The 72,089-nt window shown below is 42.4% G+C and overlaps 1 protein-coding gene and 2 long non-coding RNA genes across 4 annotated transcripts; 2 read left to right on the top strand and 1 right to left on the bottom strand.

Annotated features, from left to right (window-relative positions):
• The first annotated feature begins 32,117 nt into the window (after positions 1 to 32,117).
• On the top strand, positions 32,118 to 35,282 carry LOC121177634. The gene is made up of 5 exons (XR_005893305.1): positions 32,118 to 32,197; positions 33,254 to 33,298; positions 34,936 to 34,997; positions 35,085 to 35,125; positions 35,225 to 35,282. It is a non-coding gene; the product is annotated as an uncharacterized LOC121177634 (long non-coding RNA).
• A 5,449-nt stretch (positions 35,283 to 40,731) lies between these two features.
• LOC121177633 lies at positions 40,732 to 41,140 on the top strand. 2 transcript variants are annotated; one of them, XR_005893303.1, is made up of 3 exons: positions 40,732 to 40,816; positions 40,902 to 40,967; positions 41,068 to 41,140. It is a non-coding gene; the product is annotated as an uncharacterized LOC121177633 (long non-coding RNA). The 2 variants fall into 2 exon arrangements; XR_005893304.1 differs by having other exon boundaries at positions 41,075 to 41,128.
• Positions 41,141 to 52,302: 11,162 nt separating this feature from the next.
• Positions 52,303 to 54,240, bottom strand: LOC121178231 (cyclic nucleotide-gated cation channel beta-1-like). Its single transcript, XM_041032793.1, has 3 exons — positions 54,226 to 54,240; positions 53,206 to 53,491; positions 52,303 to 53,113 (listed from the first exon to the last, which is right to left on the bottom strand). Exons 1-3 carry the CDS (start codon positions 54,238 to 54,240, stop codon positions 52,653 to 52,655), a joined length of 762 nt encoding a protein of 253 aa, XP_040888727.1. The 3' UTR covers positions 52,303 to 52,652.
• Positions 54,241 to 72,089: the final 17,849 nt, after the last annotated feature.

Here is a 72,089-nt window from a genome sequence, read left to right as displayed (position 1 = left end):
GCCTGTAAGCCTGAGGTATGGTCCTCCCATCTGCTCCAATACAAACTGTACTGGAGGCTTTTAGATTTGTCACCAATTAAAACTAACACACAGTGGTGTGTCTGACTAGTCCAGTCCGTCTTCATACTGTGAATTCCTCTGGTCAAACTGCCCAATGTAAATGTCATGAAACACTTTGCTTGTTCGTTTGAAGAAAAACCAAAAGAGGATGTTAAAATTCAAACAACACTCGAAGACATTGCCACCGCCTGCTCTATCTCCAACTGCTTGCATAATTGATCAATAACAGTAATTGCTAATACATAATGGATAATAATGGTAAAATCGTAATTAGCAATGAGAAGGCCTTCAGCAGCCGTTAACTGTCAGTGCAAAGGATTTAACAGACTGTAGATACAAAGACTTTAGAGCACCTGTCATGTCACATTTAATGAGGAAAAATATCATTTTAAAGGTGATTTTCTGTTTAACAGTTTCTTATCTTAGCTTTGCAAACAATCGCTGATGGTTTCCATAAACTGATGGAAAGATTAAAGACAAAAGCTGAGTGGCATTTATTAAACTCTCTCCAAAGACAAAAGAGAAGAAAATCAATATCTTAAACATTTACAGAATCTGCATGAACTCTCAGTATTTTACATTTGCTGCACGAACAAGCCTTTCTATCAATAATTTCTGTGTAAACCAAAATAATTTATATGGGAGTGATTTGTACATGTTGTCTGCATTAGCATTGAGTCAGATCTTAGTGCTTACAAGGCTGTTGGCAGATTTCACAGGGGAAAAGGGGTCGGGATCGTGTAGTTTAGGTCAGGGATTTAAAGACTGTGGGGTCTTGAGGGTTAAAGCGTTGAACAAAAGTGAAGACTGCTGCTTTGCTTTTAAGTCACCTTCCCATAAAAGCCCTGACAAACCGTGCAGTATCATCCAGACCTTATTAACAATCCAAACAGACTGCGGCTCACTGCCCCGTGTACCTTATAAAAGTTGTTAAATCCCAATAAAGGTGAGTGGAAACGCTGCTTGGATGCTTAAGTAGCCGGCCTGGACAGCCACCTGCATCTATTCCTGTCTTCTTTTGCTTAATTAAGATACAGATGTCGGTTAATGAGAGCGGACGTCGCTAATGAGTGATGCTAAATCCAATGGGTCACAGTTGGCAGTGCCACATGTGCTGCTTTTGATCATGCTGGCTAGTGTCTCACTGCCTCTGGAATTATACAGAAATTATACTGAGCCCAGGCTATTTACTTAATAATTTATTTATTAAGTGTTTGTCATGTTTCATTTTCCTCCAATGTTTTTTTTTTTTTTTTTAATTTTTAGTCTGGCAGTTTTTTGGCTTTAAATCACAGCTATTTTGCTATTTTCAGAGTTTAAGAACATTTAAAATATTTTTTTTTTTTCACCAAAACTTCTCTCCCGAACAAGAGCAGCCGAGCTGCTTCATATGACAGGATAGAAAAACTCATTTCACCTCTCACACACAACGTTGAAATTAAATGACTTTTCCCTTTTGAAGCGCAGCACAGCACTTTTTCTCCTTTCCCCTCTTTCCACTCTGTATTACGTTTTTATGGAAAACAGTAAAGTTGATGTAAGTATTACATTAAATTGCCTGTAAATATACGTGTGAATGCATGCAGCCGAGAACTTTGCCGAGTCTAAAGTGGATAAATGAGGAATTCATTTATAGGGAGGCGGAGAACAGGCCGTTAAGCCCGTGTTTGCACACTTTTCTGCATTCCAGCCACTTCCACACTGAACTAAACTCTGAGATGGATCATGATTCACATGGCGTCCTCTGAATCACACACACAACTCCCACTATGCTGGAGAGTTCTGGCTAATCCAGGACCTTCATAAAGCATGTGTTGGGCCTTAGCGACACATCTGTCATTCTGACGTGCGCTAGCATGGTCTGGACTGTCGGCTTCTAATCCATCTGTGCTCTGCAGAGGACAGTCTGCTGCCAACTGGATCTTTGCTAAGCCTTTGGAGAAGCGGACTGAACGGCAGCTCCTGCCAACTTGCTGAAAGTTTTTATTTATATCTTACCATTTATTGACCAATTCCTGATTTTTTTTTTCCTGTTTTTTTTTTTTAACAGTTGCCTGGTTAAGGGAGTTTGTTGACAAATGTTTTCTCTGATGAATCAGATGCTTGTGCTATTTGCTTTGATGTTGCCAGGCGATCAGGAGGCCATGGAAAGAGGGTAACTTTAATCCCAAGCACCAAAGGCAGAATAAGGCCAATGACTTTGATCTCTCTCATGCAAAAAACCCAGTAATTTTCCACTGCAATGCCACCGTGCTGGTAATATTGGATTAAAAACTCCCTCTTTTCTTCTGCTGTCCACTCATGTATGGCCGTAGGGGTGGATGAAGTCTGTCAGAGACGCTTCAGCAAACTGCACAATAGAGATAGAGAGTGAGAGAGAAAGAGAAAAAGAGGCGAGCGATTTTGACATATCTTCTTCAGTGCCATGGTGAGGCAATTCAGTGCAGCAGAACGACATTTTCACGAGGGTAAAAGAACTCGAACGGGCACGGTTTGTTGATGAACAACCTGTTGGTGATATTGCACCTCTGACATGCACTAAGCCAAGTGGTATGTTCATGGATATACAATGTAATAGCAAGCTAGATGTAAAGATTTGTGTGTGTATGTGCCTCAGGAATAAGCATGCCGCGTTTGAGAATGATTCTAATGAGCGACGCTGACGTTCTTCCTGAGCTATCAGAGGTCAGCGAGCTCATCCACTGTCGCTCAGATTCCTAAGAAAGAGCCGTGTCAATTATACCGCAGGACAGTCATGAAGCCATGACAGTGTGAAGTTCAGATAATGAGTCATTACCAAAAATTAACGGCCTCGGTGATGGGCCATCTAATGGCAGATGATGGATCCGGTAATAGGTTTTCAACAAGTGTTCGTATTGTCATGACCATTTTCATTACCAAAAATATCTCCTGCACATCTCAACCTCGAAACTGGTTTTGTTCTAATTCAAAAGACAAAATACTCAAATGTGCAGGTATTTTCTAGTGGTGTACATCAAAGTCCTGGTCCTCTTAGACAGCAACTTAACTATATTCACAAATTGCACTTTCCCCAGGATGTGATTTGCCTTTGCATGTTTTTCAACATTTACTCTCTGTCAACATATTTGCTTACACGTTTTTTTTTTTTAAGACTTGCACCCTCTCTGGAGGTCGCACATATCATTTAAATATGGCTTTAATTAACCTTTCATGAAGGAACAAGCGACAAGTCATGGTGCCAAAGTTAGATAGTGGTGTCAGACCAGTCACGGCCCTTTAGTGATTAGGGATCTACATACGTCTGAGTTGTGAACAGATGGAGACCCAGCAGGAGAAAGTAACAGTGGATGTATGTTTAAGTAAAGATGCATTTACTTACAAGGCCCTGTGTGGACATATTGTGTGATCTGGTGAGATAAGATGAAATTTCCATACTGTGTTGGAGAACCACGAATACGGCCAAGAAAGCTGACTATGGATTGTTGTGCTGCATCAGTGGCTTTTCAGAGATCCACAGAGAAAATGATGAAGATTGCATTTCAGAGAAGAGGAGACTGAGGGGCTTAACCTCTGACACAGAGAGCATGCAGTCTCTCCTCAGGGTGAGCGGCTTTCCTTGTTTGGGGCTGAATAAGAGATTCCAGGCGGCCGAGGGAGAGAAAAAAAATGTCCGAAAAGACGTGGAGGTAAGGGAGGGAGGAAATTGGAGCGGTAGAGTTTGAGGCGGTGAGGTAAGAAAGGTGTGACGGAGAGTGCAGCACAGACAGAGATCAGGTCATATTTCATCACTGTGGACAGTGAAGAGGGGAGGAAGTGTTGAAAGGCCATCAGAAAGTCCATGAAGGAGGGTCGTTCCAAAGCTTAAAAGAGACTGTCAACACTGGGTTTGTGAGGTTGGTACGCTGTGTGAGGGATTACTCATCAAACAAACAGATGAATTTTTCTTTGCCAAAGTTTGCTGACAAATCCCCAGATACCCTCAGACCAAGGTGTGTGTGGATATGTGTGTGTTCACAAATTAGTTGCATGTACAGTAATGTGAGATCGAATTTGTTTACTGCTTTCAAATCTTAATCCAGAGAGGGATTAATTATGTAAAGAAGAAGTGGAGTTAATGAATGTGGAAATGCTCTGGAAAGTTGTTCCCCTGTTGTGATCAGATTACTGCTGGATCTATAAATCTTAACGCTGCTGCAAATAATTAATACAATGGTTTTTTTTTTAATTTATAAATTCAGACGTTGACCAGAATCTATTTCCCCGCTCAGGAAAGTTTATCTTCAGCTGAATTCAAAGCTTTGTGCTCTCTGACAGCTGTAATGATTTTGGACCATAACTATAGATGAACTGCCACCAAAAATTCATGTCTTAAATGGTCCAGACTGACGCAAATGTTGCCATAACACTTAACAGTTTCAAATATAGAACTAGGCTCATTGTTTTAGCCCTTAATCTTGTACCATATGCTGCCTGGGTTATTTTGGTGTTTTAAGCCCTTTCAGTATGTGCTGGATATCTCAGGCTCAGTCATGACATCCAGCTCTGGTTTTATTCCAAAACTGATATATCAGAAAATTCCTCAGCCTTCCAATTAATATGCAAATTTACCACACACAGTACAACTATCAGGTAATGCTATGAGGTGTGTTATCTTCCTCTGTGGACATTTGATTTAAAGAATCAAAGAGAGCACAGGCTTTAAATTTATCGCTGTCTGATTCTATAGAAACCAATTTTTCAGTATTGTCCGGCAATCTTGATTGTTTCTGATCCACCGCAACACCATATCTGCCCCCATCGATCACCGTGGTTGGTTTGGTCCAGATCTGCCTTTAAGATGGATGAATTCACTTTCTGTGTATCCTTTGAGATATGGTACATTCCATACCACATGCAATAAAACAATCGATGTAGTGCACATACATGGATACACGCTTTATTTCTCACTCCATAGAATGAATCTGTATGAACCACTGCGGTCATGTGCATTCGAGGAGGGGAAAAAGCAGTGTTTTGTGACTGTTTTGAGCAGTGTCTTGATGTTTTGACTCTGCTGCCTTTCTTCTTTCGGATTGGCAATGACGAGAGGCAATTTGTTGGCGAGCAGCAGGTGGTTGGGTTAATTGCTCACGGTGCTTGTTGGAGAGAAAGTGTCTTGCTGAGTGTGGAGAGCCTTCTGTACTGGCAGAGCCCGAGTCCGGATAAAAAACAGCAGTAAGCATATTGTCATCTCCCACCTCGCCACCCTAATCAGTACTGCTACGCACTCCCATTGTTCAACTGAACTGGCTCGCTTCCCAGAGGAATTCTCCCTTTCTCTCTCCCTCTCTATCCTTTTTCTTCCTTCCCAGTGCCACCCACCACCCACATCCTCTTCTTTTCAATCCCTTTCATCTCCAAATTCACTTGCTTTCTCTATCTCTCTGTTCCTAATGCCGCTCGATCTCCCGCCCTCCCCCGTCTTTAGCATTGAACTCCCATTTCTCCGGATCAATCCTCCCATCTCCCTCTCTGCTTATTACCTTTCCTTCCTTCATCCTCTCTCCCAGTGCACCTTTCCCTTGTTTCCTGTTATGTCTACCCCACCTTGCTCCTGCCCTTTCTCCCTCTATCTCTTCCCCTTTTCCTTCTCTGTGTCCTTTCTTTTCTTTTTCTTCCCGGAGGAGCGGGATATTGATGTAAACACACACAGAGCTCTGAGTGCTTCTTAAGCTGCTCTGACCGATCCGCAGGCCTCCCTCCATTGTGCATGCAACTGTAGGAAGAGACTTGATTTCCAATAGGCTTATCCCACCAGTCCTCCCAGTGCCGCGTCCATAAAACGATGGCGAGAGGTTTGATTACATGGCTGTGGGGCTTGGCTGGACTGAGCATGCCTGGCTGTCAGTTTCACGGCTCCACCGTGGTAATGGATCAAAGAAATGTGGGCGGCGGGTGAGAGGCAGCGCTGTAATTAAGTATTTGAGACCATGCTGGCAAAAATAGAAGTGGAACTAAAAGGATGGTTATGGCAGTGACGACTAAGGAAAGCAACACAGCTTTGCAAAATTTGACGAAATCAAGTCAAAGTTTGAATGCCGATTAAAGTGTGGACATGAATAATGTGGAGATTGTGCTCCTCCAGCGTGAAATAATGATGTGACAACAACATAAAGGGGAGACAACATTCTCACGTGTTCAAATCTGGACTCCAGACATTGTCCTCTTCATAAAAACAGCTATACTGGTTGTTCGAATACTGAAAACAACTTGAGTTTACGCTTTACAGGGTCAGGGTCAGCAAAGTGAATCTATACCAGTGTGTGGATCGCAGCTTTTGCCGCTGTGTAATTTATATAAATTTTTAGAGACTCCCACTGCAGTTGCAGCCCATTTGCTGCTGACCCGTTGGCAAGCGTTTGGCCCATCTTCTTATGCTTTTGAATGGTGCTTTCTGTTATGGCAGTAAGTGTGTGAATGGCTTGGAAGGCCGATGCTGGTTGATGGTTGGACCATCCATATTCTCCATGTTCTCTAAAACTGTCGATTCAGTTTCGTATTCCCACGCTGCCGTATTAACAAAGTTTCAAATTCCATGCTGCATGAATAGAAACTTGTATCTACTCACTCCAGCATTTTATTAATTAATGCTTACCTATTTGAATGCAACTTACCATGTTTCTATCGCTGCACTATTACTTTGCTCTAAAAAAAAGATGTTGCGTGCGTCGTTTCATATACATTCCTCTGTAATTCAGCCAACTGCATTTGGTACCTGTGGAAACTTTATGATCTGGACCTGAATTTAATATAAAGTTGTGAGTATCAAAGAATCCTGGGCATGCAGCATGCATTTGTAATGCTGCCCTTACCAGGCAGGGCGGAGGAGGTGAAAGAGAGGCAGGGCAAGCAAGTTCACTCGATACCTCGATGTCAGTTTGGTAGAAGGAACATAGTATAGACTAGAAATGTATTGCAAGGCGTGTCTGCACAGTGACATTTCTTTTCACAGCAGATGGGGTCTGCGTTTGTATTGATGTTGTTTATGTGTCTGTGTGTTTTTTTCTTTACTTAACACTTTGTCACTGTATATTTTCCCCCAACCTTTCTCTTCAAAGTGTCATAAAAGGCGCCCGTCATGCCTGACGATCAAAGAGCAACAACCAAAGCGCTGCCTCTCTGTTGTGCCGCTGTCATTTTCACTCTTTTAAACAACAAAACAACAGAGACCTTCAAAACTCACGGCCACTCTTGATGAACACGCAGGAACTTTGTGCGGTCGACTCGGGAGATCTTGGCTCGTCTCAGGTTTCTGCTTTTAGTCTTGTGTTTTGATACGTACATGTCACAAAGTTTGAGCTGACATAATTGATCCTGTAACAAACATCACAGTCATGAACCTGTGCCCATTTTGATGCCAGGAATAAAAACAAACAGTATTACAGTCGTGTCACTCTCAGTGAGTTGAGTACAATCCATAGACTGTACATAAAAAGTACAGACGTGTCTTGGTGCCAGCATCTAGTGGCCATTAGAGGAATTACAGATATATACTGTACTCAGCATTCAGTTGTGGTTGGTGCGACTTGCTTGAGAACGAGTAACTGAGACAGCTCATCCATAGGTCATAAAACTAGTGCCTGTTGATGCCCAGGGAACGAAACTAAGAATCCTGGATAGAAACACCGTGTCACAGATTTAGCTCAGGGTTTATTTTTATTGGTATTTACTGTACATTCATGCAGCCGTGGATCCTCGAGCAAAAACATGCTGTCTGCTGTTTGGGAGGTCACTCCCTTTACTCGTCTTCAGTGCCTATATAGAAATACTAAGCAGCAGTGCGTCCTCTTGTGCCACATACATGTAACACATTTAGGTCACCTGGCCTGTTCAGGGTGTGTTCCTCTGTGGTAATGCAGCTCGTTGCTTGTAGATTTCACGGTGTCAGTGAGGCCATCAGTGGCGACTGTCAGTGTCAGAGAGGATGCGGATTTTTGCAGCGGTGAACATGAATCGTCCATACAGCGAGAGGCCGGACTGTCAGAGATGCATCAGACGGGGGATTGTGTAGCTCTGACGGGGACACACAGGATAGAGACATGCTTGAAAGGTTGAGGTATTGAATTTTACTTCCTGACAGCTGAGTGACCTTTCGGCTCTCAAGGGGGACGAGACAGAGATGGATTTCGCAGTCGTCTGCCTTGCTCTCCGCTGCTCCTCCCACAGGGTTAAGAATTAATGCTCCTTCCAACCTCTCTGCTGAGCAAGGAGGCAAGGAGACTCGAGCTGAACTGCATCACCAAGCGTCCGAGTGCAATGCAGCGATACACAAAGAAAAAAAAGTCTTACAAGTACAAGTGGTGGTTCTCATGTGAACTCGAGCAATTAAAAGAGAATCATATGAATTAGCTTGACATATGAGCAAGTTGTCTTGTTCATTTGCATTGCAGCAGCTGCAGAGACGAGCTTGGCACAGCGTTGAACCTAGCAGCGTCAGGACAGTTCAGGAAAGGGGGCAGCGCACCCACACAGTAAATTGCACCCTGTTCTCGCCGATGCCCTGTTTCCCTGTTCACACCTCAGAAGAACTGCTATTCATAAATATATGCAGCATGACTGGGCCAGGTCCCATGATAATGCACTGAATACCAATGAGATTCGTCTTGACTCTCAGACTGCGAGGCTGCTTTCTTCTTCTTCGGTGCCTCTGGGCAGAATTTACAATCTCACATCCCCTTTCTGTGGCTGTAAGGTGAAAGTTACAAATCACAGCTTCATCTGACAGCCTGGCTAACTCTCCACACGATCACCTGCTGTCTTTAGGAGATACGAGATAAGGATACACCTCAACGGGCTGACTTGTTTTATCTCTGCTGTAATGCATCTCATCCTTAAACCAACAAAATGAGCGCCAAGTAGTATTTTTTTCCCTTAAAGTTCACCCACTCTTGTCTTTTCGAGCGCTGTCCTGCTTTGTTCCTGCAGAGTGTGCAAGGACGATTTAGAGCTGCTTAGGCGGTGTAGTCACGTCCCGCTAGTCTTCCTGGCAAAGTGACCAAGTGCTGAGAATGATAGAGTTGAAATGACAGCGAGTGATTTCATTCTCCATCTATCTTTCAAGGCATCACACGTGGCGGCCAGTGGCGTGGCGTCTGTCTATGCTTCATTACTCCAACTGGCCAATGAACCATCTACATGAAGGGCCTCATTGATTCCTCTTTACTCATTCTTTGCGAAAATATACAGAGTCAGGGGGGAGTTAAGTACTGATACATCAAGAGGAGGTTCGCTGGACAAAGACAAAAACCAGGCAGTGGAACGTCAGAGTTCAGAAAACCTCAGCTCATAATGTGTCTGTACTTTCTTCACAGAGGATGTAATTGGCATGTCAGTGAGGTCAGTGGTAAAGATTCAGTGTCTTGCTCAGGGACACTTCAGCAGGAAGGACGCTTGCCAACAAAAGGGACTGAGCCCAGATCATCCGGCTAAAAGGACAGTCTGGGCTCTCACTGGGCTGCCATGCTGTTGCAGTATTTACTATTCACCGTATTTAGAGCATTCCTGTAAATTCTTCATGAGCATGTCAAAATATTGTTCTGAAAAAGCACTTCTATATTTCATACCTTGTAGGTATTTGAAGATCTTGTGTGCTGCAATATCTATAATGTATAAAATAGATTTTCTCCCTCAGTGCTCAGTTTAGAAAAAAAAAAAGAAAAGCTGCATAAATTCTTCTTTGACTAATGTCACATTAATATCATATTATGAACAGTGCAGCATCTTGTTGTCACAGCTTGGAAAGAAGGTTTACCTCATTGAAATGGCAGAACGGCGGCAGACATTGCTTTCTTTTCACGAGTACAGAAGTGTTATGTAAGTGATAATCTTGATTTTGTTATAACCATGAACGGCAATCCATTCCAACAAGGGAGACTTAGTAGCTGGCATGTAAGAAAAGAGGAGGACATAGTAACCGTGTGGTCACTATAAATGCTAAAATACACCACTTATCTTTTTTTTTTCTGCGTCTGCACCATTAATTTCTGCTCCGTACAAACGTCACTCCAAACGTAATACAATTAGAAAGCAAGGATACGATGATAGATTCCGACAAGCTGGAGGCTCGATTGTTGCTGGCGTCAAATAAAATACCCCCTCAAACTGCCATCATGCCCTCAAAATAACCTGCCAACCCCTCTGTGACCTGTTCCTCCCTGCAGCTCTGACGGCCACTTTACTCGCACCATGAAACATGTCCGATGAAAGGTTAAAAAGAGAGGGCAGCAAGATTGACAGACCGTCTTGGTGAGGGGACGGTAAAGGAGGAGGAAGTGAAAATGTTTCGGTTTTATGGTTGTGTGGATTTTGCGGTGGCCATTGATCCAGAGGGAGCCTGCTGAGAGCTCTGATTCCCACAGGTTCCTAGAGTCAGAGTCACGACCCTGTCTTTCAGCGTCAGCCTCTGCTCTGTCCATCTGCAGTTCAGGCTCAGTCATGTTCGGTCATTTCATATTATCCACTGCTTTCCCATGTCTGACACACGAACCAGGAGGTTGATTTTATTGCGTATCATCAGTTGTTGTTTTAAAAGACTAGAGGCAACCTTTGTGCTTAAACAGCAGTGTTCTCAATAGATGAGTAATGTCATAAATAAGTCATGTGCTATATTTGATTTAATATGTTTGATCAACTTTTCTGAAAGAAAGAAAGCTGTGTAAGAAGCTACATGTATAGTTTACAGTTTTTAAAAATTTAACTCACTGGAGGCAGTTTGTAAAAGTTTATCACCTGTGCATTCTTGGATAGCCTTGTTTTGTCTCACTCACTGATATTGTATTCAGTTCTACTGGATACCACACTACAATATCGAAATGATCTGGATTTCACATGTTACATTCAACACGTTAAACATGGCAGTTTTTTAGTTTGATGCTGAGACATTTTTAAACTTAACGTATTGTTATGTTTGGACACTGTGGCCTCAAGTGGCAATTATGAGATAATGGTAAACAACCTACTGTCTCATAAGTACGCCAACATTACATAGCTAACATTAGAAACCATAGGCTACCAGTCATGTCAGGCCGAGTGAGGCTGTAGCAGTAAAACCCCTGAGTGTGATGAAGAGTTCAACTTTTGATTTGTAAGAGAAAGTATATGATCTTTATTATTTCATAAGTTACATAGTCTTACTGTCTTTTAGGTGTTCCTGGGGAGTGGAGTTGCACTGAGGCATTCTGGACCATTGATTCTTAATATTTCTAAAATCTTGGCTACATTCCTGTTAGAGAGTAAATTATCTGACAGTATAATAATTTGACTCTAGCACCACTTGAAACTGCTGCAACATTAAAATACCGCCTATGTGTTAATGCATTAAAGGTAAAATGTGTTATCTAAATGTGAACCACAGGACAGAAGAGCCCTGCTCACCACCGAAATTCAGGCCTCAGGATTTGAACCTGTTATCATTCCCTAGTGTATTTTTTATCCTTTTTCAATAACGAAGTAATCAAAGTATTAGTTATATGCATTAGCATTATTTAAATGTAAATGTAAAAAATACCATTTTCTGTTTGGATAGGTAAATAAATATGTCTTAGTTTTAAACACGATGATTGAAAACATTTCTAGATTTTTAATTTTCATGTGCAAGTCAGGTTGGTTGTTAATACTAATAGTACACCTTGGAAGCAGCACTTTACTTATTTTACTTACATTGTGAGAGTCTGAACATGTGAATCTCACATTCAGCTCTAAGTTTAATCAAATCTGTTCCATGCTACAGTTCACACTACCTCATCTAAATAATGGCATAATAACTGTCTTGTTTTTAGGCACATTTAATGGTTGTTTCATTATTTTCTAAAAAGTATACAAGAATGTAAAATCAAACCAAGCATAGCAGCAAAGACTTCTGCAAATTTACATTATGTAACTCCCTTCAAGATAATGACAAAATACTGTTCAGTTGTGCTGGGGGTGAAACACAATTTTAAGAGAAAGCAGTTTATGTAAAAATCCCTTGATTTAATTTTTTCTGACTATTGTCTCACATGACGAATGGCGCTGTCTTTGTTTCTTGAACTCTCCTTTGTGACAAGTTTTTTTTTTTCCTCTGCTAAGCCCTGAAACATCCGTAATTACATTTCCCCATCTGTCTCCCCGCACAATCCCCCATACATCACTATCACAACAATTCCATTAACTCCCACTGTGTTAAATAAAGAGAAAAAAAGAATAGGAAAGTGGGGTGCATTCATAAACAAATAAGAGATGATGCCATTCAATCGTTCAGAGGAAATATTTGATGAGGTTAATCCCTCAAAGCCATTTGTTAGGAGATGTTTTGAAAGAGATGCTATCATAGGAAGGAAAGAATCAGCGGGCTGTGTTTCAGCCTCTGCTTCCTCCTCCTCCCTCCTCTGTCTTTGTGCCTATGCCCTTGGCACCCCACAAGATGGTGAAGTGTAAAGCAACGACCGCATGGGAAGTAATTACGCTGGGCTTAAAGTGCGGAAGTGTTCAAATGAGGAGGAAAAAATCATTTGATTGAACGACAGAACCAGTAATGACCAAATTGTTTCAGACGCTAATGGGAATTTTTTGACAAAATACCGTCAGGCTTTGTAAGCAGGCACAGACAGAGACACACACAGAAATATGCACACCATGCATACCATGTTCGTGTTTACGGTAACAGGTCCCAGTGGCGTTACACTTGAGAAGATGCCTTCATGTTTACTCATTCCCTAGGTTCACCTGTTAGATCAAGTTAAATCCCAAAGAGGGGCTTCAGTAATGATGAGAGACCTTCCTTTGTAGATATAGATTATATTAAAAGATTGCAAAACATCATTAAAATGTGCCAGTTAATTAGTCTGTTTTCTTATTCTGTCTTTAAGATATGGATAAAACATTTAATTTCATAATAGAATCTCAAAATGAATTATAAAAATCCCCCCCCCCCTTTTTTTTTGTTATGCCTAATGTGCCAGCCATCCATTCAGTTTGTCTCCTACTTTAAAGAAGTAGTTTGACATTTTGGGAAATATGCTAATGTGCTTTCTTGCAATAGTTAAAAGGGAAAACTGAGACCACTCTCATGTCTGCACATTAAGGACGGAGCTGGAGCCAGGAGATGAATAGCTTAGCTTAGCAGAAACACTGGAAACAAGAGCAAACAGTTAGCCTGCCTCTGTCCAAAGTTAAGAAATCCCCCCCAACAGCATCTCTGAAGCTCTCTAGTTAACCCATAGGGTCCCATATAATAGACTTTCTCTTCTGTGCCATGCATACATGTATAGGTGTTATTTATTCATTATTTTTGATCAGACATTTTAACTTGCCACAGTAGGAAAAGCACAAGTGTGCCAAGACCCTGAAACTGGTACCAGCTAAATGGAATTCAACCATTGTTCATTTGATTATTTACACCTGTACTTTTCCTACTGTGATATTTCAAAATGTCTTCTATGAAAAAGGCCTATTTGTCATTTCTCAGCAGGTACAACAAAGCTGACGGGAATGTGAAGGAGATGTAAATCTGAGTCTGTACACACCCACACACCGTCTTGAGATGAGGTCTAATTATCCAAAATAAGTGAAATCACTACCTGCTAATTAACCATCAAACAAGTGGCTTAATTATTATTTACAATGGCAAGACAAACATTTAACTTGTCTGTCTCTGAAAGTAGCCCAAATGTTACCTGCTGTGAGCAAAAACAAAATAATACTTTTAAAAGAATACTTATTTAGCCCAGTACCCATGATGCATTTGGGTTTCAGCAATTCCACTTCAGGCAGTGCAGTGTGTTACATGTAATGTGCGTTTTGCTGCCACAGTCAGTAGAAATCTGCTTCATGTTTAAGGCGAACACAGGGAGCAAAACAGTGAGCTTGCTACTGTATAAAGTGCCTTCTTCAATCAATAAATCAATCATGTCTTGTACATATATATGTAGGGATTTAACTTATTTTTCTGTTTCGTTGATTACAACAGAACAAGTGTACAGTTTTGTAGATCTGGCTTGTGTGTGTGTGTGTGTGTGTGTGCTGGGTGTGCCGCGGTGCACGCTGGTAGCAGATTCTGTCTTGACAAGAAGAGTTGGTGGTAAACTGCCTTAAGGTCACTTTAGCAATGGATGGTGTGAGAAAAGAGAACATGCAAAGTGCTTTATCGTCAGAGCAGAATATTATATTTGAATATCAACATAAGAGTCTTAAGTTGAATATTGAGGTTGGAGCTGAAACATTTTTAGCTTTCTGACCTTCATTTGTGATGCTAATAAGGGAATGAAGCATTTTCCATTTCCACCTTCTAGGCCAACATTTTCGTAGTTAGTCCATGAATTACAACTGACAGCCACAGCGTCTGGCAAAGCATCAACCACCGACAAGGTGTAACGGTCGGATAAAAGAAAGTTTTAGCCACATTTGTAGAGAAGATCAGGAGATTTACAAGTAAAAAGGAAAAAAAAAAAATAGGCTGTTCATGTGTATACTCTTGCTTTACAATGGGGTATTTTTTACAAGTTTTAAATCCTACAAGTATATATTTAATACAAATATATATGCATATATGTACAGTTTAAACCTTAATCTAACCCTAGGTCACAAACCATTTTTAAAATATATCTCGGAAAAACTATTTTTATCAGTGTTCTTTACCCATGGGAGCATTGAGGCTTAAAAACGCAGGTTAAAATAAAACATATGTCACACCCACTCAGCTGCCCACACACATGCACACACAACTTGTAAATTCACTCACATGCACAGATGGTGAGCGTGGCCTGGAGATGGATAGTTTGCTTAATATAGTGTGCTTTAGACAAGGAGGGATGGGGTACAAATTGGAGACGGATGTATAGTCAGAGCCAAAATCAATAATAAAGACTTTCATTTCCAAACAAGATGAGGCGCCAGGAGTTGATGTATAGAGGTGGAGCTGATGTACGGATCTGGCCCCTGCACGTCCATCAGAGAGACAGGAAATCTGACCCGCCACCAACGTATGACGAATGACTGACACAACCAATGCTACATTAGCTCCATATTGGTAATCAGATCAGAGTCGAGGGAGAGGAGGGAGTAAACAAAAGATCTGTAGGAGACTAGTTCAGCTTGTTTGGAGTTTCTCTGCCCCTGTCAGGTCAAAAAACACATCTTTAACTTCTCCTGTGCAGGATTGTAATCGCTTCCTTTTATATGTATTGATCTTTGTTTTCTGTCTAATAACAGGATATATAAAACAGCTTACAGACAAGACACACAAGTGAATCGTACACAAGGTAGCGCAAAGAACTAAGAGCAGCACAAGATCTCGATACAGCTAACAAGGATGCTAAGGTCAAGATGTTTTACTGATGGTCTAATAGGATAAGTAAGTGTAAGGAAGTGAATTTAGAGATGCATTTTTTTTTTTTTACTTTTGCTTGCATTGTTTTCTTTCTGCCTCAGCACATTGTGGAGATCAACATATTTGGGGTCAAACTTGTATTTAGCCAAACTTGGGACTCGGACTGTGTGTGTTTCTCTCTCTGTGTGACTCTGAGCCTTTCAAAGCTTTCCAGTCATGTACAATTTTTATTTCATTATTTACTTTAATCACTGCTGCAATATGCTTCTCATAAATGTTCTGGACAATGGCTGCATCCATTAGTGGAGTTAACAAAAAGCTTTTAATTAAAATAATTGACTTTTTTCAATTCATTTTTGAGTGGATTGATGCAATTAAAACTTGCAATAGCTACTATATTATAATATGCTAAATATAATATTAACTAAAACCCATTAAGTTAAACATTTGACTGTTTCGCATACACTCTCTGTTTTATGTGCACTCGTTGTGAGTCACTCTGGACAAAAGCCAAGTGAATGTAACACAATCTGATCATCTACATACAGGTAGATATTGTAACTCTGTCCCCACAGCAGCGCGTACGTTCAGAACATTTATGTCACGTTACCCTTTCCTTCATTTGGCAGTGAGTTCTATATGTATTTGAACACCCAAACACTCCTCTGTACTCATTTCTGTCTTTGTGCAGCTGCACAGTGGTGCACATTATACCATGTAGTCTGTCATTTTGACGGTGCGGTGGAGTAATTACAGGACCATAGCCTGTTTTGTCCATGGTTAATAGAGATTAATAAGATAATTTCTGCATGTGGGAGGGAAAATTAATTAAACTACGCTGTTGTGACCTCGATGTCTATGAGAAGCCATATAGGCCAAAATGGAATACTTCATATGCACTAGTACCAAGCCCTTGCATACATACATACAATACATGCTTACTGTCATGCATATACATACATAACATGAGAGTATGTGTGCATGAATATGAGGGTATATGAGTGTGTATATGTATGTATTTATGTGTGTGTGTGGTTGAGTATGTGCATATCTGGAAGGCACCGTTCTTTAACTGTAATTTGGCACAAACAAATGCACACATACATACTCACACTCGTACACCCTCATACTCACACACACACACACGCATGCTCTCACCTGTACGAAAAAACTGAGGCTGCAAAATGCTTAATATCACAAAGTGAAAACAAATCTTGGTACTTTTTTATCTGTATTATTGCTTAATGAACCAACTGGGAACTCAATAATAATTTAGAGATGCTTTGTCATAATCTTTTCCCAATTATATTGTTTCCATTTTAGAGAAGAACTTATCATATGTTAATGCTGGTTTAGGGTGGATTCATCTTTATGAGGAAAAAAAAAACTAATTTCTGCGACAAGGATCGTGTGATAAAAATCCAAAGTTAGAAATTAAAGGTACCTGGGGGAAAATGACGGCAAAATGATTAAAGTATGGCAATGGAGTAGTTTCTCTTTATTAACAGCGGCACTTAGAGTGAAATGTGGGCCCTGCTCGCCCTTTGCAGAATGAATGAGGTGTTTCACTGTTTGAAGTAAATTGAACGATCTTCATATTTACAGGCTGTTTGCATGTGGTAATCTGCTGTTGGCAAAAACACCCTGAACAGAGCAAAGGCGTGAATACTACAAGTGTGTGTTTAGGTCTGCATGTGAGTTTGTGCCACCCCCCTCGAACCCCTTCACCCCACCTCCCCACCGTAGCTACTTCATACACTCATATAGACACCATATCACTTCCGTAATGCTCCCTATCACTGTAAGCCTCTCATCTCCATTCAAACCCAGCGCCTCCTTGCTCCTTTCCCATTTCTATCTGCACTCACTGTAATAGAGTTCGCTATCACCCTCTCCCAAAGGGGCAACTTTGCCTCCCAGCCAATCTCTTTAGCTGTATGTTTTTGTACTGTCCCTGGGTGTGAGTCATGCGTCAACAATGAAAGTGTGAGTACCCCCCCCACGTCCCCCGCTCTCTGTTGGCGCTCCGAGACCCCGGCGCCTCGCAGAGCGTGGGCTGCCCCATGTTGGATCGCTGGAGCGCTGCAGTGTCAACAACCTCTTCATGCTTTGTGCTGGGGTGAATAACTCGGGGCATCCCAACAGAGATGTGTTTTACTTAGAGTCTTACTGTGGTACTTCACCCCAGTGTAATCTGCAATGATAGAGCTGTTGTGCTGTCAACAACAACACCTCCAGTGCTGTTACCTTTATACCAAGATGAATGTAACACGACTGTGGTGGTAGAGCGCATCCATCGAAATATAAATGAAATATAAGTATAAATGACCTTAAATACAAAAGATTTAATATTAAGACTTAAATTGTTTGGAATATTTTTTTTAGCAGATACAGTCACTGAGTAACACTGTTGAACACCAGTTTTCCAATTCAAAACAACAATTTCTGTGCTCTTTAAACCTCAATTTTACAAACGCAGTATTTCAAATTCAATCTGAAGGTCACCTGAACGCAACTTTCTCTTAACAAAACTGTTTTAATCATTGATTTTTGAGCAAAAATGCCAAACAGTTTCTGTTTCTATGTGTTCCAGTGTGAGGGTTTGCTGTTTTTCTCCACTTTATATAAAAATAACTTGATCAGGCAAAATCTGAAGCAAACAAAATTTTGGAAGTTATATATCTTTAAGGTAAGAGGTGAGCTCATTGATCTCCACTTTAGACTTGCACTGAAGCTCCCCCTGCTCTGCATGTCGCAGCGTGTGCTCGTAAAGTTGTAGAGAGAATCAAATAGATCATTGTAGGACGGATGAAAATGTGAAAAGTCGTTGTGTTGTTTTAGAAATGTGCCTAGTGTTCTGGAGGAGTATCTCCTGATTGCAAAACTTTTCATGACAAAGTCAACGGCAATCCCTGATTTACGTATGAATATGTTATTGTCATCTCACAAACAGTCCCCAATTTCAAAATCATGCCAAACTGATTGGAGTCTTTCCAGAGGGTGTGCCAGTGTGAAAGCAGCGAAGCGGGCTGATTGAAAAAGATTTATTGTTGTTTGCTGATCAAAACCAAAGGCCATGCTGTGATGCGTTAATCAAACCCTGTATGGTGAAAGGCCTGTTGCTGATGAAAAGGAATTGTAAATTGTAAAAACCCACGAAAAATCCACAGGAATTATTGTAGCCCTTATTTGACAGTGTCTTCGTCAAGCACTTTGATCTAAAATCTCCATCATCACAGCAACATCTGTGGCGCTTGTTAATGGCCGCTTTAAAGAGTGATATTTCAGCAAGAAATGCAAATTTAATCCCATTAGGCTCCACATAACGAACAAACCGTGTCCCATCAACCAACCGTCCACCAATTCCCCCTGCTATTTTCAGAATTGTATTATAATACCGCAGCCATATGTACTGTGAGGAGTAAGGCTCTGTAATGCTACATGGAAAGGAGCAGGTCATGTCTCAATCTTCATATCTATGTAAACTATAATAATAAAAAAAAAAAAAAACTGAAAAAGTCAAACTGTTGCTTCAAATAGAATCATTAAGCGAAGCGATGAAAGGAAAAATTCACTAACTTTTGTCCAGGAAAGCAGGTACTGTGTTTGGAACAAAACCCCTCAAATATCCCTCTGTATTTCCTCACTTCAGTGCTCAGGGCGAATAAGCCTTATTTTTCTCTGTCTCAGGAAGTCTCTCCACATATAAAGCACAGCACGGTCTCTTGGCAACTGGCACATTATTCTATTCTATTAGAGGCCTCAGGATTAATAATTATGGCGTTTAATCTGAAGCATGGCTAGTGTCCAGCCTGGCTCCCATTGTGCTTTTGCGCTGCAGTGCATTCAGGTCTTGTTCAGGCGACGGGGTCACCCAGGTCTCCAATGCAGCGTCCTTTTATAGAATGTCAACAGCGAGTTGAGAGAAAAAAACAGTGAGGGAAAGAGCAGGTTCTCGCTGAGACTCCAAATAAAAACAATTTACACACAACTGGGGACCTTGACTCAAATCCTCCCGAGCTGGGAGCTAATTAAAAATGTGACCTCGCACAAAGGGGAACATAAACAGTTTTTATCCCCTTTGCTCTGTTCTGGCGCCATTTCTTTCTCTATCTGCCTCTTTGTCTCTGTACACGTACACGCCCTTCACTGTATGAGTCTCAGGGGAGTCCAGCCGAGAAAAACGAGGTACTGCTTTCACTCTGACAACTAAGTCTGATAACTAAGTAGCGTACAGTAGCAACAACTGCGCTCTTTAGGCTCCGCCTGCAGGTTTTCCCAGTCAGGGTCCCGACTGATCAGTCACCTGTCATAATTACTGTCAGCTTCTGAGTTTGACTGTTGTCATCCAGTATGTGCATGAGCCACCGTGTTTCTCACACATGCTCCTCATGACGAAATGCAGCACCTAAAAGCTCTTAAGGTTTTTGACCTTCTGAAGCTATTTCCCACTGTATTTTTCCCACTTTGAAGTAAACGAATTACTGCAGCAGCAGCGGTGGCAGCAGCAGCGGTGGCAGCAGCATATAAGTGGGTCAGTTGATACAATGACCAATAGCTTTGGGAGAAATATTGGAATTTGACTTCCTACATAATTCATACAGAGACCGATTATACTTTGTAAAAAGAGGCTGACATTTGATGAATACCTCGATCAGACAAGTCGATCGAACTGGATTCTGGTACGTGAAGAAGTGCTTTGATGCGTCTTGCAGAGGCCGCAGGTTTCGTTGTTGTATACACAAGTTTTATGTTGGGGATTTGTTGATGCTTTAAGGTCCCAGAACATTGTTAAGATAAATAAATTGGAGAAACATCAGTGCATAACCTGTCATTTAGATACAGTCAAATAATGTCAGACCAAGTATCCTGCTAGTCCACAGTCCAGTGTTTAAATGTTCTTACCCTTTAGATATGTAGCTGTCAGTTGGAGTGGCAGTGGGTGAGCAGGAACCGGTCCAGTGTCTTGCTGAAGGACATTTGGAGAGGATAAATGGCTTTTGATGGATACACACTGGCTGTCGGCTGGGATAGAACCTGTGACCTTTTTCGATAAAGGAAGGTCTCTGTACCCACTAGGCCACCCGGCCACCTCATTTCTTTTTTATCGACAAGAAGCAAGGTCAGGAATATGTGTGTGTGTTACATTTGCAGTCTGTGGTTATATCAAATAGAGGTAATGCTGGAGTTTAACACAGATTCTGTCCATGATCTCTGTAGAAGTAGGAGGGATGACTGTGACTGCATGGGTGTGATAGGATAGAGGATCATTACAGCAGTGGAGATGAACTAATTCCAAGTACTGTCTTTACTGTAATGAAGCGATTGTTTCGTGCATTTGTATTTTTTTGAGTACAGTATCTTAAACAACACACCCACACAATCAAACTGTACATGCATCAGGGCCTGTGATACAAAATCAAGGACTAAATAGAGGCCAATAAACGTCATAGATAATTAGTGAGATTTTAATTCAAATGACTCCTATGTCCAGTATGATGAGAGAACTAGAGTAGAGAGATGTGAGAAATGTCCGTAGGTGAGTATCCCCCACCTGGTCCTACACCGCTGTAATTAGACACCCAGTCAGTAGAATGGCAGGCAGCTGGGAGAGAGAAAGCGCAGAGCAATCTTCCACTGAGCCAAAGATCTCAGCAGCACCCTGAGAGGCTTCACTCTTCTGATGCTTATTAATCCTGAGAATGAAATGAGGTTAACAGCGCTGAGTGGTTCAGAAACAGCCATCAGCGCTATGGTGTGATTTTGATCCATGGATAGAGGAGACTCTTGAGTTTTTGAGACTCTGAAAGGCAAAATGAGTGAAGACTTGTGAAGGGAGATGTCCTTAATGTTGTAAAAAAGTGACATGCGCTTATAAAATGACAGACAGCAGCAGATTAACAGATAGTGTTTTTAAAAGAATTGAAAGTCTTAGGTCGGCGAAATGCAACTGTTTAAATGGATGGAAATACTCACTGATCGAGTGAATGATGTTCTTTTTCCAAAGTTATTATTCAGATTTTAGGAAATGAATTCTACCAATTTAGAGTTTCAAAAAATGGTTCCTTGTCACTATTTACTTTTCAAATCAAAGTGTGCAGTCATAAAATTTTTTTAAACTAACCTCAATTATCAACCTTACCATTAATAATTATAAGTAATTGTAAGTTCAAAGGTCAGAGCCAAAGTCAATAAAGAGGAAAGGGACAAAAATAAGGACATGAATGGATCAGCTGATAAAATCAGATAACACTAAATATGAACTCCACTTTCTAATTCCTGAAAATGTGATAATTAATCCACTTATCAAGCCAAACATTAAAAGTGGACGTTAGCGTGGTTTTTGGTATGTCAGTTTGAAATAGTATATACAAATATTTTTCAACATTTATTCCATATTATATGTAGTTTGCTAAATGTGTCACCCTGTATTTGACTTTTTAATGTGCTTCTCATCCTCCTCTATAATTGTCCCTGTTAATCCAATATACTTTTCATGGACAAGTCAGGGTTTTTGTGTAAAATCCATATTCAAAGTGTCAGACTGCGTTTCATGCTTTATTTTTATGCTCTAATTCTTCTTGGTTATTTGTTTTATGTTTCTTAATGCATGACATTAAATGGAATTTTGCTCATCTGGGTCTGCTACTAACACTGCTCAAATTATTGCTTCAATAATTTGCATTTCATCCCGCTTTGATTTTTTTTTCCCCTGCATGACGGAAAAGAAGGCCTTTAATTTTATGACTCATACATATCCCTCTCGGGCAAAATCTGATTGTAGTATAAAATCCAGTATGGATTATACTGTATATTGAGGAAGGAATCTGAAATATGATTTCTGTTGTTGTTGTTGGTTTGTTTTTATTTTGATGACAGTTGTGGTTCCAAAGATGCTTTACTGCAGCTATTCTGCAATGAAATCAAATGTTTGGAGGATATGTGATGTTGTCCTACTGGGATATTTATCTATACATTTGCTTGAATTCATGTTTTTTTTTTTTGTTTTTTTTTTTAACATTAACAATGGATGAAGGCTCAGCTCTACAGAATGTTTTAGCGTCTTTCAGCTCACTGCTTTGGTTTTATGACCCGCCGCTGTTTTGGTTTACGCTCCCTGCTCTAATCAACCTTGTTTCCAGGAGCAGCAGGCGGCTGATTTCAGCAGAAACGTTCTAAAAACCCACTGCACACTAACTACTCAAACCCAAACAGCAGGCAAACAAAATTAGGAAATGGCTGCTGAACATGGTGCAGCAATCAGCCGCTAAAGAGCCAGATATTTCCCTCAGGACTTGGTGGAGGCCAAAACAGGGCTTAAATGAGTAAATATTGGACCTATAATCATGGGTGTCCAGAAACAAAAGTCCATATGAATACTAATTTTGATCCATGTCTGCTTGTAAATAGGTAACTGTATGTGAGCATGTTTTCGTCTATATTTCTGTCTCTTAGATTTGCCATGATGGATGTCATTGCACATGCTCACTGACCTGCTTTTTTTCTTTTCGTTTAAAAACTGCTCCTTTTGTTTTCCTGTGGAATTTTAAGAGCATTAGAGTGAACCCAAACAGACATGTGTTAAAATCATAATGCAGTGGATCATTACTTGAAAAGTGACCCTCTTTAGGGAGAACTGTTTCGAGAATGGTAATAAAACATTGGAACTGTGGATGAAGTTATTAAACATTAATTATGGATCCTGTCATCTTAGTGAATGTAGAGGTGGTTCAGCAGCCCAGGACAGAATATGTTTCATTCTGGAAAATGTTCAAGGGCCACTCAGAAGTCTTTCATAGGCTGGAAGTGGCCCCTGAGCGGGACTTTGAGTACCACTGATCTACAGTACCATGTGTCAGCGAGACCATCTGAGCACGTAATTAACTGGAGGAGTTGGCGCCTGTCACTCGCTGGCAAGAGTACAAAACTTTTCTTCAGTGCATGTTTGCATAGTGATAAGGAATTTTTTATTGAAGGTGTGATATGGCCTTTCCCACAGAGGATGGAGGTAGTCTTTGCTTAAATCGGAATCACACATAACGAATGCAGGGCAGCGCATTGCCAGTGCTGCAGGCGAGATTGCTTACACTCCCTTCAGTGTCTGAACTCATCGAGGAACACATAAGTGAAATAGGGGTCATCACACTCCTCTAGCCAGACAAAGTTCCCACTGTGTGTGTGTGTGTGTGTGAGTGAGCATGTGTCTGTGAAGGGCAGTGAGTGAATGAAAATGCGAGGTAGCAAATCTCTCAGCAAATCCTTTGCCTTCTATTTATATATTCCTTTGAAAATCCTGGAGCTCTGCTCTCTTCCACTTTCATGGTTGATACGGCCTAGAAATGTAGCGCCGTTGCAATTCTACTCACTCAACTGCTCTGTACTATTTTTATGGACAACAACAATATCTAACCATCATGGCCAACAACCATTAACAGCTATGGCACACATGGTTTCGCGCTACGTCCCCCGCAGCGCTTGATGAAAAGTACGGCTGTTGAGAAACACTGCAACGAGCAGACGGTGATATTTGTTACCTGATGATGCTTCAGGGCTTCGGTATAGTGGCCGAGAAATATGAGCGCCCGGGTTTCTGCCCCATTGGCTAAGGGGAACATTTCCCCGCAGTCTCACGATTAGTTTACCAGCCTCTTCCCCCCTCGGGGTGCGATTCTCCCCTACAGCTGTTTGTCACGGCCGTTTAAAGTATTGCCCTCCAGTCACATGCGGCTGCACTAAAATTCATAACACGGCGAGTTTGTCACTTGAGGAAATATGAGCACATGCTGCGCTTTATGCGTCGACCCGCTCAGACACCGAACGTTACGACACCTTAAGCCAACCCTGCCTGCCCGCGCCGAACAATGGCAGCTTCTTCCAAATCAGGTCGTAGCATTTGCATAGAAATTGGTTCTAGATCACAAGATGGGCCCTCTAAAACTCTCTCCCCTTCTTCCCCTCTCTTTCTGTGTCAAACACAAACAGAGTCATATAGAGAGTCTGCTCCTTTAAGGCCCAATCACTTTGGAACAATGAGCACTCCTCAAGGAAGTCAGAGCAGAGGACATGATGAGAAATAGATCTGAGGCGACACTTCATGTTTACCAAAAGCGTGAGTGGCAACGAGAGAGGATTTAACATGCAGAAATTCTCTGTACGGTATTCTCTTTCAAGATATCTGTAATTTACATGCCTTTGGTCCTTCAAACTCCATTCCCAGTTGTTTCATATTTATATGTTGATTATATAAGGAGGTCTTAACAGTCTTTAACAGCAAACAAGCTTATGATTTCTGCTTTGTGTTGGGAGAAAGAGGAGTCATGTGGCCTCAGCTAAAGCTCCTCCAAAAGTCATTGCCTTTAAGACAATCTGCATGAGCATTTCTTGATCTGGCACCCCTATCAGCAAGACAATATATGTCTCAGATCTGCCACAGCTAGTACTGGGTGTCATAAGAACCTAAGTGGCCTTCTGGCTGGCGGTGTATTGGATCTCTAGGTGGGCTTTGGTGGGATTCTCTGGGTCAAAACTCCAGGGCTCTTTTTCTATAAGTCCACCCTCTACTGCTGCCCTCATTGCCAGACTCTCACAGCCAAGGCAGATAAAAGAGGACACTGGTGCAGCATCTTCCATAAACCTTTTTGACGCCACCCTGAACTTTTTACCACTTCTTCCTGGATAGTGAAAAGGTGTTTTGGATGAGCCGGGGTTGCAGGAAAGCTGATAAATGTCAGAGGTTGATAGCTAAACTGCAGACCGAGCAGCAGGGGTCCGGAGGCACGAAGCAGAGAAAATGGCATTCTGTTGTGGAGACACTCAGCAATAGTGGCAGCTACCACAGCAGGCATCGTGAGCTAATGCCAGGCTGCCTGATGCAGGTGTCTGAACCTAAAGAGCACCTTTCAGTCACATCTACCATATCAGCGTGCGAGGGCTCCACCGCCTCGGCAGCTCGGCCATGTTAGACTCGAAGCAGGGCTGCAAGTTAACAGATGGAAAGTTGTCTGCTCGCTTTTTGAATGTCATATGTGTGATTTGAGGTGTCAGTATGACTATTTTAGGCTGACATCTTCAGAAAAGAACTCATCACCTTTACGCTGTGATATATGAGCAAGGAGCAGAAATTGTCCCGTTGTCAGAGAAACCTGACAAATGTCTCGCAGAGGGGAAAATCAGCCAGCTTGGGCAACTTTATGGAACATTATCTGCCAAGGACAGTTTGTTTTTGCGGTTAGGTGATGATGTATAGCATTTCACAGCTAGCCTGGGCATGTGTGCGAGGTGGGAGTTGAATCTGATCCTGGTTAGACGTGATAGTGGGCAATAACCCATTTTTTCAATATTACACACCAACACTTGAACAACAGCGTCATATCGGAATTCATAAATAATGACGCTACACCGCTTTTATTCATGTACTGCATTGTGATACACGATGTAGTATTTTACAGTAATAAAACATGTCACACCTTCCTCAGTGATTTGCTCCCCACAAGCATGTCTTGAAGATGTCACTGAAAGTGGCATGTGATTTGATTTGTATTCATGAATGAGCCGTGCAGCTGTTGCGGAGCTTTTGTCAAGCTGTTACAATTCTTGTTCATGCAACGTTCATGTTAAGTGTTTGACTGGAAAACAGAAGCTTTGAGAGAGTGTGTGTTTATTTTTAATAAATTGGTCATTGATATTTTAAGCCCTCTACATCCCCACTGGGAATATATAATCATATTATCATGTAGGCATCATACAAGAACTATTCTCTCCCACTGCTTGATTTTTTTTTCTAGCTTTAAATTCTTCTGTCGTTCAGCATAAACATATTTGAATTGCACCAAATGTCTGAAGATATTTAACTCTGCGAGTGACTGAATTTTAAATTTCACCGAAAAGAGGCTGACACACTGCACGCCGACCCCAGATGCTCCATCTGATTGAACACGATATAATAGGTTCCTAAATAAAAGCACAGTGAGAGGAAGGAAACCTTTCATTTGCCATTGAAAGAACAATTTGTGCTATGCAATATTCACTCGAGAGAACTGGCCATCGACAGGGTTTTGAATAAACCTTAAAAAAAATCATAGTTTTCTGACAACTGAGCCTGGCAGGTGTAGGATTGTGTCTCGGGTTCCAGCCTTGTTTCGCTCTATAATTTTAATTACCGGCACATCACAAATTAACTCTTATGTGACTTGGACTCTGAACACAGCCCCACGGAGTTGCCACTTCAGTGTTTCCTGGGGTTCAAAATTCAGGGGACAAAAGACTTAAACGCTGTATAAATGCTCTGTCTGATTATTTATGCTCTTACCTTTTGAATTTCACAGATCTTTACCAGCAGGAAGTGAGGGTACATGCTGGACGGGTTGGCGCTCTCCTGCTGTAATGGCCTATATAAAGGTAAGTTAACAGCAAGAAATGTTTTACAGCCAGTTGAAGTGAAGACTATAAAGTACTAATCTCATAGACCTCATGGCTTTGTGTAGACCCTTAAATTTTACAGCATATGCAAAAAAGTGCCATGGATGTAGCGCATAAAATGAGGCAGTGTTCAGGTGAATTCTGTCCAGAATGGATAGCTTCCAGCGCTCTAAAGAAATTCCTCCCCTGCTCCTCTGCAAACGAGCCAGGATGTTAACACTATTGACATTAGCGGTGTAGGCGTACCGGGCAGTGGAAGGGGACAGCCCAGTGTGTGCTGAAGTCCCTCTGGCAGTATTCAACGTTTGTCTCTGTGACCCGGGACTGCCTACTGACAGAAGTGCTACCTCATTTCAATGCTAATGCGCTGTTATGGGTATTTTCAAGGCGTTGCTGCTATTTATTATGATTCAGCTTACCTGAGAGGCGCCGGTTAATCCTGTAGATCCCCGGCAGAGCTGCTGTGCACCAAGAGGTCATGGAGATAGTGTTTAAATAGACTCTGGCTCCCGTATTATTCCAAGGGGACGAGCACGGGACTGTACACAGCTAACATATGTCCTCCCTTTTTCCTGCACATCTGTTATGTGGCAGCAAGGTGAAGATCACAGGATTAACTAAGTCGCTGTTTTCAAATGACAAGACCTCCTCCTTTTGGAGGTATGTTTATGGCTGTGCATATTCCGTAACCTGGAGGCTCGCGAGAAGCCATCACCAGAGACGGCGCTCTCTGAGCAGGTTTTGAACAGAAGACTGCAAAATAAAATGTCTGTGGAATAAGGACCCTGTAATGTAATAAGGAAAACAATCTCAAAAGGCCTCCAGCTGTTCACTTTCATAGACATTAAGATATTGGAAAAGACACAGCTGCGCTTATGCCAACAGCAGTTCATGCAGATAGAGAATAGTGATTGCTATTGTAGCAAAATATCATAGCAAAGTAACTTAAGTGAGCAAACTACAGGTGGTACCAAAAGTAAGGCAGATTCCAAGGTGCTGGCCTGATTTATGTGGTCATCCAGCAGGAGATGATGTGTATCCACAGGATTAACTTCACGTGTCCACTGACACGGCTGTGTCATGTGTCAGCCTCCATTTCAGCAGCCACATCTTTGGTATTTGTAAGGATTGTTTTGCTGAGCAGAGTGCTCTAATATTTAATGTACATCTGGATCAAATCTCTTACTTTCTTCCTCTGGCAAAGTTGTCATTGAAATGCAAACGCTGTGAACACCACCTGTGATTGTGTGTGTTTGGAAAATGCCAAATCCAATTGAAACCTTTTTCTGATGAAGTGCAAATGTTGTAATTTGATTGTTATTTTTAGTAGTGTTATTTATGTAGTTCTATACTGCAGCTCGTGATTGATTCGTGTGGTAACAGATACATTGTGGCTACACTTAACTCGCTTTAAACTGTACTCTCTCATTTTTATTGTGTACCTGTCTTTGTTTAATAGAGAACATTAGAAGAAGGAAAAGCATAGCATTATTTCTCCTGCTTTGCAGATTTGCTGCGTGTTCATAAAGGCAAAGTCAATAGCTACTGAAATGCACCATTAAATATTAATGTCATGTCAATTGTCAATAGGTATAGGCTTCTGTGCTATATACTGTAGATTCACAAATGAATTTCATGCTTCAGAGCCTTGGAAAAAATGGACCGGGTGAAAAAGATAGTGGAGCAGAGAAAAGAGGCAATAGCAGCAATGCCCCGTCCTCCACCGTGTCTTGTTTACTTTCTTTCTGCTCTGTTTCTGTTGCTTTATGTTCTTATGTGTATTTATTTATTTTCATCACCCCTTCTCCCCAGCACATACTTGTTCTCATCTATTCTGCTTTTCATTGTCCTTAGTCTTAGTGACAGTTGTTGCTGGTGTTTGTAGGATGTCTTCACCTCTGTTTATTCACCTGTATAATGTTTTATGTTATTTCTCACCAAAAAAAACAAAAAAAACAAAAACAAAAACAAATCCAGATCTTCTCCTGCAGCTGCATCATGATGCTGGGGTTTACTCTGAGCATCTCAGCTGTCATCAGAACTAAAGCTGGAAACTCTAATTGGTTTGTATAGATAGATAAGTAGACAGACAGATGGATTGATTGATTGATAGATTGACTGATTGATAGATTGACTGATTACTTTGTAATCTCCAAGGGAAATTGCAGTGTTGTAGCAGTAGAATAAATATAAACAAACAACAAGTAAAAACGTCCAGGCAAACAGTCTGTCTTTTAGAAGGAAAAACTACTCCCAACACAACACAGCCAGGCTTCCTGTAGTATTGCTTGTCCCATCTCCACCTGGGAATTACAAGTCTGAGATTGACGTGATTGCATATACTTGTGGTCTGAACAGTATCGGATGAAGGGAACATGATATGATCTGTCAGCAGTGGATTCTTGCATTAAGATGCTGACTCTCTATATTCGGTTTGGCTTCACGATCTCCCGAACTTGTTTTTGAAGGGGTAATAGACAACAGATTTCTATATTTGTGAACGGGTATGGTGACTAATAGCCGAGTCTTGTAATTACTTCTTAGTGAGTAAACCCCACTACAGCACTTTCTCTTTGGCTTCTCTGCAAATCGTAAAAGGGGATGTTGAGGTGAAGGCTGCCTGTGAGAAACAGCCTCTCTGTTTCTATCTTTCATCCCAGACATGTAAAGAGTATCCCCTCCTACCTCATCTCTTCATTGGCATGCTTCATATAGCCTGCTGGATCAGGTTCGGAGAGCCCAGTCAGTTTTAATCACACTCTGCTTGTAGTGCTTCCAGCGGCCGTCATTGCAAGTGTGGAAAACCAGGAGAAGAGATGAATACCAACCAGGATTGATGCTGGCCATAGATCAGTACAGATAAACTTACTGTCGGGAAGATCAAAGCAAGGTGGTCAAGAGTTAGACTGTATTAATAAACCAGAACTCTTTAAATCTTTTGTTCAGATTGATTTTTGTGGAGTTTATTTGGGTTTGTTTTCTTATGTCTCTTTTTCACCACCAGGTGGCATTGTGTAACAGACTGACTTGTTTGCTGTTGTGTGTGAAAAGCCCAGCTTTCCCAATTTTTGCCAAGGTGAGATGTCTAATGTGACCTTGAATTGAAGCCCCTGACCTGTATCTGCATGATTTGAGGCTTTATACTGCTGCCACATATTTGTCTAAGTGATCTGAATCCATGCTAGTGGTGAATTCCATTTGTGCAACACGAAATGTGAAGTCTATTTAAGTGTAGTGTGTTAAGTGACTTTGGCAATAGAAGGCAGCCTACCAACCAATGGACCTTTCTGGAAGAGCTTGTATGCCTCAGGATAACAAAGGAGTTTAGGTTCTCTGCTCTCTATATATTTCACCCCGATGGCCCCTTCTTATGTGATAACTGTGCAGGACACAAAGAAGCAGGTGACCGTCGGTGACACTGTGGTGCACGCCTCAGGCTGTTTCATCAAGCATCAACCTCAGTGACACCACATATCTGCTGTGTTACCACAGATGCTGCTCTTCTTACTGCTGCATTGAAATGCGGCAACACTGACATCTCTTGGCAGGATGGAAAACTACCGTATGGGCACATTCAGTGTGTCAATGGGGTTGTGGGGGCGAAAGTACTTTTAGTCAAGAGCCAAGTAAATTACCTGTGTTAAGGTTTAAGGAGAAGGTTGACTGCAGTGTGTTGGGGATAGGACAGATATCAGCATATTGTTCTCTGTAAATCTTCTTCAGTCCAAGCAGAATTTCAATGATTGAAGTACACATCTGGTAAATCCCTAAATGAATCCCTGAAAATATTTTTTTTCAGGGATCAACATCCCGGGTATTTCATCAGAGGGACAATTTGTAGTTTATTTGACCATCGATGAGATCATTTGTTATTTATGTTATTTTAAGTTATTGATGAAATGTCATTACAGAGTCTCACTTAATATATCTACAAGATATTCTAGTTATTTCTGCAGTTAAGTAGTGCTGGTTTTGAAGTTTTTACTCTGGCTTTAATATTTTCTGAAAAATGTTTATCTACAGACACTATAACTCACTCAGTTAAAGGCACAGTACGTCTGTCTACATAGATGAAATGTCTTTAAGGGAAGCATTTGTCTGTGACTAATTTGAGTCTGGTCCGAGTTTGTGTTACCTGGTACTTTTGGGTTGGTATTTAAGGTCATATTTCAGTAAGGCTGGTTTGTGTTCTCATAGACATTAGTTTGTCATGTAGTGGGTTAGTTGTGTATTGGCTGGGAATGGACAGAGTACTTTTGCAGAGCTTTCTGATGTTTCTGTAATGACCCTGGCTGGCTGAGTGGACGTTAGTCCTTTAAAATACAGTGGCTGGTGGCTCTGGCTTCAAAGTGTTTTCCACACAGAAGGTCGCACTACTGGCTTTATATTTTCTTTTTTATGCAGAAAAAAAACTCTCAGATGAGTTTGGGGTTATCACTGTAAACAAAAGGGTTGAAAAACAACCTTATTCATTAGGGGACTTTACAATTGGCACAACAATGGGGGTGTGTCTGTGAAGGGGTGAAACCACTCGTGTCTTAGCAGGTAGAGGTTTTGTAATGTGGAAAACAGGTATGGCCTCTTTCATCCATGGGGTTGTAAAGTTAGGCATGTCAGTTTGGTAAGGCTATTCCCTGCAGGCATGGATAATGGATGATTCTGTGTACAGGGACATATGCTCTGAATGCCACACCGCATTAATACACCGTGTACTGCATCTGTTTCACCTGCAGATTTGAATGAACTCTGCTGTGGCTGTGGAAACATCAGTCGCGTTGGGAGCTTTATTCCTCTTCTGTCACGACTGGACGCGCGGAATCTTGACAGACATTAATTATTGTTACTCTGTGCTTGCACACATGACAGTGAGTTTCAGTGCTTCTTCCGTTTCAAACAAAGACACTTGAAGTAGTGCAGTTGCCTCTGTCGTTTGGAACAAGTATTGATTGAAGAGAAACGAACTTGACAGTCAAAGTCTTAGTGCACACCGAACTAACGTCGCTCATATATTTAGTGCAACACACGTGAGCACTTTATCGAGGCACGTCACCTGCACAGGTATACACATGTTACCTTGATCTTGTGTATGGAGTGTAAAAGCCAGTCTTTGCAGGTGATGCTCTCAGATGGAGGCAGTGTGTGAGCAGGTCCATGGAGCTGATGACGATGATGGTGGTGGTGAGGAGGAGGAGGAGGAGGCAGGAGTTGCTGAAGCCATGCTGTGGTCCATCCAGGAGGCTCTGGAGAGGCAGACCCTACAGATTGTATCGTCGGCCTGCGGAGCCACAGCAGTGGTGGACGTGGACCCCGAGGAAGCCGATCACTGCGTCCAAACCCGCCTGAGGAGGAACGAGTCACCTCTGCCTGACTATCTTCTGTCCCGGAGCGAGGCCGGTAAATGTCCAGATACACAGGTGCCGCACAGGTTTTAGTGTGCAAACCCTTAGCTTGTTGTACCATGAACAAGCAAACCAGCAGGGGTTTAGTGAGATTATTTACGGGGCCCCGTAAGGAATGTAATGGTTATGGGATCCTCTGCAGGCACTAAAAACATACGCATTGTTTGTGTCAGATTTACAAAACAGGCTTTACGAAAGGTAATGTTTTATCAATTGTCAGGATTCTCCGAGCTTTATGCCTTTGTCATCAATTGCTCACCTATACCTAAAAATCACCAGCAGCAAGATCTCAGTGGTCATCATCAGCTGTCAGGAAGGGAGTAGGTATCTTGTAGAAGTGTTGGACTGCTGGACGGTTGGAAGCATCAGTTGCTCTTTCTTTAATGTACTGTACTCTGGTTTTTCTTTCGGACAATGTTCAGAATGGCCCAAAAGATGAGAGTCCAAGCCATTGCACGTTCACTTTAAAGTAGCTTTTATGGGTGCTTTTCTTATTGATGTGACTAAATGGGCAGATGTGACATTATACTCGCTCGGCTCGAGCAATAACTCCAGCAGACTGTTCTGTGACATTCCAGGTCATGAAATATGAACATGACTTTGTATAGGTGCATATCTTAACTGGGCCCCACAGGCAGTAATATTTCATCCTATCTCAGTTGTCACAGATGCTAGCAGGGACTGTAGCTTCCTCCGCCGAATGAGGCTGTGTAACGTCTTGAACCCATAATCGCTGCTTCCTGCCAGCGCGACAGCTGGTTGCACTGCCACGCAGGCCAATTCAAAAGTACCCTCTTGAATGAGACAAAGAGTTTCATGTCTCTCGGAGGAGAGACCGTAATGGACTTTTTCAGCCCCGTTACACAGTTTTTACAGTGGCATTTCAGGCGTTTTGCTCAAGCTGTCACCCCACACATGAGGTTTTGGCTGGAAAAGAAACACATGTGTAGCCATTGATTTGAAGCTTTAAAAGTGATGATAGAATAAACAGAGGCTGTATTTTTACAATGGTGATGGAAAAAGTAAAATAAAGATTGTATCTCCTTTTTAGGTGCAACTCACGCTCAGCTCGTCGCAGGAGCAGAGAAGGCAAAGGGTAAGTAAAGTAACCGGCGTGTGAAGCTGGTCCCCTGGCTTGCACGCCGGATCCAAAAAGGTGCTGTTCCCGTGGCAACCATGAACATGCAGCTGGCTGTACCCGAGGGAGAGGAGGTGCGGGACGCCTGGCACCGTCAGCTTATTTTTGGAGTGGCGCCTAATGCAGTTTTCATGACCAATCCCTTAGATGTCCAGATGCACGTCAACATGCTACACGATTGCCGCAATAGTGTAGCGTGTTGACGTGAATCTGGACTTATTTCTGTGCGCCATCTCTGCCTGTCTGTGGGAGCGCCGGCACGGTAGTGAGGTCTTACAACTAGAGGTTGTAAGAAAGAAAAAGCTTCAGCTTCAAACTAGTCTTCAAAGCCAAAGGGTGTGTTTTTAAAATAGCTGTAGTTTTAAAGTGGTTTGCAAAACAAGAGTGAGTTTGTAAAAAAAAAAAAAAACAAAACTTCTACTTTAGCTCCCAGGTAGTCTTCAAAACCCAAGTGAGTTGGAAAAAAAGAAACTGGAATTTTAAAGTAGCCCTCAAACTTAAAGTGAGTTTGTTTCAGAGCTTCAGTTCCACAGTAGTCTGCAAAGCCAGAGGTAGTTTGTTTCAAAGGGCGTCAGCTTTAAAGTAGTTTGTAAAACAAGAGTGATTTTGTAGGGAAAAAGAACCCTTTAGCTCCCAAGTAGTCTTCAAAGCCAAAGTGAGAGTGTTTCAAATAGCTGTAGTTTTAAAGTGGTTTGTCAAACAAGAGTGAGGTTAAAAAAAAACAAAAAACAAAACCCTGTAGCTCCCAAGTAGACTTCAAAGCCAAAGTGAGTGTGTTTCAAATAGCTGTAGTTGTAAAGTGGTGTGTCAAACAAGAGTGAGTTTGAGAGAAAAAAAAGCTGTAGCTCCAAAGTAGTTTTTAAAGCCAAAGTGAGTGTGTTTCAAATAGCTGTAGTGTTCAAGTGTTTTGTAAAACAAGAGTGAGTGTGTTTGAAAAAAGCTTTAGCTCTGAACTAGTCTTCAAAGCCAAAGGTAGTTGGGGGAGAAAAAAAAGCTTTAATTTTAAAGTAGTCCTCAAACTAAAAGGTAGTTTGTTTAAAAGGGTTTGAGCTTAGTAGTTTGTAAGACCAAAGTGTGTAAAAAAAAATAGCTGTAGCTCCAAAGTTGTCTGTAAAACCAAAGTTAGTTTAAAGGAAGAAAAAGCTTTAATTTGAAAGTAGTTTTCAAAGTAAAAGTGAGTGTGTTGAAAAGAGCTGTACTTGTAAAGTAGTTTGGAAAAGTTAGTTTGTTTAAGAAGACTACTCCAAAGTAGTCTGCACAGTCCAAGTGAGTTTGTTTAAAAGGGTGTCAACTTTAAAGTATTTTGTAAAACAAGAGTGAGTTTGTATATAAAAAAAAACTTTAGCTCCAAAGTAGTCTTTTAAGCCAAAGTTAAGTGGAGTAAAGGTTTTTTTTTTTTAGCTTTTTTTTTTGTTTTGTTTCACTGTTTTGCAAAAGGCCTCTTTTTTCATTGCGATATAACCCCCACACCCCCCACACCCCCCACACAGTACTAAGTCATTGGTTTCAAGCATGTCAAAAAAAAATTTGTTTTTTTTTTTGTTTAATTGTCTATGGTGAAGTGTTGTTCTGTGTGTGTGCTTGATTGTGTGCAGGTGCTGCTGAGTTCGGCTGAGTCGAGGGCAGCTTCCGACGGCGAGGCTATGGTGGAACTCAGGTGTGCTGTCTTGCTGTTTTATGAGGAAGCGGTGTTGGTGTTTCATGATGTTGATTGGCTGTGTGTCCATGTGTTTGTGTGTTTCAGGATGGAGGAGGGCGATCAGCAGAGAAGACCAAGAGGGGCAAGTACGAAGTCGTTGGTCTCCAGCATGTCAGAAAAATATCTATATTGTGTTTAACTGTCTATGTTGAAGTGTTGTTCTGTGTGTGCTTGACTGTGTGCAGGTGCTGCTGAGTTCGGCTGAGTCGAGGGGAGGTTTGGACGGCGAGGCCAGGGTGGAGCTCAGGTATGTGGTGTTGCAGATCTATGAGGAAGTGGTGTTGGTGCTTCATGATGTTGATTGGTTGTGTGTCTGTGTTTCAGGATGGAGGAGGGCGATCAGCATGGAAGACCAAGAGGGGCGAGGAGGTTTGAGTATCTTGTGAGGCAAGTACTAAGTCAGTGGTTTCAAGCGTGTGAGAAAAGTATGTGTATTGTTTTTGTTTTTTAACTGACTATGTTGAAGTGTTGTTTTGTGTGTGCTTGACTGTGTGCAGGTGCTGCTGAGTCGAGGGGAGGTTCCGACAGGCTGTGGCCAGTGTGTTAAGCGGGTAGGTGTCTTTGCTGCACATAGTTTCAATGTGAGAGGGGTGAAGGAGAAGTAGTCCCAACTAATTGTTTGTATTTTTTTTTGTGCGTGCAGGTTGGAGGCCCAGACTCCGAGGTCCAGACTCCCAGGCTGAGATCCAGAGGACCCAGAGGCAGGTGAAGGTGGCTAAAGTGCACGTTTAGTAGCAGTCTTGTCATAATAAAAAGTCATATTGTTTTTTGTGTCTCTGTTGTGTTGCTTTTGTGTGTGTGTGTGTGTGTGTTTGTGTGTGTGTGTTGAGCAGGTTCTTAGTGGATGGGCTTCTATTGGTGGAGTGGTCTTGGTTCCAGTGTTCATGCTGAGGAATGGTATGGAGGAGGTCAAGGTGCAACACAGGTAAGTGTTGTGCAGCATGTGCTGTTGAATGTTTCTGCCGTGGCTTGTGTATGAGTGATGCTGATGTGTTGTCTGTCTGTTTGTGTTGCGCAGGATGTGGGAGGCGATGTAGGGCGACGTCAGAGAGCAGGTGAGTGAAAGTGTTTGTGAAAATATTGGCCCATGTTTGTGTTTGCCCTCTGTAGTGTGTTGATGTTTGGACTGTCTTAAAAGTGTATTCCTTTGTCTTTTTCTTGCCGTCTGTTGCTGATTCCCTGCCGAAGTCGGAGTTGACGTAGCCACGGCCAGGGCGAAGCCAAGGTGAGTAGTGCCTAACTGATGTCTTGTTTTCAGAGTCGCTGAAGAGGCAAGTGTGGTGTTGGCGTGTGGCAGTAGTTGTTGTACTGTTTCTCTTGTTGTGTATTGCAGGCTGGAGGCGGAGATCGAGTGGGAGGAGGCTGTGGAGGAGTTCGAGCTGAGGTGAGGTCGCGGCTGCATGTGGAAGCGAAGTGCCGTAAATGCGGGTGATGGCGTGACAGGAGAATCATGTGTGTTTCTGTCTGTGTTTGTGAGCAGGAGCGAGGTGCTGATGGAGAGGAGTCGCCGCCGCTAGGAGGAGAGCGTGGCCGTCAGAAGGAGGTCGTCCGACGAACGACTGTCATTGTCGCTCCAGTGTTGATGATGTGTTTGTTTGTTGTTTCATCGCGGACCCAATGCAATGTGTGACGTTAGCTTTAAACACTTAGTCTTTTTTCAAACGCTTAGTCTCTTTTTAGAGACTTAGCCTTTGAAAAAAGGCTAAGTGTTTAAAGCTAAGACGTTAGCTTTAAACACTTAGTCTTTTTTCAAACGCTTAGTCTCAGAGACTTAGCCTTTGAAAAAAGGCTAAGTGTTTAAAGCTAAGACGTTAGCTTTAAACACTTAGTCTTTTTTCAAACGCTTAGTCTCAGAGACTTAGCCTGTTTAAAAATGTGATCTGTGGGTTGCCTGAAGCGTTTGAGTGACAACGGTGTTCACTGGCGGTGGTGGTGAAAGTTCTACCATCAGCTGTTGTGTGTGGGTCGTGAAAAGCGTGTCGCTGGCGCTTTGTGTCTGTTTTGAGGTGTATATTTGCTCACGGGAAATAAAGTGTTCCCTGATGTGCTGATATGTCCTAAGGGTGGAGCATACACATTGTCCAATGAAGACTGTTGAATGGAACTTGAGGAGTTTTACTGTGCTGCTATAGGCCTAGGCTGCTGGGGGACATCCCATGAGTTACTGCGCACAAATTGCACTACCCACATTCAGACTGTCCCATTGCACCATTAGTGTTCTGTTGGTTGTGTGTTGTTGTTGTTGTTTCTGTTGTTGTACCGCAAGAGAGGAAGAAAAACCGGAGTCAAATTCCTTGTTTGTATGTACAAACTTGTATGTACAAACTTGGCCAATAAATCTGATTCTGATGACATGTCATTAACTCTGTGTCCTCTCTGTCCCATAGTCCTGTGTTTGTTTCTCTCTGGTCTCTCTTTCTCTGTACCTTACTGCAGGTATCTCTGGCTCCGGAGCTGCATGTCCTATGGTCCTGGCTCCACGCACCTGCTGCTGTTTATTGTTTACAATGATCTATTTCTAACATGTTTCATGTTCCGTTCTGCTACAGATAAATATTGGATTAATATTCTTTGCCAACTGTAATGTAAATAATGACCGGTCATGACAGCTTTTTGCCTCCGTGCTCTGTTTCATAATTCTAATCTGCTGAGCACACATTATCCAATAACTGTTCAGCAACTGTAATGGAAATACTGACCCACGTTGTCTGTATTATGCTGCATGTCTTTCTCCCCCTCTCCTCCATTCCTAGCTGTCCTATCTTCCTCCTTTTCCTCCTTTCACCCAGCCCGGCCATCGGCAGGAGGGTCCCCCATCTGAGCCAGGTTCTGCTCAAGGTTTCTTCCTGTGAAAAGGGAGTTTTCCCTGCCACTGTCGCCTTAAGTGCTTGCTCTGGGGTCAGGCTCTGGGTCTCTGTAAAGCGCTTTGAGACAATTGTGATTGTGGAAGGCGCTATATAAATAAAATTGAATTGAATTGAAATGAAATGAAAATTGAATTGTGCTTGAAGTGTAAAAACTGGGTGTGCTGCGTCAACATGAGGCACGAATAAAGAAAAGGTTCCAAAGTGAGTACTTGTTACTTGGAATTCAGTGTGTGTGTGTGTGTGTGTGTGTGAGTGAGTGAGTGAAATAAGGAGGGACAAACAGAAACAGGGAATAGGAGATGGTTGTGGATTCTTAGTGATGGGCAAGTCACAGACACACACACACACACACACACACGGGAAGGCATGTGTAAAAATGTGAACTGTGGGTTGTCTGAAGCGTTTGAGTGACAGCGGTGTTCACTGGCGGTGGTGGTGCAAGTCCTCCCATCAGCTGTTGTGTGTGGGTCGTGAAAAGCGTGTCGCTGCCGCTTTGTGTCACGAGGGTCAGCGTGACCTTAATTGCAGGCTCCTCCTCCCCATTTTTGAATCCACGTGGTCCAATCCGGGGCCAAGCACCAATGAGCACACGTGCCAATAGCCAATAGCAGGCGGGCAGGGAGGTGTGTTTGGGGGCGGAAGCGGTGTGCTTGGCGGGTTTAAAAAGTCGGCGTTCCAGTAGCTAGCACCTCGGGGGTCCCGGACGGGTCGGAGGTAAGCGGACGCACATTGACTCTTTGTGGATGTGGCCAAGCTGTGTGGAGACTCTGTTTGTAACCACAATGCGTTGTTTTTCTGTGTTTGTTGTGTTTTCTGCAGGATCGAGGAGCTGAGCCGGAGGCCACCTCGATGGAGGATAGCATGCTGCTCAACGTTGTGTTTGTCTCTGTGTGTGTGTGTGTGTGAATGTGCGCGCTTTTGTTTTGGGCTCGGTGTGCCCGGTAGGCTTAGCAGTGTATAGCTGCAGCCTGTGTTAAAACGGCTTTCCTCCGCGTAGACCACCTGTCTTGATCCGCATCTTATTCCCACTTGTGTGCTAGCCGCATTTGGGCAGACGGTGCGGCCGCCTTTACAGCCTGGTCTATGTGTGCGAGCAGCCGATAGAGGAGGTGTGTGGTAGTCCTGTCCTTTAGAAGGACTGTAAGACTTTTTCACAGTTAAATGTGAAAAGTGGCATGTGAGTGGCCGTCCTGGCAACATGCCTTTGTAATCATGTAATAGTAAGACCGTAGTATGTTGTAGCGAAGTGAGCGAGCAGCGCCCAGCGCCGCTTGTTCATTTCGAGCGCCTTCTTTGGCCAATGACTGCTTGAGGCCGAGGAAGTAGTTCCTGCCAACGGCGTCACAGTTAAATGAGATGCCGGAGGCACGGTTGTTTTCTACTGTGTTCCTGTTAACGCTAAAGTGCACCTGCACTGCGCAAGACTGAACTATCGCTTTCTGTTCATGTGGCCCTTGGTCGCAGAAGAGCAACGGGTGCTCAGTGTAAGAGGTAATGTTAACCGTTTGCGATAGTTCAGTGTAGTCCCACACATCGGAAGGGTGTGCACGTGCGGACGTGTACACGGGGCGTATGTCCGCTACAAGTTGGGAAAGCATACACAGAGGTATGAGTGCACAGACGGACAGGTGACTGATCTGACTAGTCTAGATTGCACGACGGAGTGCGACTAGTCAAGAGTGCACAGGGGCCCGCAAGTAGCGGACGGGAATGGGACGGCTATATATTTTTGTGTTGGCACGCCGTGTCGTGTATCAGGAGGGGGGTACCTTTTAACACAGGCTGTGTGGTAAGCAAGCGTTCTGACCCCGGCCGCAATGGGCGAAGCAGGCATGGAAGGGTGCACGTGCGGACGTGGACACAACGGCCGGGGGGGTTGTGTGGACGGACAGGTGGACCTTAGGGTCCAAAAGTTGGAGAATCCCACCAGCCGAAGGGTGCACGTGCGGACGTGTACAACGTGGCTTGGATGTGGCGCTGCAGCGCAGGTGTCGTGCAGCGGAGCGTAGTCAGCGAGGGAAACCTGGGCTAGGTGTGCGAGCGACCACCGCTCGCACACCTAGGCTAAGGTGGTTGAAGTCGCAGAAAGTTTCCTGGAGTAGGTCAGAGTCCAACAAGAGTACACGGGCCTGTCTGTGCGAGAAGATGGGGTGTGCACGTGCGGTCGTGCACACAAGGGCGCGCACAGAAGGGTCCGTGTGGACAGGTAGCGTAGTCGAGTCCAGCGCTAGGGTCTAGGTGAAGTGGCTGCGCGGTCGTCGTCGTCGTGGCCAAGTGTGTGTGGCCCGACGGGTGTGGAGAGTGGTGTGTTTTAGGAGGCGAGCAGCATGGAGGCGAAGGAGGTCGCTGCAGCAGGTGGGTTCAGCAGCTCGTCGGAGGTTTGAAAATGGCGTGTCGAACATGGCGGATTGGGGCGAGTGGTGTTGCAACTCTGTGTTGACTGTCTGTTTGTGTCTCCCTTTTTTGCAGGATGGCGGCGCTAAACGTGAGGGCGAGCGGAGCCGCTGCGAGAGAGTAAGCAACTTGTTTGATCTCTCAAGAAATGTCTCTCGATATATGTGTGTCGAAGCGACGGTTGCGGTAATGCGTTTCTTTTTCTCTTTCTGTCTGTCTGTCTCTTTCTTTCTTTGTGTGTGTGTGTTTTTGTGTGTGTGTGAGAGAGTGTTTGTAGGTGCTGCTGCCGCTGGCTGTGTGGGGGACCCAGCTGTGAGGCCGTGGCCAGGGTGGAGCTCAGGTATGGCGTCTAACCTGCTGTGGATGGTGTGGAGCGACGTGGCTTAAATTTTAATGGGTGTCCTTGTGTTTGTGTGTTGCAGGATGGAGGAGGGTGACCTGGGGAGGAGAGGCCGTGGCCGTGGTGCAGCTCCAGTCCGCCACCTGCTGGTGATGCAGAGGATGACGAGAGCCCAGGTGAGTGGATGCACTTGGCCAAAGCGAGCTCCGTGTGTCTACATGGAAGCATGTATGTCATCTTGTGGTTTGTGGATCTTTTCAGCAGGTAGCGGTCGGCGGCTGAGCGGGGCAAGAAGTCGGATCAGGCTGTGGACGGCGTGGAGAGCGGGTAGGCCCCTTTCGTACACATGGTAGAAAAGAGGGCGCTGTCATTGGGCTCGTTTTTGTGCAGATGAATGAGGCCAAAATAATGTTGTGCTTCTTTGCAGGTCGGAGGAGGTGACGCCGAGGCCCTGATCCGGAGGGCCGATTGAGAGGAGGCGAGCGAGGGCGACTCCAGGCAGCGTTCCTGTCCTAATAAAAACATGCACGTGTGTGTTTGTTTTTTCTCTCTGTGTGTCTGTCTGTTTGTTTGTCTGTCTGTGTTAGGTGTAGTTGTGCTAGGCGTGGTTTGGTGGCCACCTGTTTGGTAGTGTAGCGTGTCGGAGTAGGGATTGCGTGAGGTCGCGACGTGTTGGTTGTGCGGGCTGTAGCGTGTAGCATGGTGTTGTGTGTCGTCGTAGCGGTGGTGCGCGTCCCGAGCAAGTGTGCGGCCGGGTGTAGTAGTGCGTGTGTGGTGGGCATGTGGGTGAGCGGCGGGTCGGTTTGCGTGAAAGCGTCGCTTTCGGGTTTCGGGTTTCGGCTTGCGAGGTTGCGGGTTTCGGCTTCTTTGGCTCGGGGCTCGGGTCGATGTGTCGGTTTAGGGTCGATGAGGCAGGCGTTTGTGTGTGTGTGTGTGTGTGTGTGTGTGTGTTTGTATGTGCGCAGGTTTCGTTTGGCGGTGTGGTCCGGGGTCGAGTCATCTTGTCGCAGCATGGCATGGAGGAGTTCAAGGCGCAGTCCAGGTAAGCCTCTTGCAACATTTCAAGTGCTTGTCTTGTGAGTGTTTGTGCTTTTGTTGTGAGTGTCTGGCTAATGTTGTTTTGTCTTTGTCGTTAGCAGGTTGGAGCAGCTGATCCTGAGGAGCTTCTCTCTCTGTCTGTGTGTCTGTCTGTGTGTGTTGTTTTTGTCTGGGCTGGGTTTGTTGTTTAGTGGTGTGGCAACGTCTGTGGCAGGCACAGAGTTGTGCGTTGGCTTTAGTCGTGGGTTTGCGTGTGCGGGTTTTGGCGTGTCGTATCGTGTTGTGTCGTGGTCGGTCGAGTGCGTTTGCGCGTCGGTTGTGTTCGGTTTGCGTGAGAGCGTTGTCGTGGCTTCGTGACGTCGGACGTGCGTTTAGCTGTGGCGTGTGGTCAGGTCGATGAGTCGGTGTGGCACGTGTCTGTCTGTCTGTCTGTCTGTGTGTCTGTATGTGTGTCTGTGTGTGTGTCTGTCTGTTTGATGGTCTGTCTGTGTGTGTGTCTGTCTGTTTGATTGTCTGTCTGTTTGTCCAGCAGGTGTTATTCCTGGCTGGGCTTCTATTGGTGGTGTGGTTCTGGTTCAAGTCATGTGGCAGAAGAATGGCATGGAGGACTTCAAGTTGCAGTCCAGGTAAGCCTCTTGCAGAATGTGATAGTGTTGCTGCTGCTGCAGCTGCAGCATTGTCTGGTTTTTATTTGATGCTCATGTTGTGTCTGTTTGTCTTGTGCAGGATGTGGGAGACGATCTGGAGCGATGTCTGAAATCAGGTGAGTGAATGTCTGTCTGACAACATAGCTCAATGTTTATGTTTGCTCGTTGTAGTGGTGTGACACTTTGCCTGTATTAATCTCTGCTTTCTTTCCTCTTGTCCCTGCTGTCTGTCGCCGACTGGGAGAGTGTGTAGCATTGCCTGCAGAAGTGGGACTCGATGCAGCCACGGCCAGGGCGGAGTCAAGGTCAGTAGTGTTTAGCCTATGTATTGAAATGGGAGTTGGACTTTGTGTGTGGCAGTATTTGATGTTCTGTGTGTTTTTCTGTGTAGTGCAGGCTGGAAGAGGACATGCAATGGAATGAGGCTGTGGAGCTCTGGTGTTTGTGTTTAAAGTGTTTGTTGTTTGTTTCTCTCTTTGTGTGTTTGAGTGCAGGTGCTGCTGGCTCTGGCTGTTTGGGGAGGGACCTAAGTGTCAGGTGATGGCCTGGGCGGAGTTTTAGGTATGCGGTCTGGCTGTAGTAGGAGGAAGTTTTGTCGATGGTGCGGAGCATGCTGATGTTGATGTCTTGTGTGTCCATGTGTTTGTGTTTTGCAGGATGCAGGATGGAGGAGGGAGACCAGGAGAGGCGAGGAGGAGTGTTTGTGTGGTGAGGCAAGAAAGAAGCACTTTGTGTCTCGGATCTCTTGTCGTCTATGTCATTGGCCGGTTGTGACGAAGCGGGGGGTTTCTCTTTATGTTTGTGTGTGTGCAGGTGCTGCTGTCGGCGGCCCTGTCGAGGAGGGGTCGAGGCTACGGCCAGGGCGGAGCTCAGGTGTGCTGTCTTGCTGCTCTATGAGGAAGCGGTGCCGGTGCTTCATGATGTTGATCGGTCGTGTGTCCATGTGTTTGTGTTTTTCAGGACGGAGGAGGGCGATCAGCAGAGAAGACTAAGAGGGGCAAGTACTAAGGCATTGGTCTCCAGCATGGCAGAAAAAAATATATATATATTTTTTGAACTGTTTATGTTGAAGTGTTGTTCTGTGTGCTTGACTGTGTGCAGGTGCTGCGGAGTCGAGGGGAGCTTTCGACGGCGAGGCCGGGGCGGAACTCAGGTGTGCTGTCTTGCTGCTCTATGAGGAAGCGGTGTGGGTGCTTCATGATGTTGATCGGTCGTGTGTCCATGTGTTTGTGTTTTTCAGGACGGAGGAGGGCGATCAGCAGAGAAGACCAAGAGGGGCAAGTACAAAGTCTTTGGTCTCCAGCATGCCAGGAAAGTAGCTATATTTTGTTTAACTGTTTATGTAGAAGTGTTGTTCTGTGTGTGCTTGACTGTGTGCAGGTGCTGTTGAGTTTGGCTGCGTCGAGGGGAGATTCCGACGGCGAGGCCGGGGCGGAACTCAGGTGTGCTGTCTTGCTGCTCTATGAGGAAGCGGTGTCGGTGCTTCATGATGTTGATCGGTCGTGTGTCCATGTGTTTGTGTTTTTCAGGACGGAGGAGGGCGATCAGCAGAGAAGACTAAGAGGGGCAAGTACTAAGTCTTTGGTCTCAAGCATGGCAGAAAAATATATATGTATTTTGTTTGAGCTAACTATGTTGAAGTGTTGTTCTTTGTGCTTGGCTGTGTGCAGGTGCTGCGGAGTCGAGGGGAGCTTTCGACGGCGAGGCCAGGGCGGAACTCAGGTGTGCTGTCTTGCTGCTCTATGAGGAAGCGGTGTCGGTGCTTCATGATGTTGATCGGTCGTGTGTCCATGTGTTTGTGTTTTTCAGGACGGAGGAGGGCGATCAGCAGAGAAGACCAAGAGGGGCAAGTACAAAGTCATTGGTCTCAAGCATGTAAGAAAAATATCTATATTTTGTTTAACTGTTTATGTTGAAGTGTTGTTCTGTGTGTGCTTGACTGTGTGCAGGTGCTGTTGAGTTTGGCTGAGTCGAGGGGAGCTTCCGACGGCGAGGCCAGGGCGGAGCTCAGGTGTGCTGTCTAGCTGCTCTATGAGGAAGCGGTGTGGGTGCTTCATGATGTTGATCGGTCGTGTGTCCATGTGTTTGTGTGTTTCAGGACGGAGGAGGGCGATCAGCAGAGAAGACCAAGAGGGGCAAGTACAAAATTTTTGGTCTCAAGCATGGCAGAAAAATATAGATGTATTTTTTTTTGAACTAACTATGTTGAAGTGTTGTTCTTTGTGCTTGAATGTGTGCAGGTGCTGCGGAGTCGAGGGGAGCTTTCGACGGCGAGGCCGGGGCGGAACTCAGGTGTGCTGTCTTGCTGCTCTATGAGGAAGCGGTGTCGGTGCTTCATGATGTTGATCGGTCGTGTGTCCATGTGTTTGTGTTTTTCAGGACGGAGGAGGGCGATCAGCAGAGAAGACCAAGAGGGGCAAGTACTAAGTCATTGGTCTCAAGCATGGCAGAAAAATATATATGTATTTTGTTTGAGCTAACTATGTTGAAGTGTTGTTCTTTGTGCTTGGCTGTGTGCAGGTGCTGCGGAGTCGAGGGGAGCTTTCGACGGCGAGGCCAGGGCGGAACTCAGGTGTGCTGTCTTGCTGCTCTATGAGGAAGCGGTGTCGGTGCTTCATGATGGTGATCGGTCGTGTGTCCATGTGTTTGTGTTTTTCAGGACGGAGGAGGGCGATCAGCAGAGAAGACCAAGAGGGGCAAGTACAAAGTCATTGGTCTCAAGCATGTAAGAAAAATATCTATATTTGGTTTAACTGTTTATGTTGAAGTGTTGTTCTGTGTGTGCTTGACTGTGTGCAGGTGCTGTTGAGTTTGGCTGAGTCGAGGGGAGCTTCCGACGGCGAGGCCAGGGCGGAGCTCAGGTGTGCTGTCTAGCTGCTCTATGAGGAAGCGGTGTGGGTGCTTCATGATGTTGATCGGTCGTGTGTCCATGTGTTTGTGTGTTTCAGGACGGAGGAGGGCGATCAGCAGAGAAGACCAAGAGGGGCAAGTACAAAATTTTTGGTCTCAAGCATGGCAGAAAAATATAGATGTATTTTTTTTTGAACTAACTATGTTGAAGTGTTGTTCTTTGTGCTTGAATGTGTGCAGGTGCTGCGGAGTCGAGGGGAGCTTTCGACGGCGAGGCCGGGGCGGAACTCAGGTGTGCTGTCTTGCTGCTCTATGAGGAAGCGGTGTTGGTGCTTCATGATGTTGATCGGTCGTGTGTCCATGTGTTTGTGTTTTTCAGGACGGAGGAGGGTGATCAGCAGAGAAGACTAAGAGGGGCAAGTACAAAGTCTTTGGTCTCAAGGATGGCAGAAACATAACTATATTTTGTTTAACTGTGTATGTTGAAGTGTTGTTCTGTGTGTGTGCTTGACTGTGTGCAGGTGCTGTTGAGTATGGCTGAGTCGAGGGGAGATTCTGATGGCGAGGCCAGGGCGGAACTCAGGTGTGCTGTCTTGCAGCTCTATGAAGAAGCGGTGTTGGTGCTTCATGATGTTGATTGGTCGTGTGTCCTTGTGTTTGTGTGTTTCAGGGTGGAGTAGGGCGATGAGCAGGGAAGACCAAGAGGGTTGAGGAGGTTTGAGTGTCTTGTGAGGCAAGTGCTAAGTTATTGGTCTCAAGCATGTCAGAAAATGGTGTTTCTTAATTTTTGTTTTTTGTTTTTTTAACTGTCTCTGTTGAAGTGTTGTTTTGTGTGTGCTTGACTGTGTGCAGGTGCTGCTGAGTCCGACTGAGTCGAGGGGAAGTTCGGAGAGGCTGTGTCCAGCGTGTAAATGGGGTAGGTGCCTTTCTTTGCTGCACATAGTTTCAATGTGAGAGGGGTGAAGGAGAAGTAGTCTAAAGGAATGTAGGTTTTTTTTTTTTTTTGTGTGTGCAGGTTGGAGGCTCAGACTCTCAGGCCCAGACTGTCAGGCAGAGATCCAGAGGACCCAGAGGCAGGTAATGGTGGCTAAAGTGCACTTTTAGTAGCAGTCTTGTCATGGGGAAAAAAATAGTCATATTGTTTTTTGTTTCTCTGTTGTTTGGCTTTTGTGTGTGTGTGTCTGTCAGTCTGTTTGTTTGTTGGTTTGTCTGTGTGTGTAGGTGTGACAGATGTGGTTTAGAGTCCAGCTGTTAGGTAGTGATGTGTGTTCGAGTCGGGGCTTGGGTCGTGTTTGACGTGTAGCTCGGGCGGGGTGTAGGTTGTAGCTTGTAGCATGGTGTTGTGTGTAGTCGTAGTGTAGATGTGCAGTTGGGTGGAGTGTGTTTCTGGTTAAGTGTTTTTTTGGGGCAGAGTTGTGCTTACGTAGATGGCAGTCGTGTTGCGTCGTTCGTCGCGTCGGTCGTTGCGTCGCGTCGGTCGTTGCGTCGCGTCGGTCTTTGCGTCGTTCGTTGCGTCGTTCGTTGCGTCGTCCGTTGTGTCGTCCATTGCGTCGTTTTTTGTGTCGGGGGTTAAGGTTGATTAGTCGGCGTGTGGGGTTGTTTTTGTGTAGGCATGTGGTTGTGTGTGTGTGTGTGTGTGTGTGTGTGTGTGTGTGTTTGTTTGCATGCAATGGAATGGAATGGAATGAGGCTGTGGAGCTCTGGTGTTTGTGTTTAAAGTGTTTGTTGTTTGTTTCTCTCTTTGTGTGTTTGAGTGCAGGTGCTGCTGGCTCTGGCTGTTTGGGGAGGGACCTAAGTGTCAGGTGATGGCCTGGGCGGAGTTTTAGGTATGCGGTCTGGCTGTTGTAGGAGGAAGTTCTGTCGATGGTGCGGAGCATGCTGATGCTGATGTTGATGTCTTGTGTGTCCATGTGTTTGTGTTTTGCAGGATGGAGGAGGGAGACCAGGAGAGGCGAGGAGGAGTGTTTGTGTGGTGAGGCAAGAAAGAAGCACTGTGTGTCTCGGATCTCTTGTCGTCTATGTCATTGGCCGGTTGTGACGAAGCGGTGGTTTTCTCTTTATGTTTGTGTGTGTGCAGGTGCTGCTGTCGGCGGCCCTGTCGAGGAGGGGTCGAGGCTACGGCCAGGGCGGAGCTCAGGTGTGCTGTCTTGCTGCTCTATGAGGAAGCGGTGTGGGTGCTTCATGATGTTGATCGGTCGTGTGTCCATGTGTTTGTGTGTTTCAGGACGGAGGAGGGCGATCAGCAGAGAAGACCAAGAGGGGCAAGTACAAAGTCTTTGTTCTCCAGCATGGCAGGAAAATATCTATATTTTGTTTAAGTGTTTATGTTGAAGTGTTGTTCTGTGTGTGCTTGACTGTGTGCAGGTGCTGTTGAGTTTGGCTGCGTCGAGGGGAGCTTCCGACGGCGAGGCCAGGGCGGAACTCAGGTGTGCTGTCTTGTTGCTCTATGAGGAAGCGGTGTCGGTGCTGCATGATGTTGATCGGTCGTGTGTCCATGTGTTTGTGTGTTTCAGGATGGAGGAGGGCGATCAGCAGAGAAGACCAAGAGGGGCAAGTACAAAGTCTTTGGTCTCAAGCATGTCAGGAAAGTAGCTATATTTTGTTTAAGTGTTTATGTTGAAGTGTTGTTCTGTGTGTGCTTGACTGTGTGCAGGTGCTGTTGAGTTTGGCTGAGTCGAGGGGAGATTTCGACGGCGAGGCCAGGGCGGAACTCAGGTGTGCTGTCTTGTTGCTCTATGAGGAAGCGGTGTGGGTGCTTCATGAGCTTGATCGGTCGTGTGTCCATGTGTTTGTGTGTTTCAGGACGGAGGAGGGCGATCAGCAGAGAAGACCGATCAGCAGAGAAGACCAAGAGGGGCAAGTACCAAGTCTTTGGTCTCAAGCATGTCAGGAAAGTAGCTATATTTTGTTTAACTGTGTATGTTGAAGTGTTGTTCTGTGTGTGCTTGACTGTGTGCAGGTGCGGTTGAGTGTGGCTGCGTCGAGGGGAGATTCCGACGGCGAGGCCAGGGCGGACACTAACAGTGTCTTCCTTTGTTTTGTCGTAGTGCCTAACGGATGTGTCTAGAGCTGAGGTGAGGCTGCGGCGGCTTGTGGAAGCGAAGTGCCATGAATGCGGGGCATGGTGTGACAGGAGAATCATGTGTGTCTCTGTCTGTGTTTGTTTGCAGGAGCGAGGTGCCGATGGAGAGGAGCAGGCGTTAGGAGCAGAGCGTGGGTGTCAGTAGGAGGTCCCCTGACGAATGACTGTCATTGTCGTTCCAGTGCGGCTGAGTTGTGTGTTATTTTTGTCATTGCGGACGCAATGCAGTGTGTGAGCAGCTGGATTTGTAGAGTGAGTCAATAAAGTTGTCGTGGTGTTGTTGTTGTTTATTTGTAGCCTTTAGCAACCAGCGATGTATAATTTAGCAAGACTTAGCCTTTGAGCAAGACTAAGTGTTTAAAGCGGAGACGTTAGCTTTAAGCATGTAGCCTTTTTCAAACACTTTGTCTTAGAGACTTAGCCTTTGAGCAAGACTAATTGTTTGAAGCTGAGATGTGAGCTTTGAGCACTTAGCCTTATTCAAACAGCGAGTCTGAATGTGTAGAGACTTAGCCTTTGAGCAAGACTAATTGTTTGAAGCCGAGACGTTAGCTTTGAACACTTAGCCTTATTCAAACACTGAGTCTGAATGAGTAGAGACTTAGCCTTTGAGCAAGACTAAGTGTTTAAAGCGGAGACGTTAGCTTTAAGCATGTAGCCTTGTTCAAACGCTTTGTCTTAGAGACGTAGCCTTTGAGCAAGACTAATTGTTTGAAGCTGAGATGTTAGCTTTGAGCACTTAGCCTTATTCAAACAGCGAGTCTGAATGTGTAGAGACTTAGCCTTTGAGCAAGACTAAGTGCTTAAAGCGGAGACGTTAGCTTTAAGCAATTAGCCTTGTTCAAACGCTTTGTCTTAGAGACTTAGCCTTTGAGCAAGACTAATAGTTTGAAGCTGCGACGTTAGCTTTGAGCACTTAGCCTTATTCAAATAGCGAGTCTGAATGTGTAGAGACTTAGCCTTTGAGCAAGACTAATTGTTTGAAGCTGAGATGTTAGCTTTGAGCACTTAGCCTTATTCAAACAGCGAGTCTGAATGTGTAGAGACTTAGCCTTTGAGCAAGACTAAATGTTTGAAGCCGAGACGTTAGCTTTGAACACGTAGCCTTATTCAAACGCTTAGTCTGAATGTGTAGAGACTTAGCCTTTGAGCGAGTCTAATTGTTTGAAGCCGAGACGTTAGCTTTAAACAGTTAGCCTTATTCAAACGCTTAGTCTGAATTTGTAGGGACTTAGCCTTTGAGCGAGACTAATTGTTTGAAGCTGCGACGTTAGCTTTGAGCACGTAGCCTTTTTCAAACACTGAGTTTGAATGTGTAGAGACTTAGCCTTTGAGGGAGACTAATTGTTTGAAGCTGAGACGTTAGCTTTAAGCACTTAGACTTTTTCAAACACTTTGTCTCTTTTTAGAGACTTAGCCTTTGAGCGAGACTAATTGTTTGAAGCCGAGACGTTAGCTTTGAACACTTAGCCTTAATCAAACGCATAGTCTCCGAGACTTAGTCTTTGTCAAAGACTAATTGTTTGAAGCTAAGACGTTAGCTTTAAGCACTTAGACTTTTTCAAACACTTTGTCTCTTTTGAGAGACTTAGCCTTTGAGCGAGACTAATTGTTTGAAGCCGAGACGTTAGCTTTGAACACTTAGCCTTAATCAAACGCATAGTCTCCGAGACTTAGTCTTTGTCAAAGATTAAGTGTTTGAAGCTAAGACGTTAGCTTTAAGCACTTAGACTTTTTCAAACACTTTGTCTCTTTTTAGAGACTTAGTCTTTGTGAAAGACTAATTGTTTGAAGCTAAGACGTTAGCTTTAAACACTTAGACTTTTTCAAACACTTTGTCTCCGAGACTTAGTCTTTGTCAAAGACTAATTGTTTGAAGCTAAGACGTTAGCTTTAAGCACTTAGACTTTTTCAAACACTTTGTCTCTTTTGAGAGACTTAGCCTTTGAGCGAGACTAATTGTTTGAAGGCGAGACGTAAGCTTTGAACACTTAGCCTTAATCAAACGCATAGTCTCCGAGACTTAGTCTTTGTGAAAGACTAATTGTTTGAAGCTAAGACGTTAGCTTTAAACACGTAGACTTTTTCAAACACTTTGTCTCTTTTTAGAGACTTAGTCTTTGTGAAAGACTAATTGTTTGAAGCTAAGACGTTAGCTTTAAGCACTTAGACTTTTTCAAACACTTTGTCTCTTTTGAGAGACTTAGCCTTTGAGCGAGACTAATTGTTTGAAGCCGAGACGTTAGCTTTGAACACTTAGCCTTAATCAAACGCATAGTCTCCGAGACTTAGTCTTTGTGAAAGACTAATTGTTTGAAGCTAAGACGTTAGCTTTAAACACTTAGACTTTTTCAAACACTTTGTCTCTTTTTAGAGACTTAGTCTTTGAGGGAGACTAATTGTTTGAAGCTAAGACGTTAGCTTTAAGCACTTAGACTTTTTCAAACACTTTGTCTCTTTTGAGAGACTTAGCCTTTGAGCGAGACTAATTGTTTGAAGCCGAGACGTTAGCTTTGAACACTTAGCCTTAATCAAACGCATAGTCTCCGAGACTTAGTCTTTGTGAAAGACTAATTGTTTGAAGCTAAGACGTTAGCTTTAAACACTTAGACTTTTTCAAACACTTTGTCTCTTTTTAGAGACTTAGTCTTTGTCAAAGACTAATTGTTTGAAGCTAAGACGTTAGCTTTAAACAGTTAGACTTTTTCAAACACTTTGTCTCTTTTTAGAGACTTAGTCTTTGTCAAAGACTAATTGTTTGAAGCTAAGACGTTAGCTTTAAACAGTTAGACTTTGTCAAACACTTTGTCTCTGAGACTTAGCCTTTGAAAAAGGCTAAGTGTTTGAAGCTAAGACGTTAGCTTCAAACACTTAGTCTTTTTCAAACGCTTTGTCTCCGAGACTTAGCCTTTGAAAAAGGCTAAGTGTTTGAAGCTAAGACGTTAGCTTCAAACACTTAGTCTTTTTCAAACGCTTTGTCTCCGAGACTTAGCCTTTGAAAAAGGCTAAGTGTTTGAAGCTAAGACGTTAGCTTCAAACACTTAGTCTTTTTCAAACGCTTTGTCTCCGAGACTTAGCCTTTGAAAAAGGCTAAGTGTTTGAAGCTAAGACGTTAGCTTTAAACACTTAGTCTTTTTCAAACGCTTTGTCTCCGAGACTTAGCCTTTGAAAAAGGCTAAGTGTTTGAAGCTAAGACGTTAGCTTTAAACACTTAGCCTTTTTCAAACGCTTTGTCTCCGAGACTTAGCCTTTGAAAAAGGCTAAGTGTTTGAAGCTAAGACGTTAGCTTTAAACACTTAGCCTTTTTCAAACGCTTTGTCTCCGAGACTTAGCCTTTGAAAAAGGCTAAGTGTTTGAAGCTAAGACGTTAGCTTCAAACACTTAGCCTTTTTCAAACGCTTTGTCTCCGAGACTTAGCCTTTGAAAAAGGCTAAGTGTTTGAAGCTAAGACGTTAGCTTCAAACACTTAGCCTTTTTCAAACGCTAAGTCTCTAAAACAAGACTAGCTGCTTCAAGCTAACACGTTAGCTTGAAGCACTTAGTCTTATTTTTGAAGACTTAGCCGTTTTTGGGCTAAGTCTTCAAAAATAAGACTAAGTGTTTCAAGCTAACGTGTTAGCTTGAAGCAGCTAGCCTTGTTTCCAAAGACTAAGTCTTGCTTGAAGACTTAGTCTTTTTTGGAGACTTAGTCTGGTTTTCAGACTAAGTCTCCAAAAAAGACTAAGTCTTCAAGCAAGACTTAGTCTTTGGCAAAAACTCCAAAAAACGTTGAAAAACACTCTTTTTTTTTTTTTTTTTTTTTAATATATATATATATATATATATATATATATATATATATATATATATATATAAGTGTTTTTGGGCCTCCCGTAGAAATTTTTTTTCCTGTACAGTGGGGGGAAGGGGGCACACAGTCCTTTGTAGGGGACACATCCATTTCTACACCGTGTGGCCCTTACAGTACCTACGGGGTGCTGTCTTCATGTCATGCTACATGTCGGCTTCCACATGCCAATAAGACACACGTACAACTGCTTCTGTTCCGGAACATGACTCCACTGCGGAGTTGCCCCTGCTTTTATTGATGTCCACATACAACTGTTCACTCCATTTGCCAATAAAACGTGACACTTGTACCCTGGGCTCGTTCTCTCATTCCAAACACACTCTATCATTTCACACGCAGACACATATAAGATCAGGTCTTTATTGGGACATACATCCATTGGTACACACATCTCCACATATGTCTCTACATAGACATGCCAAAACATAGACACATAGACCGATACACACGACACTTTCTTAGCCACATGCATTTCCACCCACAGCCTCTTGGCATACACAGAACAAGTCCACGACCTCGTAGGCACCCTACTCCAGCTCGCCTTCTCATCCAACGCTGATGGTTCGCCGCCAGCAAACTGTTGGCCATGCACGCCGCCGTCCTCCTCTGCTCCTCCACATCGTCGCCTCTTCTCCCTGTCGGCCGCACTCGCTCTCCTCTTCTCCCTGTCGGCCGCACTCGCTCTCCTCTTCTCCCTGTCGCCCGCACTCGCTCTCCTCTTCTCCCTGTCGGCCGCACTCGATCTCCACTTCTCCCTGTCGGCCGCACTCGATCTCCTCCCTCTCCTCTTCTCCCGGTCGGCCGCACTCGCTCTCCTCTTCTCCCTGTCGGCCGCACTCGCTCTCCACTTCTCCCTGTCGGCCGCACTCGATCTCCTCCCTCTCCTCTTCTCCCGGTCGGCCGCACTCGCTCTCCTCTTCTCCCTCTCCTCTTCTCCCTGTCGGCCGCACTCGATCTCCTCCCTCTCCTCTGCTCCCTGTCGGCCGCACTCGCTCTCCTCTTCTCCCTCTCCTCTTCTCCCTGTCGGCCGCACTCGATCTCCTCCCTCTCCTCTTCTCCCGGTCGGCCGCACTCGATCTCCTCCCTCTCCTCTGCTCCCTGTCGGCCGCACTCGCTCTCCTCTTCTCCCTGTCGCCCGCCTCTGCTCCCTGTCGGCCGCACTCCGTCGCCTCTTCTCCCTGTCGGCCGCTCTGTGTCGTCCTTCTCCTCGTCTCTCTCGCACCTCCTCTTCTGCTTGGCCCCCCTTGGCCGACACCTTCCGACGCGCAGGCCAGGTAGAGGGAGCGAGACGTGCCGCGCCTACAACGGAAACAAAGACAACGTTGACTAAGACACCGTGCTGCAAACTCTTGGGACACCCTCGCTCCTCCGCTGGCGTCCTCCCCTAGACAGGTAGAACACGTCGACAACTCGATACACCACAAGTGTGGAACGCTCAGCAGTTACAACTACAATCTTCAAGCCACACCTGTGCACTGCCACCTGAGCCGCTAACACTTGCGCTTACACAGTGCTTGAAGCTAAGCCGTCTGTGCTCTGACTTCCCACCTCACCCCTGACTACTCCACCATGCCTCGTCGCTACTCTGCCGCTCCGCCTAAGCCGTCGCCACACCGCACCGACACCTACACACTTACAACTCCACCTGTCCAGCTACCACCTATTGCCTAGCCACTTTGACTTCACTGCTCATCCATAGGACCTCTAGCATAAGACAAGACATAGGATAAAATGAGATAAGATAAACCTTTCACAGTCCAACAATGAGCACATGGCACAAGTATAACTCCAACATACTTAAAGCGCACACGATACCAATACTGCTACTGCATACACCATCCGTATTCACTACTCACCACCTACAACTCCCCGTACACATCTACACACTTATGGCACTCACCTTCGGACTTACTGCTCCACACTAACCACTCCACGTGTACAGCTAACACCTATTGCCTTGCCACTTTGACTTGTCCCTAAGACCTCTGATAGGACCGCAAACTCATTCCAGCTAGCGCTATTGCACACACACACACCGGGTTCACTGCTAACCACTTACAGCTCAACATACACATCTACAAACTCATGGCACTCACCCTCGTACTTGCACCCGCTTACAGCTCTACCAGGCATGCTTCAAGCCCCTAGCTAAACACACGCTGCTTCACCGCTGCACATTGACAGCGACGACCTCATATGCCGAAACCTTCTCCTCACACCCACGCAATGACCGCTCGCCTGTTACACCGACACACTTACCGCTCGACATTGACAGCGACGACCGGATCGCTACACACTTTCCTGTTTCCAGCAACACTGTGACAACTCTACCGCTTCTGCTGAGAGTTCTCCTGGACACCGTCGCCTTCACTGCTGGCTCTGAGGTCACGCTCCGACAATCTCTAAAGCGCTTCGACAACTTTCTGACTGTGGAAACTGCTCTCAAAATACAATTCATTGCCCATGGAATCACAAACGACTAACGACACAAACACTTCAAAGTGGACTGACAACAACCAGTTGCATAACACCTCTACATACAGTGGCAAGCTTCAATCATATCATACGACTTCTACATAGACCACAAAACATCACAGTATACTACGGCTTCCACATAGACTACAAACCGTCAGACTACAGTAAGGCTTCTACATTGCATACACTTGCTGGCGACACATCATACTACACTCAGACATCACACTTTACTAAACCACTACATACCACAGTAAGGCCTCCAAATGTATGGCTACACATTTCACGTCACATAATCTGCAACATTCATTACTTAAAATCATAGCTCAGCACAACTAAGGATACATATGGCGTGCCTACTCACTGACTGCAGTAAAGCATCACCACTGACTGGAAAACATCACAGTACAGTACAGCATCCACATGCATTCTACCACAACATACTACACTAACGCTTCCGATTTGCCTTACACATGTCCAACTACAGTAAGGCCTACATACCACAAAACCGACATAATACCATGCACGCACAAAGTGACACAACACTTCAACACTCACTCACACACATCATACCCTAGTAGGGCATTAAAATACACTCAACCACGACATACTATGATTTCCATGATTTGAACTTTTACTTTAAGGACATTCTACACTGAATAAACACATGAGATTTCTAAACCACGACACTCTATCTTGACATATCCCTTTTTCAGACAACGCAATGAAATAATTTACAACGCCACTGACTCCGCTTAAAACACACACGTTCCTTTTGTACAGCCATCTCTTTACTATGACTTACTCATTTGTCCTCACTCTGTTTTCCCTCATTTCCCAGTGAAGACACTGCTCTTACTGCTGATGCTGAACAGTGGCATCCTGTGAGGCTGCATCCAAACACCGCCACCCCCAAAACTGCCACCTTGACATGAAGGAAGCAGCCACATGGGGCTGCACAACATGGATACAGCGACCTGGACGACGGGCCAAGTAAATAATCAGCGCATTTCACTTTTACCTTCAACCAGCCCTTTGCTGCTTTATGCTGTCTACATACAAGTTACATATATATGTTACTCACAAGGTGATGGTCTGCTTTAGCTTTCTATATTTCCATTTGTGGCCACACTAGTGCTTTGCCATGCCTCCTGCCATCAGATGAATGGCCTGATCAACCATCACATATGCATTCCTTGTAGTATGCCCAGCCGTGTGTCCTTTCACTTGGGTCTCTGTACATCCCACATTCTTAGATTGCAGCTCAATCTAAGAATCTTTCCTTTTTTGAAATCAAAAAAACATTCCTCTCTGCTTCTCCTGATTCTCCGTTTAGCCCCTTACATACAAAGTACACATACAGTATGACAATGACACATCATGTGGTAATGCCTAAAACTAGCATACAAATGAACAAACGACATGAAGACCTCACAGAGGTCATACTATACTAAGGCTGAAAAGTGGAGACACTCGTCACACTAGAGTTAAGCTTCACAATACAATCCAAAACAACATAGTATAGTAAGGCTTCGATATTGACTACAAAACATCAACCTGCAGTACAGCTTCAACACTGAGTAAAACCATCATACTACACTAAGGTTTCACAGGTAAATCAAAACCAACATACTGTCATAAGACCTGAACATGGATGGAAACATGTCACACTACAGTACGGCTTCTACATGGAATGAAAACCATCACACAATAGGAAAGCTTCACACTGCAATGAAAAGCATAAGACTAATAAGTAAGACACCAAAATGCAGTCCACAACACCCTATAGAAAGACTTCACAATGGATTGAAAAACATCACAGTACATTGCACTGACATACTTTACAACACCATTGACTCCGCTGAAAACAAACACGTTCCTTTTGTACAGCCATCTCTTTACTATGACTTACTCTTTTGTCCTCACTCTGTTTCCCCTCATTTCCCAGTGAACACACTGCTCTTACTGCTGATGCTGGACAGTGGCATCCTGTGAGGCTGGATCCACAGACCGCCACCCCCAAAACTGCCACCGTGACATGAAGGCAGCAACCGCATGGGCCTGCACAACATGGATACAGCGACCTGGACGACGGGCCAAGGAATTCGTCGGCACGTTTCCCTTTTACCTTAGACCAGACCTTTGCTGCTTTATGCTGTCTACATACAAGTGACACATATATGTTACTCACAAGGTGATGGTCTGCTTTGGCTTTCCATCAGTCCATTGGTGGCCACACTAGTGCTTTGCCATGCCTCCTGCCATCAGATGAATGGCCTGATCAACCATCACATATGCATTCCTTGTAGTATGCCCAACACAGTGTCCTTCCACTTGGGTCTCTGGACATCCCAGCTTCTTAGATTTCCACTCCATCGTATGTCTTTGCTTTTTGGACATGAAAAAAACATTCCTCTCTGCTTCTCATGCTTCTCCGTTTAGCCCCTTACATACAACGTATACATACAGTATGACCATGACACATCATGTAGTCATGCCTAAAACTAGCATACCATTGGACAAACGACATGAAGACCTCACAGACGTCATGGTTGAGTAATGCATCAAAAACTGACTACAATAGCCCAGAACTACACTACAACTAGGACACACATCATACTATCACACCATAGCAAGGCTTCCAGTAAGTACATAAGTAAAAAAACTACACACACAACTAAGGCTTCCAACCTGAGTGCAACACAACATCGTACAGTCAGACAGGAAAACAGACTAAACAACTACAGGTCCCTCAGGCTTCACTATAGACTCCAAGACATCACGCTACTTTAAGACTTCCAAATGCCATGCACTCTCTCATGCTACAGTAAGGCCTCAAAATAGCCTTCTAAATAGACTGCACAACACCAAACGACAGTCGAGCATGACACTTGCTAGAAACCTATGCTACGGTACGGCCTCACACTTGAGTGAAAACACTCATTTCTAAAGCTACTCCATGGACAGAAAACCCACCTACACCATTGAATAACAAACCTCATAGCACTGTAAAACTTCACAACTGAGCTACACACTTCATACTACAGTCACATTTAAACATGGACTGACACAGCTCCTACTACACTCAATCTTCGCACTGCACTCCACCAGAACAGACTTTCCTTAGGCTTCAACATGCAGAAAAGAACAACACACTATAGAAAGGCCTCAAACATCCTACTTCATTAAAGCTTCAAAACGGAGCGATACAACACATACTACTATACGGCATCAACATGGACTGACACATGTCATACCATAGTACAGCTTCTACACGGACCGAAAACAGTCAGTCTATAATCAAACCATACTCAGACTACAGTCAACACATATTAAAGCTTCATAACTGCATGCACACCATCACCCTAAAGATTAGCATCAACATGCAGTCTTAAACAACATACTATCGTTAGGCCTCTAAATGCAGTGGAATACGTCATACTGTAGTACGCCTTCCACATGGAATAAACACCGACAGACTCCACTAAGTCCTCAAAATGCCATCGCAACCAACATACTACAGCTAAGCATCACTATGGACTGAAACACAACATCCTACAATAAGGCCTCAACATTTCTTGCTCAACATCATAGTATAGTATTGTGGTATAGGAATGCTGCCACATGCACTGAACAAAGTCCTACTACAGTACGGCATACATATTGCATGCACAAGAACATAGTACAGTAAGGCTTCAAAACTGAGCAAAACACATCATACTTTTGTATGGCCTGAAAAGCCCGTCAAGAACAACACACTATACTCAGGCTCCAACATGGACAAACCCACAACACACTATAGAAAGGCATCGACATGGAGTGCACAACATCCTACTACAGTAAGGCTTGAAAACAACGCTACCTACAACAGACTCTAAGACACCATCTACATGGATTGCAACATGTCATACGACAATAAAGCCTCTAAATTACTTCAGAAGCATCATAATATACTCACACTTCTACCTGCACTGACAAACGTCATACTACAGTAAGGCACCTCAGTGCAAACACAGACGTCACACTAGACTAAGGCTGCAAACTGCAGACACTCGTCACACTACCATAGAGCTTCACCATACCATCCAAAACAACACAGTATATAGTAAGGCTTCGACACTGACTGCAAAACATCACCCTGCAGTAGGCCTTCAACACTGACTGAAAACCATCATACTACACTACAGTTTCAAAACTGCTTCAAAAACAACATACTATCATAACACCTGACCATGGATGGACACATATCAAACTACAGTAACAGTTCTACATTGGCTGAAAACCACCACACAATAGGAACGCTTCACACTGCAATGAACAGCATACGACTAACAAGTAAGACACCAACATGCAGTCCACAACACCCTACAGTCAGACTTCACAATTGCTTGCAAAACATCACAGCACATGGTCTGACAACCGTCACACTCCTAGTGACACTTATAGTCACACTTACAGTCACACTATAGTCAGACTACAGTCACACTTCTACCTGCACTCACAAACTTCTCACTACACTGACGCATCTCATTGCAATCAAAGACATCATACTATAGTAAGTGAGAAGTAGTGTAGTATGAGAAACTCCTCACACTACACTAAGACTTCACAATACACTCACAAACAACTTAGTACAGTAACACTTCGACACTGAGTGCACAACATCAACCTGCAGTAATGCTTCAACACGGAGTACATACCATCATACTACACTAAGGCTTCACAGCTGCATCCAAACCAACAGTAAGACCGGAACATGGCTGGACAAATGTCCTACGACAGTGACGCTTCGACATGGACTGAAAACCTTCAGACAAGACTGATGCTTCAAACTACCGTGACAAACACATTACTTATAAGTCAGCCATCCAATTGCACTCATACACACCATACTATAAGAGGCCATCCACATGGACTGATCAAAGTAAGGCCTCAAAATGACTTGCCTAACTTCATAGTACAGTATGTCTACCAAATTCTCTTAAACAAGACATAAATATGGCATGTAATAACACATAGTATAATATAACTTACAAAGTCACTTACACTAGGCATACAAATGGCGTGCAAACCCACATAGTATACTACACCTTCAGCACTGACTGACAAACATCAGACGACAATATGGCCACAAAATGCACTCAAAAACACCATACCATACCAAGGCCACAGATTTGACTCCAATAGCTCATGCTATACTAAGGACTCCACTTTCACTGAAAAGCCACATTGTACAGTAAGACCTCAATATGCACTCACATACATCAGAGTACAGTAAGGCATAAATACTGACACATAGTAAACCTTCACAACTGCATGCACACCATCATCCCATAGACTAGCATCAACATACAGTCATAAACAACATACTATAGTAAGTCCTCTAAATGCAGTGGAATACGTCACACTACAGTAAGCCTTCAACATTGCATAAAAACCTACAGACTCCACTAAGTCCTCAAAAGGCTATCACAAACAACATACTACGGTAAGGCATAACTATGGAGTGACAAACAACATCCTACAATAAGGCCTCAAAATTCCTTGCTCAACATCACAGTATAGTAGTAGTACTATAGTAGGGCTTCCAAATCCACTGAACAAAGTCATACTACAGTAAGGCATACATATTGCATGAACAACCACATAGTACAGTAAGGATTCAAAACGGAGTGAAACACATCATACTTTTCTATGGCATAAAAAGCCCATCAGGAACTACATAGTATACTCAGGCTTCAACATGGAGAAAACCACAACACACTATAGAAAGGCATCGACATGGACTGAACAACATCCTACTACAGTAAGGCTTCAAAACGACGCCATCTACACCAGACTCTAATACACCATCTACATGGATTGGAACATGTCAGACTACAGTGAACCTTCTAGATTATTTGCTAAACATCATACTATACTCAGCCTTCGAACTGCACTCAGAAACATCATACTACAGTAAGGCATCTCATTGCAGTCACAGACGTCATACTATACTAAGGCTGCAAAGTGGAGACACTCGTCACACTAGAGTAAAGCTTCACAATACACTCCAAAACAACATAGTACAGTAAGGCTTCCATATTGACTACAAAACATCAACCTGCAGTACAGCTTCAACACTGAGTAAAACCATCATACTACACTAAGGTTTCACAGGTAAATCAAAACCAACATACTGTCATAACACCTGAACATGGATGGAAACATGTCACACTACAGTACAGCTTCTACATGGAATGAAAACCATCACACCATAGGAAGGCTTCACACTGCAATGAAAACCATAAGACTAATAAGTCAGACACCAAAATGCAGTCCACAACACCCTATAGTAAGACTTCACAATGTATTGAAAAACATCACAGGACATCGTCTGACAACCGCCACACTTATAGTCAGACTTCTATTATATATATTATAAATTGTGACTTCTTGTGCCCGAAAAACACGACATACCATACTATGACGTTGTTTCTGACATTTTGAGGCCGAAAACAACCACATACTATACTACGCGGTTTTTTATGACATTTTGAGGTCGACAACAATTTTGACTTTTTTGGCCCGAAAACAACCGCATACTATACTATAACAGTTTTTACAACATCTTGACGTCGAAAAAATTTTGGACTTTTTTTACCCGAACACAAGGGCACACTACACTATGACATTTTTGACAACCTTTTGCGATACCAAACAAAAAAAGTGCCTTTTTTGGGCCGACTTTGACACCTTACTATACATGTGTGGAACTTACTTGTAACTGTTGTGCTTTTCCAATAAATGCTGTTTTCTTGTGTCTTTTCACGGGTCTCGCCCATGCGGAGAGTCAGAGAAGCAGCGCAGACAGGGATGGCTGAAGCAACATGACACCTAGGCTGTTCTTTGAAAAGAACTTTTGTTAAAAGCCAGCTTGTGTTGGACTTATGTGTTTAAAAGAACAGTTGCTGTTGTCGTATTTGTTGCAAAGTGTTTGTTTGCAAATGTCATGTTGTAAAGTTTTGATGTTGCCAATAAAGATGTTTGCTAATGTACAAGTTTGTGTCCAAAACAATGTTGCCTTTTTTTGCCCAAAAAAACCGGCATCCTACACTATGACATTTTTTATGACAACTTGAGGCCGAAAAAACCAGCATACTATACTATGACGTATTTTATGACAACTTGAGGTCGAACAAAATGTTGACTTTTTTTGCCCGAAACAAACGGCACACTATACTATGACGTTTTGAATGACATTTTGAGGCCGAAAAAAACGGCATACTATACTATGACGTTTTTTATGACATTTTGAGGTCGAAAAAAATGTTGACTTCTTTTGCCCGAAAAAAACGGCATACTATACTATGACGTTTTTTATGACATCTTGAGGTCGAAAACACTGTTGACTTTTTTTGCCCAAAAAAAACGGCACACTATGCTATGACGTTTTGAGGCCGAAAAAAACGGCATACTATACTATGACGTTTTGAGGCCAAAAAAAACGGCATACTATACTATGATGTTTTTTATGACATTTTGAGCTCGACAAAAAGTTGGCTTTTTTTGCCCTATTTCTATGCCTTACTATACTATGACGTTTTTTATGACATTTTGAGGCCAAACACAATTTTGACTTTTTTTGCCCGAAATAAACGGCATACTATACTATGACGTTTTTTATGACATTTTGAGGTCGAAAACAATTTTGGCCTTTTTTTGCCCAAAAACAACGGCATACTATACTATGACATTTTTTATGATATTTTGAGGTCGAAAACATTTTTGACTTTTTTTGAGGCCGAAAAAAACGGCATACTACACTATGATGTTTTTTATGACATTCTGAGGTCGAAAAATTTTTTGACTTTTTTTGCCCGAAAACTAAGACATACTATACTATGACGTTTTTTATGACATTTTGAGGTCGAAAAAAATGTTGACTTTTTTTGCCCGAAAAACACAGCATACTATACTATGACGTTTTTTATGACATTTTGAGGGCAAAAAAAATGTTGACTTTTTTTGCCCGAAAAAAACAGCATACTATACTATGACGTTTTGAGGCCGAAAAAAACGGCATACTATACTATGATGTTTTTTATGACATTTTGAGCTCGAAAAAAAGTTGACTTTTTTTGCCCTATTTCTATGCCTTACTATACTATGACGTTTTTTATGACATTTTGAGGCTGAACACAATTTTGACTTTTTTTGCCCGAAATAAACGGCATACTATACTATGAAGTTTTTTATGACATTTTGAGGTCGAAAACAATTTTGGCCTTTTTTTGCCCAAAAACAACGGCATACTATACTATGACATTTTTTATGACATCTTGAGGACGAAAAAACTGTTGACTTTTTTTGCCCAAAAAAAACGGCACACTATGCTATGACGTTTTGAGGCCGAAAAAAACGGCATACTATACTATGACGTTTTTTTATGACATTTTGAGGTCGAAAAAAATGTTGACTTTTTTCACCCAAAAAAAACGGCATACTATACTATGACGTTTTTTATGACATTTTGAGGTCGAAAAAAATGTTGCCTTTTTTTGCCCGAAAACAACCGCATACTATACTATAACACTTTTTACAACATCTTGAGGTCGAAAAAATTTTGGACTTTTTTTACCCGAACACAAGGGCATACTACACTATGACATTTTTGCCAACCTTTTGCAATACAAAACAAAAAAAGTGCCTTTTTTGGGCCGACTTTGACACCTTACTATACATGTGTGGAACTTCATTGTAACTGTTGTGCTTTTCAAATAAATGCTGTTTTCTTGTGTCTTTTCACGGGTCTCGCCCATGCGGAGAGTCAGAGAAGCAGCGCAGACAGGGATGGCTGAAGCAACATGACATCTAGGCTGTTCTTTGAAGAGAACTTTTGTTAAAAGCCAGCTTGTGTTGGACTTATGTGTTTAAAAGAACAGTTGCTGTTGTCGTATTTGTTGCAAAGTGTTTGTTTGCAAATGTCATGTTGTAAAGTTTTGATGTTGCCAATAAAGATGTTTGCTAATGTACAAGTTTGTGTCCAAAAAAATGTTGCCTTTTTTTGCCCAAAAAAACCGGCATCCTACACTATGACGTTTTTTATGACAATTTGAGGCTGAAAAAACCAGCATACTATACTATGACGTTTTTTAATGACATTTTGAGGTCGAAAAAAAGGTTGCCTTTTTTTGCCCCAAAACAACGGCATACTATACTATGACGTTTTTTATGACATTTTAAGGCCGAAAAAAACGGCACACTATACTATGACGTTTTGAGGCCGAAACAAACGGCATACTATACTATGACGTTTTTTATGACATTTTGAGGCCAAACAACATTTTGACTTTTTTTGCCCGACAAAAACGGCATACTATACTATGACGTTTTTTATGACATTTTGAGGTCGAAAAAATTTTTGCCTTTTTTTGCCCAAAAACAACGGCACACTATACTATGACGTTTTGAGGCCGAAAAAAACGGCTTACTACACTATGACGTTTTGAGGCCGAAAAAAACGGCATACTATACTATGACGTTTTTTATGACATGTTGAGGCCGAACACAATTTTGACTTTTTTTGCCCAAAAAAAACGGCATACTATACTATGACGTTTTTTATGACATTTTGAGGTCGAAAAAAATGTTGACTTTTTTCGCCCAAAAAAACCGGCATACTATACTATGACGTTTTTTATGACATTTTGACGCCGAAAAAAACGGCATACTATACTATGACGTTTTTAATGACATTTTGAGGTCGAAAAAAATGTTGACTTTTTTTGCCCTATTTCTATGCCTTACTATACTATGACGTTTTTTATGACAATTTGAGACCGAAAAAAATGTTGACTTTTTTTGCCCTATTTCTATGCCTTACTATACTATGACGTTTTTTATGACATTTTGAGGTCGAAACAAATGTTGACTTTTTTTGCCCGAAACAAACGGCACACTATACTATGACGTTTTGAGGCCGAAAAAAACGGCATACTATACTATGACGTTTTGAGGCCGAAAAAAACGGCATACTATACTATGACATTTTTTATGATATTTTGAGGTCGAAAAAATTTTTGACTTTTTTTGAGGCCGAAAAAAACGGCATACTACACTATGATGTTTTTTATGACATTCTGAGGTCGAAAAATTTTTTGACTTTTTTTGCCCGAAAACTAAGACATACTATACTATGACGTTTTTTATGACATTTTGAGGTCGAAAAAAATGTTGACTTTTTTTGCCCGAAAAACACAGCATACTATACTATGACGTTTTTTATGACATTTTGAGGGCGAAAAAAATGTTGACTTTTTTTGCCCGAAAAAAACAGCATACTATACTATGACGTTTTGAGGCCGAAAAAAACGGCATACTATACTATGATGTTTTTTATGACATTTTGAGCTCGAACAAAAGTTGACTTTTTTTGCCCTATTTCTATGCCTTACTATACTATGACGTTTTTTATGACATTTTGAGGCTGAACACAATTTTGACTTTTTTTGCCCGAAATAAACGGCATACTATACTATGAAGTTTTTTATGACATTTTGAGGTCGAAAACAATTTTGGCCTTTTTTTGCCCAAAAACAACGGCATACTATACTATGACATTTTTTATGACATCTTGAGGACGAAAAAACTGTTGACTTTTTTTGCCCAAAAAAAACGGCACACTATGCTATGACGTTTTGAGGCCGAAAAAAACGACATACTATACTATGACGTTTTTTTATGACATTTTGAGGTCGAAAAAAATGTTGACTTTTTTCACCCAAAAAAAACGGCATACTATACTATGACGTTTTTTATGACATTTTGAGGTCGAAAAAAATGTTGCCTTTTTTTGCCCGAAAACAACCGCATACTATACTATAACACTTTTTACAACATCTTGAGGTCGAAAAAATTTTGGACTTTTTTTACCCGAACACAAGGGCATACTACACTATGACATTTTTGCCAACCTTTTGCAATACAAAACAAAAAAAGTGCCTTTTTTGGGCCGACTTTGACACCTTACTATACATGTGTGGAACTTCATTGTAACTGTTGTGCTTTTCAAATAAATGCTGTTTTCTTGTGTCTTTTCACGGGTCTCGCCCATGCGGAGAGTCAGAGAAGCAGCGCAGACAGGGATGGCTGAAGCAACATGACACCTAGGCTGTTCTTTGAAGAGAACTTTTGTTAAAAGCCAGCTTGTGTTGGACTTATGTGTTTAAAAGAACAGTTGCTGTTGTCGTATTTGTTGCAAAGTGTTTGTTTGCAAATGTCATGTTGTAAAGTTTTGATGTTGCCAATAAAGATGTTTGCTAATGTACAAGTTTGTGTCCAAAAAAATGTTGCCTTTTTTTGCCCAAAAAAACCGGCATCCTACACTATGACGTTTTTTATGACAATTTGAGGCTGAAAAAACCAGCATACTATACTATGACGTTTTTTAATGACATTTTGAGGTCGAAAAAAAGGTTGCCTTTTTTTGCCCCAAAACAACGGCATACTATACTATGACGTTTTTTATGACATTTTAAGGCCGAAAAAAACGGCACACTATACTATGACGTTTTGAGGCCGAAACAAACGGCATACTATACTATGACGTTTTTTATGACATTTTGAGGCCAAACAACATTTTGACTTTTTTTGCCCGACAAAAACGGCATACTATACTATGACGTTTTTTATGACATTTTGAGGTCGAAAAAATTTTTGCCTTTTTTTGCCCAAAAACAACGGCACACTATACTATGACGTTTTGAGGCCGAAAAAAACGGCATACTACACTATGACGTTTTGAGGCCGAAAAAAACGGCATACTATACTATGACGTTTTTTATGACATGTTGAGGCCGAACACAATTTTGACTTTTTTTGCCCAAAAAAAACGGCATACCATACTATGACGTTTTTTATGACATTTTGAGGTCGAAAAAAATGTTGACTTTTTTCGCCCAAAAAAACCGGCATACTATACTATGACGTTTTTTATGACATTTTGACGCCGAAAAAAACGGCATACTATACTATGACGTTTTTAATGACATTTTGAGGTCGAAAAAAATGTTGACTTTTTTTGCCCTATTTCTATGCCTTACTATACTATGACGTTTTTTATGACAATTTGAGACCGAAAAAAATGTTGACTTTTTTTGCCCTATTTCTATGCCTTACTATACTATGACGTTTTTTATGACATTTTGAGGTCGAAAAAAATGTTGACTTTTTTTGCCCGAAACAAACAGCACACTATACTATGACGTTTTGAGGCCGAAAAAAACGGCATACTATACTATGACGTTTTGAGGCCGAAAAAAACGGCATACTATACTATGACGTTTTTTATGACATTTTGAGGCCGAACACAATTTTGACTTTTTTTGCCCGAAAACAACGGCATACTATACTATGACTTTTTTTGCCCGAAAACAACGGCATACTATACTATGATGTTTTTTATGACATTTTGAGCTCGAAAAAATTTTTGCCTTTTTTTGCCCTATTTCTATGCCTTACTATACTATGACGCTTTTTATGACATTTTGAGGCCGAAAAAACTTTTGACTTTTTTCGCCCGAAAAAAACGGCATACTATACTATGACGTTTTTTATGACATTTTGAGGTCGAAAACAATGTTGACTTTTTTTGCCCGAAAAACACGGCATACTATACTATGACGTTTCTTATGACATTTTGAGGCCAAAAAAAACCGCATACTATACTATGACGTTTTGAGGCCGAAAAAAACGGCATACTATACTATGACGTTTTTTATGACATTTTGAGGCCGAACACAATTTTGACTTTTTTTGCCCGAAAACAACGGCATACTATACTATGACGTTTTTTATGATATTTTGAGGTCAAAAAATTTTTTGACTTTTTTTGCCCGAAAAAAACGGCATACTATACTATGATGTTTTTTATGACATTTTGAGGTCGAAAATTTTTTTGACTTTTTTTGCCCGAAAACAACGGCATACTATACTATGACTTTTTTTGCCCGAAAACAACGGCATACTATACTATGATGTTTTTTATGACATTTTGAGCTCGAAAAAATTTTTGCCTTTTTTTGCCCTATTTCTATGCCTTACTATACTATGACGCTTTTTATGACATTTTGAGGCCGAAAAAACTTTTGACTTTTTTCGCCCGAAAAAAACGGCATACTATACTATGACGTTTTTTATGACATTTTGAGGTCGAAAAAAATGTTGACTTTTTTTGCCCGAAAAACACGGCATACTATACTATGACGTTTCTTATGACATTTTGAGGCCAAAAAAAACCGCATACTATACTATGACGTTTTTTATGACATTTTGAGGTCGAAAAAAATGTTGACTTTTTTTGCCCGAAAAAACCAGCATACTATACTATGACGTTTTTTATGACATTTTGAGGTCGAAAAAAATGTTGACTATTTTTGCCCGAAAAAAACAGCATACTATACTATGACGTTTTGAGGCCGAAAAAAACGGCATACTATACTATGATGTTTTTTATGACATTTTGAGCTCGAAAAAAATGTTGACTTTTTTTGCCCTATTTCTATGCCTTACTATATTATGACGTTTTTTATGACATTTTGAGGCCGAAAAAAACGGCATACTATACTATGACGTTTTTTATGACATTTTGAGGCCGAAAAAATTTCTGACTTTTTTCGCCCGAAAAAAACGGCATACTATACTATGACGTTTTTTATGACATTTTGAGTTCGAAAAAAATGTTGACTTTTTTCGCCCGAAAAAAACGGCATACTATACTATGACGTTTTTTATGACATGTTGAAGCCGAAAAAATTTTTGACTTTTTTTGACCGTAAACAACGGCATACTATACTATGACGTTTTTTATGACATTTTGAGGTCGCAAAAAATGTTGACTTCTTTTGCCCGAACAAAACGGCATACTATACTATGACGTTTTTTATGACATTTTGAGGCCGAACACAATTTTGACTTTTTTTGCCCGAAAAAAACGGCATACTATACTATGACATTTTTTATGACATCTTGAGGTCGAAAAAACTGTTGACTTTTTTTGCCCAAAAAAAACAGCACACTATGCTATGACGTTTTGAGGCCGAAAAAAACGGCATACTATACTATGACGTTTTGAGGCCGAAAAAAACGGCATACTATACTATGATGTTTTTTATGACATTTTGAGCTCGCAAAAAAATGTTGACTTTTTTTGCCCTATTTCTATGCCTTACTATACTATGACGTTTTTTTATGACATTTTGAGGCCGACAAAAACAGCATACTATACTATGACGTTTTTTATGACATTTTGAGGTCGAAAAAAATGTTGACTTCTTTCACCCGAAAAAAACGGAATACTATACTATGACGTCTTTTATGACATTTTGAGGCCGAAAAAATTTTTGCCTTCTTTCGCCGGAAAAAAATGGCATACTATACTATGACGTTTTTTATGACATTTTGAGGTCGAAAAAAATGTTGACTTCTTTCACCCGAAAAAAACGGAATACTATACTATGACGTTTTTTATGACATTTTGAGGTCGAAAAAATTTTTGCCTTTTTTTGCCCAAAAACAACGGCACACTATACTATGACGTTTTGAGGCCGAAAAAAACGGCATACTACACTATGACGTTTTGAGGCCGAAAAAAACGGCATACTATACTATGACGTTTTTTATGACATGTTGAGGCCGAACACAATTTTGACTTTTTTTGCCCAAAAAAAACGGCATACTATACTATGACGTTTTTTATGACATGTTGAGGTCGAAAAAAATGTTGACTTTTTTCGCCCAAAAAAACCGACATACTATACTATGACGTTTTTTATGACATTTTGACGCCGAAAAAAACGGCATACTATACTATGACGTTTTTAATGACATTTTGAGGTCGAAAAAAATGTTGACTTTTTTTGCCCTATTTCTATGCCTTACTATACTATGACGTTTTTTATGACAATTTGAGACCGAAAAAAACGGCATACTATACTATGTTTTTTATGACATTTTGAGCTCGAAAAATATGTTGCCTTTTTTTTCCCTATTTCTATGCCTTACTACACTATGACATTTTTTATGACAACTTGAGGTCGAAAAAAATGTTGACTTTTTTTGCCCGAAAAAAACGGCATACTATACTATGACGTTTTTTATGACATTTTGAGGTCGAAAAAAATGCTGACTTTTTTTGCCCGAAAAAAACGGCATACTATACTATGACGTTTTTTATGACATTTTGAGGTAAAAAACAATGTTGACTTTTTTTCCCCGAAAAAAAACGGCATACTATACTATGACGTTTTTTATGACACTTTGAGGTCGAAAAAAAGGTTGACTTTTTTTGCCCGAAAAAAAAACGCCATACTATACTATGACGTTTTTTATGACATTTTGAGCTCGAACAAAATGTTGACTTTTTTTGCCCGAAACAAACGGCACACTATACTATGACGTTTTGAGGCCGAAAAAAAACGGCATACTATACTATGACGGCTTTTATGACATTTTGAGGTCAAAAAAAATTGTGACTTCTTTCGCCCGAAAAAAAAAAGCCATACTATACTATGACGTTTTTTAATGACATTTTGAGGTCGAAAAAAATGTTGCCTTTTTTTGCCCAAAAACAACGGCATACTATACTATGACGTTTTTTATGACAACTTGAGGACGAACCAAATGTTGACTTTTTTTGCCCGAAACAAACGGCACACTATACTATGACGTTTTGAGGCCGAAAAAAACGGCATACTATACTATGACATTTTTTATGACATTTTGAGGCCGAAAATTTTTTTGACCTTTTCTTGACCGAAAACAACGGCATACTATACTATGACGTTTTTTATGACAACTTGAGGTCGAAAAAAAGGTTGACTTTTTTTGCCCTAAACAAACGGCACACTATACTATGACGTTTTGAGGCCGAAAAAAACGGCATACTATACTATGATGTTTTTTATGACATTTAGAGGCCGAACACAATTTTGACTTTTTTTGCCCGACAAACACGGCATACTATACTATGACGTTTTTTATGACATTTTGAGGTCGAAAAAAACGGCATACTATACTATGACGTTTTTTATGACATTTTGAGGCCAAACACAATTTTGACTTTTTTTGCCCAAAATAAACGGCATACTATACTATGACGTTTTTTATGACATTTTGAGCTCGAAAAAAATGTTGACTTTTTTTTCCCTATTTCTATGCCTTACTATACTATGACGTTTTTTATGACATTTTGAGGCCGAAAAAAACGGCATACTATACTATAACGTTTTTTATGACATTTTGAGGTCGAAAAAAATGTTGACTTTTTTGGACCAAAAACAACGGCATACTATACTATGACGTTTTTTATGACAACTTGAGGTCGAAAAAAATGTTGCCTTTTTTTGCCCGAAACAAACGGCACACTATACTATGACGTTTTGAGGCCAAAAAAAACGGCATACTATACTATGACGTTTTGAGGCCGAAAAAAACGGCATACTATACTATGACGTTTTTTATGAAATTTTGAGGCCGAACACAATTTTGACTTTTTTTGCCCGAAAACAACGGCATACTATACTATGACGTTTTTTATGATATTTTGAGGTCGAAAAACTTTTTGACTTTTTTTGCCCGAAAAAAACGGCACACTATACTATGATGTTTTTTATAACATTTTGAGGTCGAAAATTTTTTTGCCTTTTTTTGCCCGAAAAAACGGCATACTATACTATGACTTTTTTTGCCCGAAAACAACGGCATACTATACTATGATGTTTTTTATGACATTTTGAGCTCGAAAAAATTTTTGCCTTTTTTAGCCCTATTTCTATGCCTTACTATACTATGACGTTTTTTATGACATTTTGAGGCCGAAAAAAACGGCATACTATACTATGACGTTTTTTATGACATTTTGTGGCCGAAAAAATTTCTGACTTTTTTCGCCCGAAAAAAACGGCATACTATACTATGACGTTTTTTATGACATTTTGAGGTCGAAAAAAATGTTGACTTTTTTCGCCCGAAAAACACGGCATACTATACTATGACGTTTTTTATGACATTTTGAGGTCGAAAAAAATGTTGACTTTTTTCGCCCGAAAAACACGGCATACTATACTATGACGTTTTTTATGACATTTTGAGGCCAAAAAAAACCGCATACTATACTATGACGTTTTTTATGACATTTTGAGGTCGAAAAAAATGTTGACTTTTTTTGCCCGAAAAAACCAGCATACTATACTATGACGTTTTTTATGACATTTTGAGGTCGACAACAATGTTGACTTTTTTTGCCCGAAAAAAACAGCATACTACACTATGACGTTTTGAGGCCGAAAAAAACGGCATACTATACTATGATGTTTTTTATGACATTTTGAGCTCGAAAAAAATGTTGACTTTTTTTGCCCTATTTCTATGCCTTACTATACTATGACGTTTTTTATGACATTTTGAGGCCGAAAAAAACGGCATACTATACTATGACGTTTTTTATGACATGTTGAGGCCGAACACAATTT

Source organism: Toxotes jaculatrix, chromosome 24 (genome assembly GCF_017976425.1).
Source record: "Toxotes jaculatrix isolate fToxJac2 chromosome 24, fToxJac2.pri, whole genome shotgun sequence".
In the NCBI taxonomy this organism is placed as follows: Eukaryota; Metazoa; Chordata; class Actinopteri; family Toxotidae; genus Toxotes; species Toxotes jaculatrix.
Note: the sequence above shows the minus strand (reverse complement) of the source record. Positions and strands in the feature narration are given on the sequence as shown.

What these genes read in the sequence shown, in the direction of transcription:
- LOC121178231 (XM_041032793.1), bottom strand. An exon ending in AGAGCGAGTGCGGCCGACAG is followed by an intron (nt 53,114 to 53,205) that starts GGAGCAGAGGAG and finishes AGAAGAGGAGAG; the next exon opens with GGAGAAGAGGAGAGCGAGTG.